The sequence below is a fragment of the Bidens hawaiensis genome, unplaced genomic scaffold (genome assembly GCF_021521415.1).
Source record: "Bidens hawaiensis isolate Kalapana, Puna unplaced genomic scaffold, B.hawaiensis_p1.1 tig00035616_1, whole genome shotgun sequence".
Lineage (NCBI taxonomy): Eukaryota > Viridiplantae > Streptophyta > Magnoliopsida > Asterales > Asteraceae > Bidens > Bidens hawaiensis.
Genome location: NW_027496203.1, coordinates 142,982 through 209,528, shown reverse-complemented (window position 1 = coordinate 209,528; position 66,547 = coordinate 142,982). Strand labels below are relative to the sequence as shown.

The following is a 66,547-nucleotide window of genomic DNA, read 5'->3' as shown; positions in this document are numbered from 1 at the left end:
TAAGTGGAGTTATCGCCCCCGATTTGCTTAAGATCCCAAAACTCCGCTTCCAACCTCTGTAGTTCATGTTATGGGCAAAATTCCTTTTTCATCGCCTCCTCTAGTTCCTCCCAAGGCATAGCTACGACCAAATCCGACCCTTGGTCGTTCTTCAAGGCATTCCACCATACAACAGCTTGATCCTTAAAGCAGCTTGAAGCAAATTTGGTCCGTTTGACATCCGGACATTCACAGTGGAAAAATATGTTCTCCATTTCTTCAAACCATTGGAGCAAGATGGTGGCATTTTCCTCACCATGATAAGATGGAGGTGTGGTACTCAAGAAATTACGGAAATCATAGTTGTTGGGGGCGTCCGAGGTGGCCAAACCATCAGAGTTGAGGTTCTGGATTTGAGTGACAAGTTCAGGCATTGCAGCAGTTAACTCTCTCGTGATTCTAGTAGCCAGGTGGCGGTCACGTGAGCCAGATGAACGTTGACGACGACGGTGATCTCTGAGTGACGACATTCTACGGGAAAATAAGAGTAAAGGTTTATGAGTTGGGGGATCATATGTGTAAATATTCATGAGGAAAGCAAAGTTAGTTGAAAACATTAAGTTTCTGTTAGGTTAGTTTCACAAAAATATAACGAAATGCATCTAGGGACGTTGGCCTCCCATGAGCTTTCCATGGCAATTTGAATGGCCCAACAATAATTAACGAATAAACATTTGAGTTGGACAGCCCATGAGCGTTACATGGCAATTTGATTGTCCCAACTAATTAACGAATTATCAATGCAATATAGTTTTTCGGCCCGATGAGCGTCTTTGACCGACCAAACTAAATAACGAACTAACGAAATAAAATATGGGTAGTCGGAGTATCCGACAAAATACGAAACAAGTTAATAGATGGATAGTCGGGATTCCCGACTAACCACTTGAAATAATGTAAAAACCATAATCGGAAGGTTACCGAATTTAAGCCACGAAATCACAGTGAATTCGATTTAAAAATGTATATAGGAGTGCAACCACTAGTGTGGTTACGGTTGATTGCTTAGGGTTTCGGTCACATGGCATTTATGGGTCTCGCTCGGGTCCATAGGGTTGAGTACCGTGGTCAGGTTATCACCCAGGTAAGGATTAGCGTCTTACCTTTGGTTTTTGGAACCGTTTTGCCAGTGCCCAACTCACAATTTCTCACCCCTTTTCATATGATAAGGACATGCCACATAACCTAGCCCTAAGGAGAACGAATGAAAACAACAGGTGGGAATTCTTAAGGAATTTCCCGCAATTAAAAAGCAATCTAATATTGATTTTTAAATTTAAATAAAATTTTAAGTTTTGAGGCGTAGCCTCGGAGCAGTGCGTGTGTGTATGAAAATAATATAATAAGAAAACTTAGCAACTAAGGGAAAGCAGTAACAATCAAATAGAACGCGTAAGGTAAACAGATAAGCACGTATAGGGCTCCTAAACATGTGTCTAAGGCAATCTCTAAAGACCTATCTTAAACCATCGGCTCTGATACCAATCTGTCACACCCCAACCTACGGCGGAAATGCCGGGGCGGACTGATTGTCACAGCTCGCAAGGTTACTATCATGCAATTATATAAAATTCAAATATCTATTTATTTCATTCAAATAACACCATTATTCATTATAAAAGGAATCCAAAACAAACAAAACATCCAATAATTCAAATGAACATTTAAAGTCTCGAAATAAACTCTTATAACATAAGTCCTTAAACAAATCTTCTAAATCCACACTTCACATCAAACGGTAACTTGCATATACGTGAAAATAATATATTTTGTCAACACGAGGTTGAGTGAGCAACACACCAGTTCAGTTTACATATATAATAAAATACGTAGCTGCAACACGTCAAATGAGATTAACAAATCAACCAATGAGCAAATAAAATGAGATGTCGAAAAGCACAAAGCTAAATCGACTAGCGTATGATCATACTATTTTCTGAGATTATGCTGGACCTCTCCGAATGCGGTTCACATTGAGCACATAAACATATAGCAAGTATGGCATGAGATTAGTTAACACATAAAACAAACGATTGCAGTTTTGTGTATAGATAAAGTGTGAAAATATAATAAGTTACGCATATGTCCCCCAAAATATGATAAAACGAGTAAAAAGGGAGAATGTGGTACTCACCTCAAAGATGGACGAAGATGATTAAGATAGCGAGAATGAGATAAAGAGGATCACGCGCGAACGTTAAAGCCTAAGAGAGTAAATTATGTGATTAAAATAAGGGTCTTAATTACGACGCTAGTTAAACGATAACCAATATTATATTTATTTAGGGATTTAATATTTAAACTATTACTTTGATTTAAGAAAATATAAAATACTATTTTTAGTTTTATAACTTAATTACTTGATTTATATTTAATAAAACGTTAGTTTTTAAGTAAAAATCTTCTTTATATATTTATGTATCTTTATATAAGAAAAACGTATCTTTATTTATATCTATACATATATATGAATATATATATATATATGCATGAAAACGAGTCTTAGAAAATATACGTGAACGAAAACGAATATTAAAATGTCGGTTTTTAGTTAAACAACTTTGTTTAATCATTATTATTATTAAGCACATTAGTTAATAAATAATAACAAAAACCTTTAAAAAAATAAAGAAAAACGGGTTGAGGGGGATTTGAACCGGCGACCTGAGCTTGATACACACACGGCCCAACCATACGAGCTGCGAATTCTGATTGTTTATAACTCAGTTCGTTTAATTTTAACCAAGATCCGATTTTCGCCCCCATTAACCAAGAACCCTAGAATCTCAATTAACCCCAATACGTTTATTAATAATCAAATTATGTTTAGGGGTAATGATCCCCATGAAATCGCGTTTTCCAACATGTATTTAATTACCTCAAATGATGAGCAGACGAGGGAAACGACGCAAGAAGCAGAGCCGGTGGTTAGGGTGTGATGAACGAGCAATTAACGAGTGAAATGGTTCGATTAAATAAGGGGGTATTGTCGGTCATCAAACAAGGAAGGTATCTATACAATTAATTGGAATAATATCAACGATTTCTTGATCAATAGCTGTCAATCGAGTGTCGGTTAGGTCTAAAAAGGAAAACGAGTCAAAAAGATGCTATTTGCTTAAATTGATTGTCGGTCAATGCCGCGTTTGTTATGGAATAATGATTCTCGGATCACATTGGTGTTTACAACTCGATTTACTATCCAAAATTGATGATTATTAGAGTAGGGTTCAAGAAACATGAATGTGGGTCGGGTTTTGGTAATGGATACCCATTTTACAATATGGATTATAACCATATTTGCAGCTAGGACCCTAAGGTTTGATGATGGACACAGAATGGTTTAAACTTTATATTTAGGGGTAAAAGTGTCAACGTTAAATAGTTTAAATATAATTATAATAATAATAATTTATAACTCGATAAATGCGGGAATTTATTAATGATGAAGCCTAGACCCGTAAATGGGTCGGGTAACGGTTACAAATGAAAAGGTGAAAAACCCGAATTGTTACAGTATCCCCTACTTTTGGGAATTTCGTCCCGAAATTAGAGAATCAGCAACGAAAAGATGATGATACTTGAGTTTCATCTGGTCCTCACGCTCCCACGCAAACTCGGCGCCTTGCTTAGAATTCCAACGAACTTTCACCAACGGAATGCGGCTTCGCTTAGTAACTTTATCCATATGATCCATAATCTCAACGGGTTGCTCAACGAAATGCATAGTCTCATCAATACTAACTTCATCGAGAGGGATGTGGAGATTACCATCGGCAAGACACTTCTTGAGGTTAGAAACATGAAAAACCCGAATTGTTACATTCAGAGAGTGCCACGTGTCGCCACGTGGCGGACACATGTCACTGTCTTAACCACCCTCTGCCACGTGTTGCCACGTGGCGGACACATGTCATTTTCTAAGACACGCTCTGCCACGTGTTGACACGTGGCCTGCCACGTGTCGTGACGTATGCCACGTGTCACCTCCGGGTGACACGTGTTGATGTGTCATCAAGGACCATCGCGTATCGCGATGGCCTCTTTGGCTATGCCCATCGCGTACCGCGATGTGTCAATAAATCAGGATTTTTATTTTTAAACCCCTTTAGTTTTACTAACATGTCATTTTTGGATTGGCATTTTGGGGATGTTACAATAAGATTGGATATAGAAAGAAAGGAGAATAAATTATATATTTAAAAAACATTCCCGAGTTAAAATAAAATAAAAGAAAAGAAAGTGTTAATTACATTTTTGAGTTAGTTTGGAAGGAAAATATAGGAAAAAAATTATAACTTTACAATTATGTCATTGTAACGTGAACAAGAGAATTGAGATATAGTAAATTAGTAATATGGTAATGAGCTATAAACTTTTCATTCACAATCAGACAATATTTGGTTGAAAAGTTTTGAAGAAAAAAAGCCCTAACTTTTATTTTCATTATTTTTCTTTTCTTTCAAAAAAAAAAACTCAAAAATGAAAAAAGTAAAGTTTTCTTATTTTTTCTTTTTCAAGCCCATAAAAAAAACTTAAAAATACAGTGTTATAGTTTGTGACTTTATGCTCGGTATTACCCTCAACCGGTTGAGCTAACGAGACACAGTAAGAAAAAAAAAGAAGTACTAAGTTGAAAAAGACCAATACGCCCTTTTCACCAACCATCCACCAACTTTAAATATTGACATCGTCCAAGTTCCTATTCAATCGCTGCTGATAACGACTCATTACACATGAAACAGAAAACCTAAACCATGCTGGTAACGTTGGCTAATTTAAACCCACACAATCAAACAAACATATATTAATGACTTCAAGTCTTCAAATAACAAAAAAAATATGAGTACACTTTTTTATTTTTTCAATTTATTAAACAAATAAATAAGAAATATATATGTAAGTTAGGTGGAATTGTAGATTTCTGAAATGACACAAAAACACGCCACAAGCTTAACAAAAAATTTATAGGTCTACGCTTGGCGCAAAAAGATTTAGATTGAAACCACAAACAAGTTAAGCTAATTTGAGAGGGTATAGGCCAACCTATCAAATTCATATCTAGTTACATTTACATATATATACATTTTTCTTTATAAATGTCTATTATGTTATAATTTTAACTTTTGTGCCAAAACTTTAAAAGTTAGAAAATAATTCTTTTACTATGTTTTGTAATTTAAACATGATTGTTTTATTTACATTTGTATTTTATTTATGCATGCTTCTGATTTTAAAGTATTAACATTTAAATAATATAATGAAAATACGAAGGTAAAACAAATCGTATTCGTGTTAACTCACAAATACAAATATTATGTTCGGAATCATATGCTTGATACTTTGTGTTTGTTTTTCTTTTCGTATGTTGGCTCCTAGCTACCGGTTAGGTGGTTTTCGTTTTGGTTTTGCATATTTAGCCATTAAAAAAAATGTTAACAAAATTCTCAAATTCATACTGTTTTCATATTATCAACCCAAGATCTAATACCCTTACAACAGACATGAGCTCAATATCATACTGGTACCGATCCCGAATTTTCCAAAAACTTAATACCGGTATCAAAAACGTTTGGTTCGGTAGCAACAAAGTAGGCAAAAATTCGATAAATACAAATACCAAACTGGTAACCTCAAATAATCGGTATCAACGCGAAGCCAACAGAAACAAAAAAGAAAAGCACCAAAACTTCAAGGACTGACCTTGTAACCTCCTAAACACCCACTCTCCTATAAATACTTCCAAAACCCCTCGAACCACCCCTGTTTCTAATCTTTGAAATGGATCCCGTCAATGTTTGGGGCAACACCCCTCTTGACAAACAAATACTCCGAAGGCATGCCCGGTAACCGATACTATGGTGGTAATGAGTTTATTGACCAGATCGAAAACATTTGCCGCGCCCCGCGCTTTACAAGCGTACAGGTAAGGCTGTTTTCGGGTTTCGGTTTTTAAATTTAGACCCGAAACAAATTAAAATTAAAGAAGCATATTCGTAAATAACTGAATAATATATTTATTAACATAACCCAATCAAACAACATACTATTAGCCATAAATTGAAAACTTATCGAATTGATCAACGTTATGCAATGTTATGGTGGGATGGGAATAGATGCCACACGTAGAACGTAGAGTGTTCTGTATACGTATGAGCAAATTCGCTATTGGTAACGGTACCAAAGTTGTGAGTTTCGGTACTTGTAGGTAGCGGTATTTCCTGAATTTCACCTTCAATACCAGTACCAAGAAGTTGCAATTTTTGGGATCGGGATTTTCGGTACCGATCTCATCCCTACCACCTAATAATGATATGGTGCCTATCATGTTTAAAAAAAATATTTGGGTTTTTTTAGTCTGACTTGAAACCTAGAAATCAAACTCAAGAACCAACCAATTTGCTTTGGTTTGGGTTTAGGCTGGCATTTTCTTGGGCTTGGGTTCTTCGGGTTAGGCTAGTTTGGGTTTCGATTAAAAATGACAGTCCTACCTCCTACCTACAGGTTGGATCCAACAAGATGGGGTGTCAATGTCCAGCCCTACTCCGGGTCGCCCGCTAATTTTGCAGCCTACACCGCGTTGTTAAACCCGCATGATCGGATCATGGGGCTGGATTTGCCATCTGGCGGGCATTTGACACATGGGTATTATACTTCGGGTGGAAAGAAGATTTCGGCCACGTCGATTTATTTTGAGAGTTTGCCGTATAAGGTGAATTCGAGTACGGGTTATATCGATTACGAGAAGATGGAGGAGAAGGCCTTGGATTTTAGGCCTAAGTTGATTATATGTGGAGGCAGTGCGTACCCGAGAGATTGGGATTATAAGAGGATTCGGGAGATTGCGGATAAGGTTGGCGCGTTGATGTTGTGTGATATGGCTCATATTAGTGGCCTTGTTGCTGCACAGGTAATTATTATGTTGTGTTTGGCTTTGAGGATTAAGTTAATATGGATAGGTAATTAGATGCTGTGATTTAGATTTGCAAAACTAGATGAACATTATTCATGTTTCGGGTTTCAATTTGATGCAGGTGTTTAAATTTAGAGGCTCGGTGAAGTTAATTTGAATAAGTAATTAGATGCTTTAATTTAGATTTTCAAGTTAAGATGAACATTATTCACATTTCGGTTTTGGATTGATACAGATCTATAAATCTAGAGAGACTGAATTTGAAAATTAAGTTAACTCAATTTAGATTTGCAAATTCAGATGAATATTATCCGTATTTAGGGTTTTAAATTATAATTCAATACAAATAATAGTTGTTAATAGCGAATAGCGGTCACTAGTGACAAGCTACCTATACGGTAATACGGTACGTAGCGATACCAATGAAACAACAGGCGCTATTTGATGTTTAGCGATAACGTATTAGAACTTTTTTTAAAAAATTAGGGTTTTAGTCACAAATTTAAGTTTTTACGATGCAATTGGTGAAGATTGGGGCTGTTTGGTCAATTAAAATGCCTAAATTTATGTTTTTAATATTAATAAAAAAACCTAATTGTCGCAGTGAGTGCTATTAACAACTATGATTACAGGTGTATAAAAGTAGAGGATAAGACAAATGAAATTTTTGTTAAGATGCTTATTATAAATTTGGATCAGAACATGGTTTGTTAAACATGATTATCTTGATTGATATTTGTTTGAGGTTTAATAGGAAGCTGCGGATCCGTTTGAGTATTGTGATGTGGTTACAACCACCACACACAAGAGTCTAAGGTGCCCACGAGCCGATATGATCTTTTACCGCAATGGTCCAAAGCCACCAAAGAAGGGTCAACCGGAAGATGCGGTTTATGATTTTGAAGACAAGATCAATTTTGCAGTTTTCCCAGCTCTGCAGGGTGGTCCACACAACCACCAGATTGGTGCGCTAGCGGTTGCATTGAAACAAGCCATGTCCCCTGGGTTCAAGGCGTATGCTAAGCAAGTTAGAGCCAATGCGGTTGCGCTTGGTAATTATTTGATGAGCAAAGACTACAAGCTTGTGACTGGTGGAACTGAAAACCATCTTGTTTTGTGGGACCTTCGTCCTCTTGGCTTGACCGGTAAGGAGTCATGGCTGACACCACACCACAATTAGGGGTGTAAACGAGCGGATCTCGAGCTCAACTTGTTTAACTCATGAGATCTCGAGATCGAGCTCGTGCTTGTTTCTCTTACGAGAGCTTTAACCTGGCTCGTTTCGGGCTCTATTTTTGAAGCTCGAGCTCGTCTTGGTCTCGCCTCGTTTACAGTTTTAATTAATTAGTTTATATACATTTTTAACAATTTTTATATATATTTTAATTATAAATTGTACATATATAACATAATTATGCCATATTTTTTATTTTTAATAATCATTATCATATAAACATATCTTTATTATATTAAATTATATAAATAATTGGCTCGTATGGGATTGTGAGCCGTGTTGAGCTTGATAATTGAATTACGGGCTTTGCTCGTTTATAATTTATGTATTAATTTGTATATGTTTTAGCTCTCTTTATATGTATTTTAATTATAATTTTTATATATAACATATAGTTATTTTTGTCATAATCTAATATATAATAATTATTATTATGCAAATTTATTATACAAATACATATTTAGTATGATAAAAAAGGTATATAAATAGTAGGCTCATTTAGGCTTGTGAGCCAGCTCGAGCTGTCGATAAGTGAAGCTTGGGCCCGGGCTCATTTATTAATCAAGCTTATTTTTAGGCTACTGTTTGATTCGAGCTTTTAGCGAGCCAATCTGGATTGGCTCACGAGCGGCTTGGCTCGTACAACCAAATTACAACTGTTACATGCTATTGATTCTCACATACATTGGTCTGGTTTTGCAGGCAACAAGGTCGAGAAGCTTTGTGATCTTGCCAACATCACAGTGAACAAAAATGCTGTGTTTGGTGACAGTAGTGCTTTGGCTCCTGGAGGCGTTCGTATTGGTATGTTTTTTCGCTCATACTTCTTTTTTATTTTTGGGGTTTGGTGGTAGATAGTGATTTTTGAATGAATTTAAATGGTGTTTGGTTAGGTACACCTGCAATGACCTCAAGGGGTTTAGTCGAGAAGGATTTTGAGCAAATTGGCGAGTTTCTTCACCGTGCAATTCAAATCACTTTAAAAATTCAGAAGGAATTTGGGAAATTGTTGAAGGATTTCAACAAGGGATTGGTGAACAACAAGGAGATCGAACAACTTAAGGTTGACGTGGAGAAGTTTTCTGGTTCGTTTGACATGCCTGGGTTCTCGTTGGCCGACATGAAGTACAAGGGTTGAGAAAAGATGAAGAGATCTATGTAATGATTGTTTATGTTTTTATTAGTAACATTTTCTGGTGTTTTTTTAATGATTTATAAGATATGTTTGATCGAAAATGTATGATTTGGTTGGGAGATAATACAGTGTCACATATCTTACACTTCCATTTATGTAGAGTAGTGATTTTCTATTCATATTTTTTAGCAGAAAATATTAAATTGTTTTGATGGTTTGTTTCAAGTTATTTTGACTGTGTTTCTATGTTTTGAGACGACTTGTTACAATTTGTATTTATAAAAGTTATAAAATACAGTTTGTTCATGTTTAACTTGTTTACGGTACTAGAAAGAGAGATGTACAATATCTTCCACATGAGATTGTAGAGCAAGCATAATGTGTTATGTATCGTGTTAAACAGGTAAAAGATGATACAACCAGTTAACCTGAATATGACATGTTTAATTAAACAGTCGATTTCTTAAACAGTAACACATGCGTGTTTAATTCCTCGACAAAGAAGTCTGTTTCGGCCACTATCTGTTTGGGTGTTTCGGAAAGAGGGTTCTTTATTGGGTTTCAAGGGTCATTGGTTTCATTGTTTAAATGGGCCTTAAGGAGTGGTTGGGCCAAGTATTGTTTCTTAGTAGCTTGGTTTGATTCTAGTCTAGAGGTGTACAAAAAAAACCGGTTTTAGGCAAACTGAACTAAACTGGTTTCGGTTTAAAACCGGTTTCATCTAAATCGGTTCCCAAACCTACCCAAATCGTCAGTTTCAGGACCGGTTCCTCTTAAGATATACTAAACTGGTTTATAAACTGAACCGAACCGACGTGACCAGTCCAGCGTATCTTACTTCTAAACCGGTTTATAAACCGAACTGGTTTGAGTCAAACCGGTTTTGACCAGCAATTACCAAACCGGTTCGGTTTGAGTTTAAAACCGGTTCTATACACCTCAAGTTCCAGAGGTTCAAATTTAAACTTGGCTAGGTTTTTTTTTAATAAGTAATAATAGTTATTCTTGATGTTTATTATTTATTATTGTTATTGTTATTATAACTATATTTATATTTATTAGAAAGACGAGCCGGGGGTCTCACCGGAAGCAACCTCTCTATCCCTACGGGGTAGAGGTAAGGTTGTCTACATCTTACCATTTTCAGACTCTACCATAGCTTTGCTATTGGTGGGATATACAGAGTACGATGATGATGATATTTATTAGAAAGACAATATTTTATATAAAGATATAAAAGTTTTAACAAATTGATAGAACACAACACAAATATTGTAAATACAATAAAAAAAATTCGTAAGTCACTCGAAAAAAATAACTAACACACATTTTAAATCATCAATATCTTCCTCTCTCCTTTAGCATATTGATTTCCCTCAAATTAAATGCCTTGAAGTATAAGACCGATACAAATTAAAATCAATCAAAATCAATATAAATGATAAAGTTAAATCTTAAACATTTCATTGAATAAATTAATATCATCTCACCATAAGACTAATTCAAACATACAAATTTATATATATTACTCCACCATCCAATTTTTAAAAGCAAACAAAGCATTGAAAGTTATAAAATAAAGTTGTTTTAAATATTCAAGTCTTCTCTTGTTGCACACACTCAATCATTAAGCCACCATTACCAAGACACTTGGTTATACTTGTAGTTAAATATTCAAGATGAAGGGGCCTAATAGGATATAGTCATCGTGCTAGCATGTATAAGTTGTATTAGAAAATCATGAGCATGAGTGGTAGTAGATGATGTCCATTAACGCTATACCAACTAAACATTCAATCAATATTCGTATCCAACGTTATATTTATCATCATCTTATAGTTTCATCTGACTTTCTTTGCACGTAAATTTTGAAAGCAAAATTCTTTTATGATATATACGTTAATTTTATTATTGTTGTTTTTATTTCACTAGTGACCTTGAGCTTTTGTATAGAACAATATTTGATGTTTCACTAATACCATAAAGATGCTAGATGAATTATAACAGTCCTTTGTCTTTTATTATCTTTCATTCTTTTCGGTTGTATTTCCGAGTCTTATTTAAGAGAGAAATGAAACAAAACCGTAAAATATTGTGTTTCCAAGTATTTTAACGGAAAATGTTTGGAGGAAAACAAAAAAGGAAAATACCATAAAAAACCAATATACTTTCTGCTTTTGTTCATTAAAGTCCCTCAACAATTTTTTGCACGTTAAAGTCCCTCAACATGTTAAATTTGAACAAAAATGTGACATGACTCATAAAAACAATACGAAACTTATTTTTTTTTGCTTATGTGTTATTTTTTCTTATGTAATATATATGGGAAAGTGTATATGTGGCTTTTAAACATCTAACTCATATGCGGAACCCATCAAAGCCACGTTGTTTTGATTAAATATGACTAAAAAAGTTAAAATTATCAAATTCTTTTAGGGTTTCATTTAATACAATGTAAAAACCGGAATTGACAAGAACTCTGAACAGTGACATCAAGCATAGCAATTGAGTTCAACAACCCACGCAAACTTCATAGCCCATATCCAAACCAATCCATCCTTAATTAATCAAAAAAAATTTACACTGTTAACTCCATTATGTTTTCTTTCTATTTTTTATTTTACTTTTTTTACGAAACTTGAATTAAGATGATTGGTAAATCATTCTAAATTCCTAATACTATAACCAATACTTTAACATGTTCTAGCTTGCAGCAACGCACCGTAAATAATTCAGATTCATAGTGCTCCATTTTGATACAATGATACTTGTGATGTAATTGTAATAATATATGTGTTCCACCATCAAAAGAAAAAACTCACACCATGTGATCTTGAGTAAACAATTCCATTGCAAATTTGAGGATTCGTAATAGGTTCTTGAGATGAGTCAGAATTATCAACCAGGAAAAAGAATATTATTTATATACTCAAATGTTTTTATAAGTTATATCACATTTTTGTTCAAATTTAACATGTTGAGGGACTTTAACATGCAAAAAATTGTTAAGGAACTTTAGTGAACAAAAACAGAAAATATGTTGGTTTTTTATGGTATTTTCGCAAACAAAAATGAAATGATTACTTTTACTACTTGTCTTATACGCGTGTCCAATTAAGCATCCACACCACACATGCTATAATTTAGAATAAAGTAACACTATTTTTTAAGTTTATGTACTCCTACCACACAATGGCGAAAGTTGGGCTTAGTTAACGGAGTTACCGAAGTCACGGACTCAAAAATTTTTGAGTCGATAATTCGGTTCGTGTTTGTGATTCGGGTCGGGTCGGTGATTCGGGTTGGGTCGGATCAAACAATATGACATCTATATATCTATTTTTTATTTATTCAAACAATTGTTCTTACAATAAAAAAACAAATTAATTTTATAACCAACAAAAACCTAAAATATTCATGATGATGCGAGATGAAGGGTGAGTAGGGAGAAACAAATTCGGTATTGATACCGGTATCAAAATCGGTACAGATTTGGTACCTTCGGTACCAAATAGATACCAAAGTTTTGAGTTTTGTTACCGAATATTTTGATATCGGTGTGCCGGTACGGTACCGATCTCATCCTAGAAGAAAAACTGCAAAGACCTAAAATATTTATAAAAACAAATATTTTACTATTCAATAACTATTTTGTAACTTTTGTTTATAAATATTGCGAGATTTTTGAAAAAAAAAACAAATAATGGGGTATTATATTTAAAAAAAAATCAGTAGTGACCGGTAGCATTTTGGAAAAATATATCGAGGGTGACCGCGCTTAATACCCATAAAATTTTTCAAAAGAAATCACGAAATTTACCTTACTAACAGCAGTGGCCGGGGCCACTCCCGGTCCCCACATAGCTTCGCCCTTGCTAGCAAACTTCATCTCCATACAAGGTTCATATGGAGATGAGGTTTGATACGACTATATGGAGATAACGTTTGATACAACCATAGAAACTTCAAAAAACACTCTCACAAAACCATGTTGATGGAGTAAAAACAAGGTCTTATTCTAGGGCTGTAAACGAGTCAAACTAATCCATGTTGGATCAAATTCGGGCTTGAAGTTAAACAAGCTAGTTTGGCTCAGCTTGTTTTTCTCAACATGTTTAAATGTTAATCTCATATCAACTCATTTATTAAAATAAACTAATTTTATCTTAAACACATATCAATATACATACAATATATATATATATATATATATATATATATATATATATATTATATTTTTAATATACCCATAATTCAAAATTTATAAACTACAAAACTCATAATGTGTATATCTATTAAACGTGTCGATTTTAAATTTCAAGTAAGCTTTGAGAAAATATCAACCTAGAGGTGGGCAAACCGGGTTTTAATCAACAGTCAAAACAACTTATGGGAAACCGAAATCTAACCCGTACCCACGGGTCGGGTCCAAAACCGGGATTTTCCCACCTCTATCTCAAACAACGAGTTTTTAACCAACAGTAAAAAAAAAAAGAAAATAACTGTGTTGAACATAGGGCTGTGCAATGGTTCAGAACCGCGAGAGCCGAACCGAAACCGAAAACGACTGAAAAATAGAACCGGAACTGGAACCTATTATAGTAAACCGGTTCGGTTCCAGAACCGCTAAAGCCTGTTCTGGCTAGAACCTGTTCGATCATTTATTTATCAAATGAGTTATGCCAACTTTGCAATTTGCAAAACAAGTTTATACAATTGCATGTCTTCTTTCACGGTAAAACTAATTTAGATTACAACATGAGCATCCGTTATTAAAACCTAAGTGTTGAAGTTAAATAAATCATTAGCAACGATAGATTAATGGAAGATCGTATCATTTTATATTAAATTACCTTGATAACTTAAATCAAAATTGATCATGGTTGCTAGTTCTTGAACGTAAAGAAAGAAGATTTGAATTAAAAAAATGATTGAATAAATGCCGGTTAATAAGTTACTCTATAAAAAATGAGGATTGGTAATTTATTTAAAACTATTTGAATATTCCGGTTCTTCGGTTCCAAGTCTAGAACCGCCGGTGTTACCCGGAACCGAACCGGGAACCGTTTAATGCAAATTCTGAGAACCGAGAACCGAACCGGCACACACATTAGCGGTTCTGAGGCACCGGTTCGGTTCCGGTTCCTCGGTTCTGGGGTTCAACCGGAGCAATAAAGTTTGTTGAGCCGGCCCATTGATGGTTCCCATCATGAGCATGATTTGAAAACTCATAAGCTGTCAAAACAACTTCTTCACTTTTATTTATTTTTATAATAATAATAATAATATAACTTCTTCAGCCGCATGCACCACCAGCAGCAGACGTACCCTTCCTTCAGTTCTTCATCATCCTTTTAAATTCTTTATTAGTATTACTTTTCAGTCACAATATACCACCCATTTGCCAAAAAAAGTTGAAATCTTTACGTTTTGAGTGAAATATTGGAAATTGGTTTGTGGGTTTAGGGTTTCAATGGGTGGCATGTCGTCTGATAATGTTCATGGGCTTGTGTTGGCTTTGTCTTCGAGTGTCTTTATTGGATCCAGCTTTATTATTAAGAAGAAGGGGCTTATGAATACTGGTCTTACAGGAATTAGAGCAGGTTACTTTTCATCTCTTCTTCCGATTTGTTATTATTATTTTAAGTTTGGATGTTGTGAATTAGGGTTTATGACTTGATTCTGATCAAATATCATCTTTCATGGTCACTTTATTTTAATTTTTAGATGGAAATGCAAACAGATTAAAAACACATTATGGATTGTTGTGAATCTTTTATGATGCAAATATTGTTTAGTTTATGGGTTTTGTTCATTATTCATGATAAAGACTTATTCACTTAAGGTGGGGTTTTTGTTCATCTTTCTTGATCAAAATCTTGTTTAATTTAAGGGTTTTGTTAATTATACATACATGATCCAATTTTGTTAACATATGGGTTTTTTTTGTTAATTTTTCATGATGCAAATCTTGTTTAATTTGTGGGTTTTGTTAATTATACATGATCAACTCTTTTTAACTTATGGGGTTCTGTTAATCTTTCATGATCAATTCTTGGATGACCTATAGATTTTGTTCTTTTTTTTGTGGTAAAATCTTGTTTAACTTATGAGTTTTGTTATTATTTCAGGATCAGATCTTTTTTAACTTACGGGTTTTATTGATCTTTGATGATCAAATCTTGTTGACTTATGCTGTTTGTTAAATCTTTCTTGCTTAAAGCTTGTTTAAATCATAGGTTTTGTTGATCTTTGATGATCAAATATTATTTAACTGGTGGATTGCATTAGTCTTTCGTGATCAAATCTTGTTTAACCTATATATTTTGTTAATTCTTTCATAATCAAATCCTGCTTAACTTATGTATTTTGATCAACCAACCTTAATTATCTATAAATTCTTTGATTAGGTTCAGGAGGCTATTCATACTTAAAAGAACCCTGGTGGTGGGCCGGGATGATAAGCAGTAAGTTCTAATTCCTTTTGTAACATTTGAACCCTCTGTCACAACTTTGGATGGAATCGAGTGCTTTATACAGAGTTATAATCAAACACAAACCCACAATTCTTTATTTTTTTTGTTCTTATTACAAGTTTAATCAATTTGCAGTGATCATTGGTGAGGTGGCAAATTTTGCAGCTTATGCATATGCGCCCGCAATACTTGTAACCCCTTTAGGAGCCTTAAGTATGATAATCAGGTATTGTTAACATATTTATGGTAATTTTTTTTTATAGAAATGCTTTTTTAGGCCTGTAAACTAACTGGACGTTTGGTGAACTGTTCGGCGGGAGTTCGTTTATCTAATAAATGAATGAACATGAACTAAAAAATTGTTCATTTATTTACACGAACAAAAACTGACAAATGTCTTGTTCGTTTATTTATGTTTCTTAAAATATTCATTAAAATCTTTTGACCCATTACATGTTAGTCTAGTTTCAACAACTTTCTAGGCCCAACACATATTTCTTCAAATTACTTTGAACTGGTTTTAACCAGTATATTTGTTCGTTTACGTTCCCGAACCGCTTATTTATATTGTTAACGAAGAAACATAAATGGACATCAACATGTACAGTTTCTTAACGAATGAACACGGACGTTTGTTCATTTTTTTTGTCTTCGAGTGTTTGTTCGGTTAAAAACGAACAAGAACATACTCCGTTCGTGTTCGTTTGGTTTGTTTACAGCCTAGTGACTTTATATGTTTGCTCACATAATATCCTTTTATCTGTACCACAAAATGTTATTCAGTGCAGTTTTAGCCCATTACTTTCTGGATGAGAGGTTGCATATATTTGGTGTAGTCGGGTGCGCTCTGTGTGTAGTGGGGTCCACCACAATCGTCTTGCATGCGCCACAAGAGACTCAAGTCAAGTCTGTTAAAGAAGTTTGGTTCTTTGCAACCGAGCCCGGTACGTTATATTATACTTTTTATAAGAACGAATTACACGCAGGTTTACCCAAATTACGGATATCACCTTTAGATCAAACATTTTAAAAAACACATTTAGTCTCAGGCCTTGGATGGGACTATCCTTTTTTGTTAAACGTGTGTGAATTGACCAAAATATCCCTTCTCTATATACTTATATTAAAAATTAAATTATGTTGATATATAATTAAATAAGCCCTGCTTGCGGTGCGCACATATGATGTATATATGTGTGAACCCTCGGGTGGGCAAAAGTGAAATTGCACTAATTTTGACGTTATTTTACTAATCTCGTGAAAATAACGTTAAAAGTGACGGACGGTTAATCAGGCATCATGTAGTGGCGTTGATAGCCGAAAGACAAGGGTACATGCACCGATCAGCCGGTGTCCCGATGATTGAGTGCTATGTGCCTTATATCCAAGGCTTGATGCAAAACTACTATCGAGCCGGGGGTCTCACCGGAAGCAGCCTCTCTATCCTTATGGGGTAGAGGTAAGGCTGTCTACATCTTACCCTTCTCAGACCCTACCATAGCTTTGCTATTGGTGGGATATACTGAGTACGATGATGATGATGATGATGATGATGATAGAAATATAAAGCATTACATATAGTTTGGTATTTTTGTCATTTTTAGAAAATTAACAGAAAAAATTAATCCCATCTGTGAGCTGGGACTAAATGTGTTACTTTTGGAAAGTGTCTGGTCTAAAGGTGTTATTTTGAGAATTTTGTCTCAAATTTGTAATATGGGTAAACCACAGAAACCATCCATGTAATCAATTATTTTTTCTATAATTTAGATCATATAGTTAACAAACAAGATTATGGCTTTTGGTTTTTTATTTTAACACACAATTTTAGGATCTTAAAACAGGATTTCTGGTTTATGCTGGCATTGTATTGGTTGTTGTTGGAATACTTATTTACCGTTATGTACCACTCTACGGTGGGACCCATTTGGTCGTATACGTTGGGATTTGTTCTCTTATGGGCTCCCTCACGGTCTGTACTGTTTTCTTATTTTTACATATGTATAATTTGGCGTTACTCGTTTATCTTTAATAATTGTGAAAAAAATATAGGTAATGTGTGTAAAGGCAGTGGGGATCGCGATGAAATTATCGTTTTCGGGAAGTAATCAGTTTGTATACTTTCAAACATGGGTTTTCACTATATTGCTTGTGGGATTTGTTCTTATGCAACTGAATTATTTGAACAAGGTAATTTTAAAGAGATTTAATTTACTCTTTTTTAAAAATACATCTTGGAATAGTAAGATCATCTGCTATCCAGTTATCTAGCAATCTCTTAATATACACTTATATTCAGAGCAACCTAGTCTGATTCTCACGCCGGAGGGTGGTCACAAGGAGGAACCCCCCCCCTTCTCAGTGACGAGCTTACGGTGTTTGTTTTGCAGGTCTCCTGAAGAACAGCCTTCTCAGCTAGACCTCATTCGTGGGAAACATTACTTAACCCCCAGATTATCTATAATCTGTACCGGGTCACTTAGTGTTTCTTCATTGGCGCCATCCGTGCATAAAAGCTAGAACTATTTTAGTTTTCACAATTTCTGAAGAAATGGTTAACGTTACTCCGGTCCAAAGGCCTGTAACTGACCAAGAAACCCCGGTAACCACCCCAGCAATTGGGGGGAACACCGGCGGTTATACAATCCTTACGAACACTACCCCGACTACCCAAGCCGGGGCAAGTGGAGTAAATATTCCATTGGGGTTCACCGATACCCAACTGGAAAAACGAACGAAGGTCCCTCGCCAAACACTAGATCAAGTGAAGGCGTGGGCCGAAGCACGGCAAAGAGAATTCCAAGCCGAATTGGATGAACGCTTGCGTTCAGCTCAACAGGCTGACGAATTCACCAGTACTCGCCAACACCTCAATATGAGCAGTGACTGCGAGTACTCAGAAGACGAGTTGGAGTCTGATACCGACGCGAACCCTCGCCATAAGGCGAAAGGGAAGCGTAAGGACACGGACGTCCAACCAAAAAGGAATTTTGGGGAAGCTTTTAAACCAATCGCGGAGAGAAACCCGCGTGACTTCTCCAAAACCTTTAGACCAACTGCCACAAATGCAGGAAGGTCAAAATTCGCAAGAGACATTGCGGAGGCAATCGCCCCGAGAAGTGCCAAACAAATGTCAAACATTGGCACTTATGATGGTCTATCCGACCCAGACGACCATCTGAACAGGTTCATTGCGGGGGCTACCGTCAGCAACTGGACGGAACCCACGTGGTGCTACATGTTCCAGATGACTCTGGTCGGAGCAGCCAGGGCATGGTTCGATCGTTTACCGATCCACCACATATATGACTGGGCGGATTTTCAGAACAAGTTCAGCCAGCACTTCAGCCAACAGAGGAAGTACACTGAAGAGCAGTGGACGATCCTCAACTGCGTGAGAGAGGAGGATGAATCTTTACTAGACTTCATCACTCGCTTCAACTCTAAAAAGCTTAGTCTCGGCAACATAAGTGAGGATCTGGTTCGCGCCGCCTTCATCCAAGGCGCCGAATACCCAGAACTTATCCGCACGTTGACGGGTAAGGATGGCATGCCATCCACATGGGATGCCATCATGACGGCGGCAAAGCGCTTTGCCGAGACGGAAAAGCAACTGGGAAGGGACCTTCCCCAGAGTACGCACCTCTACACGCAGAGGACAAGAGAGAACAATGTCCGGATCGCCCGGCAGAACAAAAAGAGGAGGCTAGGTATTTGGCAGTCAAGGGTAAACTTTGACACCTCATCCAGCTCTCGCCCTCTTGTTGGCGGAAGGGACAACACACACCCTTCAAATCGAAAACACCGGTGGACGCCACTCACAAAGAGCGTCACGGAGATATTTGCCACGGAAAAATTGCCATGGCCCAAAGCCCCATCGATCCGGCAGAAACCTAATGCGGATCAAAGCAAATCCTGTGATTTCCACGGGACAAAGGGTCATGGTACTGAAGAGTGCACATCCTTGAAGGATATTATTGAAACATTTGTTAAGGATGGAAGGCTTGCACATCTCGTGGCATCGATCAGGAAGGGAGGAAGGAATGACAACCGGTACAGAGGTAACGGACGAAAGCCCGTCGACATCAGCATCAACATGGTTCATGGCAAGGTCAGAGGAAGAAAAAGACAGGTGATAGAACCATGCGCGTGGAAGGAAGCTGAGGTGCGCTTCCCGCGAGTGCCAGGAGGCCCCAGCAAAGAAGGCCCCATCGTCATCAGAAGCCAGCTGGGGCACTACATCACCTCCCGCACTCTTGCTGACAACGGCGCTTCGTCGACAGTGATGTACAGGCAGTTCTTTGATAAGCTGGATGATGAAGACAAGGAACGCCTGGAAACGGTCTACGCTTCAATGGAAGGGTTTGATGGCAGTACAGAAACACCCCTGGGTATCCTATCTTTCCCCGTTACTCTTACTGATGGGAATCATTCACGCACAGAAGACGTGGATTTTGTCGTGATGAAAAAGCCACACCACACATACGACATCCTATTCGGAAGAGATGGGATGGCAAGATTCAACGCCGTGGTATCTTCAGTCCACGGCATGATGGGATGGCCAACAGCTGAGGGTGTAGCAATGATCTCTGGCATTCCCCAGGTATGCATTGCATCTGTCTCATCTAAACCCAAACTGAAGAAGGCTAAACCAACCATCACTGAACCGGAAAAATGGGCCTTCAATGGCAAATACCCCGACCAGGCCGTTACCATTGGACCAACAATTGTTGATCCCACCCGCACCTTACTCAAGCGCTTACTGCAGAAAAACGCTGACATCTTTGCGTGGACACCAGCTGACATGACTAGTGTACCCCGAAGTAAGGCGGAGCATAAGCTCAAATGCGATCCGGCTGTTACGCCAATCGTACAAAAGCGCAGGGTAATGGGGCCTGAACAAACTAACGCGTGTAGAACCCAAGTCAAGGAACTCCTTGACGCAGGCATCGTACTCGTTAGTAGATATCAAACATGGGTTGCAAATCCCGTAATGGTACCGAAGAATGACAAACAATGGCGCATGTGCATAGATTTCAAAGATTTGAACAAAGCATGCCCCAAAGATTGTTATCCGTTACCAGAAATTGATCTCAAAGTGGATTCGTTGGCGCCATTTCGCCTTAAATGCTTCTTGGATGCGTATAAGGGGTACCACCAAATCCACATGGCCATTGATGACCAGGACAAAACCGCATTTCGGACGCCCGATGGTACATTTTGTTATAAAATGATGCCATTCGGACTTAAGAATGCAGGGTCCACGTACCAACGGCTAATGGACAAAGAGTTTCATGCCCAAATCGGGAGAAACTTGGAAGTCTATATGGATGATTTGGTTATCAAAAGCCTCGAGCCTGAGGCGATGTTGAAAGACATTGAAGAAACTTTCAACACGCTCCGAAAGATAAACATGAAGCTCAACCCGAGCAAGTGTTCATTTGGGATGGAAGAAGGGAAGTTCTTGGGAGTCATTGTTACTAAAGATGGCTTTAGAGCGAACCCTGAAAAGGTCGAAGCCATTGTTAAAATGGAATCACCTACCACCATCAAACAGGCTCAGACACTGAATGGGCGACTAGTCGCACTTAATCGCTTCTTGGCAAACCATGCGGATAAGTCGTTTCCTTTCGTGTCAACACTGAGAAACTGCCTGAAGAAAACGCACTTCCGCTGGACACCAGAAGCGGAAGCAGCTTTTCAGGAGATTCGGTCACGCCTGATCGAACTTCCAACGCTTACAGCACCACAAGCGGGAGAGGAGTTAATCCTATACCTTTCCGCAACAGATAGAGCAACCGGGGCAGTCTTGCTAGTAGAACGAAAGGGCATCCAGATGCCAATCTATTATGTTAGCCGTGTACTAACAGACGTAGAAACCCGGTACTCTACCCTCGAAAAATTGGTCTTAGCACTTATACACGCTTCACGCAGGTTAAGACGATATTTCCAGGGCCACCCAATCACCATTCTCACCAACTTCAAACTCTCAAATGTTCTAGGCAAACCCGAATTATCGGGACGTCTAGCCAAATGGGCAATTGAATTGGGAGAATATGCAATTAAGTACAAGCCAAGACCAGCCATAAAAGGCCAGGTCTTGGCCGATTTTATTGCAGAAGTCCCCGTTTCGCGGGAAAAAGAGTGCCAGGAGGAGGCTCAACCCTCCCCAGCACAGGACGTCAATGATGTCTGGCGACTCTACACTGATGGAGCAGCCAGTAACGAGGGTTCAGGCGCAGGGTTAAAATTAACCAACCCAGCAGGCCAAGAATATACTTACGCTATTCGGCTGGACTTTCCAAGTACGAATAACGAAGCCGAATATGAAGCATTCTTGGCCGGTTTGAGAATTGCGCGTAAGATGGGAGTGAAAAACTTAGAAGCCCACGTGGATTCCATGCTGGTGGCCAACCAAATAAATGGAACATACACGGCTGTGAATGACACCATGGCCCTGTACCTCGCCCAGGCAAAAACCCTTATGCGTGATTTTAGTGATTGTAAAGTCATACACGTCAAGCGCAGTGAAAACAAATCTGCGGATGCGTTAAGCAAGCTTGCATCACTAGCCTTCACCCACTTGGGAAAGGACATCCGCATTGAACTCCTCGAAGCACCATCAGTCCCGCACAAGGAAATTTGTGTCATCCAGAACAATACAGAAACATGGATGACACCAATAATAAATTACCTTGCAGCAGGAATACTACCAGAGTCAAAAACACAGGCAAGAAAACTACGCTGTAAAGCACTGAATTATCAACTCGTCAATGACATCCTTTACAGACGTAACTTTCTTGGCCCACTCTTGAGATGTGTGGACAACCAAGATGCCGGCTACCTCCTAAGGGAAGTACACGAAGGCATCTGTGGGGTACACGCAGGCCCCCGCGCTGTTGTAGCCAAGCTAAACAACGCGGGATACTTTTGGCCGGGGATGCATACGGATGCACTGGCATACATCAGAAAATGCAGGTCTTGCCAGCTTTACGCACCTAACACGCATCGCCCAAAAAACGAACTGGTTCCAGTCACTTCTTCGTGGCCATTTCAGAAGTGGGCCATCGATGTAACAGGCCCATTTCCTACAGCAGCAGGAAATGTTCAGTTCCTAGTGGTAGCCATCGACTACTTCACCAAGTGGATAGAAGCAAAACCTTTAGCCCAAACAACCGCAAAGCATATCAAAAAATTTATTTGGGAATTTATAATTTGTCGTTTTGGACTTCCACAGAATTTGGTGAGCGATAACGGCACCAACTTTGCTGACAAGAAGCTACAACAGTGGCTGAAAGAACTTCAAATCACCCACACCTTTACCTCAGTGGCACACCCGCAAGGTAATGGTGAGGTGGAAAGAGCAAACAAGAGCATCGTCGAAGGCATCAAGAAAAGACTTTTGAAACACAGATCCGGCTGGGTGGACGAGCTTCCGCACGTCCTTTGGGCAAACAGAACGCTGAAGAAGGCCAGTACGGGGGAAACCCCGTTCAGCCTCACTTATGGCACGGAAGCCATGGTCCCGGTCGAAATTGGTCTACCCTCACCAAGGGTCTTGAGTCAGCCAGAAGACAATGATGCGGAAAGACGGTTGGATCTTATGCTAACCGAGGAACGCAGAGATTTAGCCGCAGTGCGTGAAGAGAATTACAAACGACAAATGCAAAAGTACTACAACACGCGGGTAAAACTCTGCAACTTCAAGGAAGGAGACTACATACTGCGTAACAACGAGGCTTCGAACCAAGAACGCCCAGGAAAGTTGGCCCCAGTCTGGGAAGGGCCATATGTTATCAAACAAGTTCTGGGAAAGGGCGCATACCGGCTCGAAAGGCTCGATGGCACTCCCATCCCAAGAACATGGAATGGAGCTCAATTACGCAAATGTTATATGTAGATCAATTCCAATACTTGTAAAGAAAAGGCCAAGAGCCACTTCTAATGGAAATGATTCTCCTTTCATAATGTGTTTACCTTTATTCTTATGAACTCCCCGCGGGTGCCGGTGTTTACCATAAAGGGGGAGAAGTAAGTCGTTACGTGTGGAAGGCGGCAAAACCCGCATAAACACAACGTTAAAAATAAGGGAAACCTACACGCAGGTATGATGTAAGTAAAGTTTAGCCACCCTTGTAAGTGCAAGTGACGGTCTTATCCGCACAATCACAAATAAGGAAGCAAAACTTTAAACTATCATTTACCACGTTCAAAGGTTATCCTAAAAAAAAAAAAAAAAAAAAAAATATATATATATATATACAAGGAAAAAAGGAAACCCTACACGCAGGTCAGGTATGGGTAAAGTTTAGCCATTCTACCAAGTGCAAGTGACGGTTCTATCCGCACAATCACGAAGGAGGAAGCGAAACTTTAACCCACTATCAACCACGTTCAAAGGTTAACTTATCCTAAATACTTAGAAATGAGGAAAACCTGCACGCAGGTCAGATAAAGGTTAAAGTTTAGCCATCCTACCAAGTGCAAGTGACGGTTCTACCCGCACAATCACGGAAGAGGAAGCGAAACTTTAACCCATCATCAACCACGTTCAAGAGGTTAACTTATTCTAGAACACTTGGAAAATTGCTAACTTAAACTAAGTATGCAAGTCATGAGTTTATAAAGCAAGGAATCCAAAGAAGGAAATAACAATCTTATACGCAAAAAAGATTTATATTTCAATAATATATTACAAGAATGGCCGGGTTACTACCCGCCTAGAAGAGAATCTATACAAGTCTAAGCAATGGAAAGGGATCCTCGGGGTCAAGCTTCAGGGCCGCCTCCACTAGGACCCGCTCCGTCAGAAGAACGGGGTGGTTCGAGGAAAGCTTTGAGGACAGCTAACCCATCATCAGCAACAGCTACTTCATCCACCTTTTCCACCACTGGATGCGGGAAGGCGGCGTATTGGTTCAATGCTTGGTCGTAAATGGCTTCGGTATCCACATCGAACAAAGGGAAGTTGGAAGGCGGGACACCTTTCTCAACAAACCCTAGACCAAGCATGAAGCCGGCCTTTTCCCCATCATCATGAGAAGCGTTGAGGGCTGCGGTCATAGCATCATCGTAGGAGGTCTCTGAAAAGACCCGACGCACAACCTACAAAGAAAAAAATACAAGTATTAGAACCTTTTCTTACAAAAGAAATGCGTGAAGATAAATCTAAACATACCTGAGGCAACGCTTCTCGAAGAAGCCATTGGAGGGCAGCTTGAGCTTCGGTATGGGCGCGTTCGGCTTCGCTCTTGTTAAGGTTGGCAAGTAAAACTTCCTTAGCGGCAGCCTCTTCGACGCCCTTAAGCTTCCGCTCGGTTTGGTCAAGCACTCCCCTCTGGTCCAGGATTTCCTGGAGTTTCTTGGCATCTTCCATTGCCAAGGCATCATGAGCGCGTTGGAGAGCCTCTAATTTGCCTTTCAGCTCCTCATTCTCCAAACGCAGAGGCTCAGCAACGGCTTCAGCCTGGGCAGCCCTCTCGGTTGCGTTTCGCGCAGTTTCCCTGGCCAGCCGAAGCTGTTCATTCACAGCTTGGGCAGCCTTGGAACGGGCCTCGAGTCGCGCCTGAACTTCAACCTCGAGGGCCTTGAAGGCCTTCTCCTTGGCGGCGGCAGCTGCCGCCAGCTGTTGGTTCTCCTCCCGGAGAGCACGCGCTTCAGATACGTCTTTGGCGCGAGCTGCTTTCAACTTGTCGTTTTCACGACAAAGCAGCTCGATGCGCGGCTGCATCCGGGCCTGGAGAACCCGAAGCTCATTGGTTAGCCTACCCTCCTGGTAGCTAGCCATGGCTTCCCCCAACGCACCATGAGGAGCAGCGTGGCGAGCCCAGTCCACGCACTCCACAGGGGTACGAAGGGTTGTTCCTCGGCGTATGTTCCATCGTGGAACATACACTTCATTGGAATCCGACACTGCAAAAGAAACAAAGACAGTAAGGAAAAGATGATAAAAAAAGGGGAAAAACAAAGGAACCCTACGCACCTGTAGGGTCAATGACAGGCCGATATCCGCCAAACCCATCACCTGAACCTAAAGGAAATCCATCCAACAGGTCAGGCAGATGGGAAGGTGGCAAAGATCGGCGGGAAGCCCTGCGCGTACCTGATGGTCCGGCTGTCGGTGCCGGTGGCGCGGGCATGGTGGCAGCCGCCGTGGTCGCCGTCGTGGTCTCCGCCGCGGTCGCCGCCTCCTTAAAAGCAGCAGTAACCGCCGGTTCCGTGAAGGATGCTGTAAAAATCGCAATCACGGCCGGCGGTGACGTCATCTCGGCCGGAACAGTTGGCTCGATGGAACGAGCAACTGGACCAGCGGATGCAAGCGCAGGCGACTGGGTCGACGCCTCAGGAAGGCTGACCGAGCCTACCGTCATTGGCGAGGAGGTACTCCCCTGCGTTTCACCCAGGATTGCGTCAACATCCACGCCTGCACAAAGAAGAAAGTGTTAAAAGAAAATTATGAAGTGACAAATCTACAAAGGCATTATGATTATACTTACGGGTTTTCTTGACCCTGAACGTACGGACGGGCGGGGAGGAACCCGATGGAGCCGGCCTCTTGGTACCGGTCACCGTCGTCTTCGTTGGTTCTCCGGAGGTAACGGTCGTAGCCTCCGGAGCAGTGGTCTTCTCACCACCGGGCTTCCCCGCCACCTCTTCACTATCTGACTCCGTGTCAGATAGAACCACTGGATCAGCTGTGGCCTTCTCCTTCCCCTTCACGCCGGCAGCAGTCTTCTTCTTCCGCACAAGGGGAGGACCATCTGCGGATTCCTCAGAAGAAGATAGGATGTAAGGATTTCCAACAGCGGGTACAGCATTGAGGGGTTCGGGAAAAAATATCTCCTTACCTGGCCGCCGGTGGCTCAGGATCTCTTGGCCTGGCGGATAGACCTCCACAAACCTATCCGCCGTTTGCTCCAGGATGGGCAACTCATTGTCGTCCAGAGCACGAGTGCCCACCCGTACGGGACGGTCAGCCTCCCGCGGGAACAGGAGCGACTCCAAATTATTCCCCTCTGAAAGAAAAGAAACAGTTAGAAAAATAAACTAATATCAGCAAGAAAGACAAGACATACCATAAGGAATAGAGTTCAAACCGTATTCGAGAAGGATAGGAAACCGAGACGCATCCTTCCATACCCGGCTCATCCCCAGCAGCACCATCCCGGACTCCGCAAACCGGTAAACCGGAGATTGGACCCGGGATATCTTCGCGAACCATTCCGCCTCCTGGTAGCTGGAAGCGTGAAGGCTCGGAAGCGCTTGGCCCTTCTTGAACTTCATAGCAATGGGGATGGCGCGGGCAGAGATGTAGAAGAACTCCCGCTTCCACGATCGGAGACTGCGCTCGGTCACGCAGATCTTTAAACCCTTTATACGGGTTGTCAGGGTGTACCACCCTTGGACGCACCTCCAAGTATAGAAGGTCATCAGGCGGTCCATGTAGGGCTCAATACCCAGAATCCGGCACACCCACTCGAAGTGCCGGACCTTGGCAATCGCCATCGGATGCACCTCGGTCAGGTGCACCCCGTGCCTCTCCAGGACACGGTACATAAACTTTGTCAATGGGAACCTAAGGTTTCCATAAACAAAGAATGCAGCATATACCCCGATCTTGCCACTGGGGGCATCGTACACAGTCTGGTGAGATTCAGGAAACTCAGGCTCGAGAGACTCGAGCATGAACTTCCTGACGATGTACTGGTACTGATCGACAGGTAGAGCACACTGGCACTCGCCAGCAGTACTCCTATCATCGGCTACAGCTTCAGCATCATGAGAAGACATTTTTGCAGAAAGAAGTGATTTCGGGAAAATGCTTGCCTGAAAAAGGGGAGTATTTGCCGGAAATCACTAAGAAGAAGAAGAGAGGTGAAAGTGTGAATTGCAAATAACCCTCTTCCCCTTTATATAGTAATCGCAATCAATGCGGTGAATTTAATGCGGAGGAGAGAGAAATCGACAGTGCAATGAAACTATGACACGTGGCAAAAAGCAAGCTGGCAACAGCTGTTGAAAGGACGTGCCAGTAACTTCGCGGCCACGCGCCCGAAAAAACACGCCCACGCGCCTGAAAAAGCGACTGGAATGACCATGTTCTGTCACGTCACCATAACTTCCTGCACGTCCTGACACAGTCAGAAGAAACCGTCACATGACGTTTCAGATGTTTGGATTGTTCTTATCCTCACCAACCTTTCGAATTTCAAAATTCAAAATTCAAAAAGATTCAAAAGTAAGCGGGAAAATACCCCTTACCTTGGCAACCAAGTAACCATAAGACGGATGCGGGTACAGTGTTATGGTCAAAACCTTCCACATACCGAGCACCCGCAGGGAATTGAAGCCAAGAATACCCCGGCAACAAAGTAACTATAAGACGGGTGCGGATACAGTGTTAAGGCAAAACCCTTCACGTACCTAGCACCCGCAGGGAATTGACGCCAGGAGTACCTTGAAAGTAAAGTAACCGTAAGACGAGCGCGGGTACAGTGTTAAGGCAAAACCCTTCACATACCTAGCGCTCGGCAGGGAATTGAAACCAGGAAGGATCTTCTGGGCAATGCTTGTGGAAACGGAAATAACATCCCCGCATAGCGGGAACGTCGAGAACTACATTGTTTGAGGCTCCAGGATGGAATTGGTGGTTTAAACATAATTGATCACTATGTTCAAAACCACTAAAACCTCAAGGAGAATCCACACAAGTGAGACTCAACGCTCCTGACTTGCGAGAAGGTTACATACCTACCCGCATCATACCCAAAGATCAAGCAAAAAAATCGGGAATTTTTGCAAGTGACATTAGGAAACCCGCGGGAAGAATCCCCACGGAGAACCTTAAAACTAGAAACCCTTTTCAAAACCCCTTGCTCAAAGTCCAAAAGTTCACCTCACTTTATTAAACATTCATGAGAAGAACATTGGACTGGGGGGACTTGAAGAGGTAGGTCCCAGCAGAGACCAGTTGGTCCCGCAAGACTCACCTGGAGCAGGGACGTCTGCGCAAAGGCCATCTGCTCCCGCAGGACCCACCATGCTCATAGGATCTTACGCGCAGTACACAAGCTGAACACGCAGGGAAAGCCTCCCAATGGTGAAGTACCCCGCCTGTTCCCGCAGTTGCGGATACAAGCCATCAGGAAAGGCTACCCGCAGACAGCAGGGCTACACGCACAAGACATTAGCTACTTCAGTAGTCACATGAAGGGATGAGCAAGGCGGGAACAATCCCGCCTAAATGAGCCAGTCTGATTCTGAAAGATCACTTGTACCATACCTACAGAAGTATGGATAGGACAGACGATCTGACCAGAACAGCCCATGAGCCAATCACAGGGTGACAGCTCATCGACAACAGGACGAGGAGGAGCACCCTCTAGTACTGTTTGTCACTATTAGCCGCTGCCTACTCACCAACCCTTACTGAGGAGCATGCGCGGCCTACAGTTAGTGGAATAGTGTTACTGTTGGCCGTAACCTATTCACCAACCAGCATGGCCTGCGTACAATCCACAGTAAGTAGGACGTGCATAATCTACAGTTGGTGGAATAGTGCAGCCGACTTTGTTACTGTTGGCCGTAACCTACCCACCAACCAGTATGGCCTGTGCATAGTCCACTGTTGGTTGAACAGGAATACTATTCAGCCGGCTGTATCTTCTAGAAAACCTACCTTCGGCTATAAATACTCCAACATCTTGGAATGGTAAGATCATCTGCTATCCAGTTATCTAGCAATCTCTTAATACACACTTATATTCAGAGCAACCTAGTCTGATTCTCACGCCGGAGGGTGGTCAGAAGGAGGAACCCCCCCCTTCTCAGTGACGAGCTTACGGTGTTTGTTTTGCAGGTCTCCTGAAGAACAGCCTTCTCAGCTAGACCTCATTCGTGGGAAACATTACTTAACCCCCAGATTATCTATAATCTGTACCGGGTCACTTAGTGTTTCTTCAGAAATATTTACATGTAATGTTTGATTTATTGAAATGATGTGTTTGCAGGCACTAGACACCTTTAATACTGCTGTGATTTCGCCGGTTTATTATGTCATGTTTACAAGCCTCACAATCTTGGCCAGTATGATCATGTTCAAGGTGATTTACATTTTACAGTAACCAGCCAGGGGTGTGCATGGGTTGGTTTGGGATCAAATTGAATCAAAAACCGAATTTGTTTTTGAGTTTTTGAAAACCGTTTGGTTCCAGTCTTTTCGGTTTGCGTTCGGTTAGGTTCTGGTTCTTTTGATTTCACCCTTTGGGTTTCAAACTTTTGGGCCGAAAAAACAAATGGCTCTAAAATATGAATTTGGGTCTAAATCTTTATGTTAGTTCTGATTAAGTTATTATTTTTATTATACAAGTGGGTAACATCTTTGGGTTATGCTATTTATTAAGTTCTTATAAATTATTTTACATTCAAAATTAAAACGAAAATCCGTACATTTTGGTCATGTTTTTTTTATTTTAAATACATGCGAAACCGAAACAAAAGTTCGATTTTTACAAAAACATAAAAACAAACCGAGTTCAGTTAGTTCTGCTCTTCTCGGTTACGGAACGTTTTAATGCACACCTCTACATGACAACCAAACTAAAATTTTCAACTTTTAACATTTTCTTGAAATTTTATTTGATCATGTTTAAGGTGATGTACATTTTACAGTATCCATGACACCCAAAGAAAATTTTTTTAAAATTTTAACATTGTGATGAATTTGTTTGATCATGTTCAAGGTGATTTACATTTTACAGTAACCATGACACGCAGCTAAATATTTCATTTGTTTAACATGTTCTTGAAAAATAAATGACCAAATTGTGATTCTTGCAGAACTGGGATAATCAAAACGCATCGCAGATAATATCCGAACTGTGCGGTTTTGTGACTATTTTCTCGGGGACGTTTCTCCTTCATAAAACTAAGGATATGGGAACTCCAGCAACACCTGCAGAAGAAGCCGAAATGAAAACCCCCGTAAGGGCGGAATTGTAAATTGGCACCGGAGTTCTGAAATATTAGGTTAGAGTAGAGACTATTAACAAGTGCATATATGGTTAGATGATGCTGAGAACCATGAGGATTTGTTTCATTCATACCTTTGGCTATTTTAGTTAACACTGATTATTATGATTCTTTATTGTTTTCATTTGTGTGCATATTGTGACAAAATTGCTAGAAAGATTTTTGTTTACTTCATCAAGTTTCGGTTCCAGCTTTTGGTGTTTTTGTACTTTTAATCATTGGAAACATGATAATGGAATTCCTATACTTTGTTTTTTCATGTTAAGTCTTTCAACTGTGGATTTAGTTCATGTGGTTTGTTCAAATTTACTATTTATACCCAAAAGTTTAAGAATTACTCTTTTGGTTTCTAGAGTTTCATTTTTATTGCAATTTTTGTTATCTGCTACTTCTGCCAAAATACGTTAGCGAGATGGGCGAAAATTGCAACGAAAATAAAACTCTAGCAACAAAAATATCAAGTTTTAAACTTTTTGATTGTAATAACAAATTTAAACAAGCCACAAGGATGAAAACACACTTCTCTTTTAACTCATGAGTTTTTATGGACAATTGTATTCCCTATCAATTGAATTTTTATGGACAAATTTAAACAAGTCACAAGGACGTGACACCTGAAATGAGGAATGGCCTCATTTGAACACCCCCCCCCCCCCTTTTATAGCTATCTGATTTCAGTATTTGAAATACAAAAAGCAGACCAATTAAACCACTTCAAAAATGAGACTTTTCGCTCTTTTTTTTTTACTCATAAGCATGTATTTGTTGTAGTCTCATCCAACACTAGAATTAGATACCGAATGATGATTAAAGTTTTAAGATCCTATTGTTCCGCTCCTTCCACATATACCAAATATTGTCAAAGAAAAATATTATCGGTTACCATTTTCTTTTAACTTCGAGTTTGCATTGATCATTGGGATCTTAAGTAATTTTTTTTTCAAATGCGCAACGTGGCATTGGGGCTATCTTTCTCTAGAAACAAAACAAATATGCCTCCAAATTTCTTGTGCAAATGGGCAAGAGACCAATATGTGTGTGGATACTACGAATCACCTAATATACACACTCATACGAGTGGATACTTCGGATGGGTCATCACACCACACGATGTACCCATTCACCAATTGACTAAGTCTGGTGAGTTAAGTGCTCTAGATTGTCAAATCATTTAATAATCAGAGTCATTAACAACTAGGAGCTCCTCTAGATAGTAACATGCTATTGGGTGGTGGTTCCGCTTATGACAAACTTTTTTGTAGATAGCGTCAAACCAATCAATCGAATATCCCCGAAAACAAAGAGAAGATGTTTACAAACGAGATATGCAACAACAAGAAGAAAAACGATTACATAGAAGAACTCCCCAACTTTAAATTTCCACCACTAGTATAGAGGCGTCAAATTTGTAGGTTTAAGGCTACCTACACTCAATGGCGAACCTATTATTAAAAAACACTAATTGCCATTATAACAAATAGAAAAAAAAATTCAATATCAATGAATAATATTCTAATCAGATCATTACGCGAGCTCATCATCCTCTGATTAATTAAACCATGCTTCTTTATCTTCGTTTAATATTTTTTAATAATAAATGCTACCTAGAAAATATTTTTGCTAGTTGCTACCATCATAAAACACCAAATATCTTAAATTGTAAAAGATATGTTTTAGATATATTTTAATGCACCTACAATTGATTAAATTATGCTTCATCTTCTTGATTATATTAGGTTTAGAGATTCTACCATAACAGTAATATCAAAATAACAAACAAAAACAAGATTCAATATCAATGAATAATATTCTAACCAGATCATTAGATACATATACTTTCAATAAAAACATCTAATTAATCCCAAGTCCCCAACATCATGTAACATACCAATTACCATACACATATATCCAAAACCTAATTTTTCTACTATACGAAACCATGCAACAAAAACCTTAAGAACTGCTAGCTTTTCACCGAAGACGCGCGAGAAATCGGCCCAGCAGTAGACCGGAAAGTACCCGCAACAACCTGATCGTAAACACATGAGTGAAAAGTCGCTTCACTTCCCTCTTTCTCGGCAGCCACACAATCCTTGCACAATGCCCGACTCCTCCGTCCACATTCTTGAACCCTCAGAACCGGTGGGTAACTAACCGCCGACTTTCATCATCGGAACATAGCAAACTCCCATCTGACGGTGGAGTATCATATACTGAGGAGACACGGGTGGTGTAAACACATTCTTGTTTCTAGGGTTCCTCTTTCGTGACTGTTTCAAGACCACACGGAGGTAGCACTTCCTCTCTCGCGCTAATGCGAACAAGTTAACGTCACCGGTCACGAGGACTTTCAGGCGCTTGGAAGGACTCTTTGATCTATTGTTTACCACCAAGAAAGTAGTTAGATTAATATTATTATTATTATTATTATTATTATTATTATTATTTTTATTATTATTATGCGATGATATACCCATGGTTTCCTTCAACGTGTTCTGCAATTGCTTGAAACCGAGCGTCTGATGGATCTTGATGCTCCCAACGTCCTCCTCACACACGCCGTCATACAGTACCACCGGAAGAACTACAAACTCAAATTCAGACATCTTAATTAATTTTTCAAGATCAAGAAAGAGATGAATTAATATGATTCTTGCTCGAGGAGATAGTACATATATATAGGATTAATAGGCCGGGTAGGGCTTTCAAAGGTCGGTGCTGGGGTTAATTTTTAAATTTTATTATTACCGTTAATCATTAAGGTTGCTTGGTGCTCAAGCAGCCAAACGAACCATGATCAGAGATTATAATTAACTAGTACTAGCAAAAAACACCAGAAAAATCATCACCAGGTGTCAGTAAAACCCGACCGTTACTAGGATGGGTCGACGTGATTTGGTTGGTATCCGTTACGTTCGTTACGGTATACACACCATTTGTAAAATTTGAGCGTTAAAACCCAAAAATTTAATTTTTCAAATTAACATATTAAAAATATTTAAAATGATGTTTCTTTTGTCCGCAAACCTGAACGGTGGTAAAACACAAATGTTATCGGTTCCGGCATTGATGCCAGTGATGGATCTAGATATCATTTCAGGGGTAACGTTCCAAAATTTTTTCTTTTACCTTATTTCACACAATGCGAGTCAGGGTTGCCTCCGAGAATCGTGAAAAAAATTTAAGTCGAAGGCGAAAAATTTTTGGCCTTAAATTAGTTGAGTAACTGGGCTTAAACATTTAAAATACACATTTTTTCCAAAAAATATATATAATAAAAAAAAATAAAAATTCAAGCATATCGGGGTATCGGCCGGCGTCAGTCGATCACCAGTCCCTGCCTCATAGCCGACATTGATGTAAAATAGAAACACAATAATAAATAAATTTAAACACATGGGGTGCAAATTTCTCCTATTCAATTTTTGAAAGCTTGAAATCCAGATACATTTTTTTTTAATTTATCAAACATTTCTCTTAAACATTGTTTAAATACTCATCACCCATTCGGTTGCACAAATCCGTCTTGATAAGCTTCATTTTAGAAAAAGAAATTTCAACGGTTGCGATTACAACCGGTAAAACCAACGGTAGCTTCAATATTTGATCAACCAAAGGAAAAGTGGTGTGCTTTCGGTTTCCACCATTGCACGAGCAAGGTCACGCATTACACCCAAGTTTGCAAATATATCATCTTTCTTTAAAGTATGATAAAAGGTCATAAGATCATCACTCAAAATACACCATCTTTCTTTATTACTAAAATCATTCGGATGCATCTCATAAAATGTTACAATCTTAAATAAATCAAACTTAGATTGAATCACAAGGATTTAAACCTAACATATTTTCTAACAACATAGTTAAGACCTCACTAAATCTATTTCCATGTTCTTGAATTTGCATATCCAAAACCATGTTAAAAATTTTAACCTCAAAATGATGTCGAGTGGTGATGTCTAGTGCAACACTGTTTGATGTCCGGCTAGTTTCTAATTTCCAAACAACGAGTATAATTTTTGAAAATGGCTAATGGTATTTAATTGGGTTGGGCTTTAAACTTTGATTGGACTTTAATTAGGTTGAACTTTTAAATTGGTTGAGCATTTAAACAAACAGTGGTAACGAATTACGAAAAAGCACAAAAAAAAAATACTTTTTTACATTACCGAAGAAAAGTTGAGGGGTAGCGGAGGCTACCCCTAGTGAACTACTAGGTTAGTCTCTGATTGATGTGGTAACTCAACACGAATTTGGTTGGTTTTGATTTATACGTTATGGTACCGGAGCTAAAAAATGATACAATATAAAGATTGAGGTGGACTAATGGCCAATTTTGGGGAAGGGGAGTGTCAGTCGGTAAAATTGTGTGTTGGTAAAACTCGAGTGTTGTTGGTCACGTGCATTGAGGCAGCTAGTCTACGTGAATTTGGTCTGTTTCCGTGAGTTTTGTTATGCTACCGGACCTAAAAAAATGATGTTTGATCAGTTTCCATTCATTCATTATGAACCGAACTAAAAAAAATAAAAGAAAAAATCACGGACCAATATGGTGCCGCCAAGTAGTCATAGAGCACTTGCTATACCAAAGTTCTTAACTATATATAGTAGTAATAACAATAGTAATAGTAATAGTATAGTAATGGTTTGGTTTTATTTTACTCTAAACTAATATAAAAGAAATAAGCCGAAGCAAACTTAAGTTACACATCTTAATTTGTAATTTTAAGTAATTTATAAAATTTAATAAATAGTTAAATCGAATAGTTTAATTCAAGTATATAATAACTAGCTTTTATCCCCCATATTACGGGGTTGTTTTAAATTATTTCTTTTATAATATTTATATATGTTTTGGATTTTAATTTTGTTTATGATAAGAAAGTTAATACTGTAATTAGAAATTGATGACAAAAGGGTTTTACAAATAAATGAGATGTTATAAGCCGTTTTAAAAACTATCTCGATTTGGTGTGACCCATGACCCACTTATCTTTTTACTATAAAGTTGTTAATTATAAACATTTTTTAAATAGGATATTAATTTTTAGTATATCCTATTCTATAGGAATTTTCATATCAAATATTTGGTGAGATTGATTTAATTTTAATGAGACGTTATAAACAGTTTAAGGTTTATCTGGGTTTGGTAAGACCCATACCCGTAAATTTGGGTCAAATGCATGAGAAGTCTACATTTACAAATAAAGCAATCTGGTGGCTTGAGAAAAATTAGGGAGCAACCAGATAGCTTTTAAAAGTTTCGTTTATATTTATATATATATATATATATATATTATATTGTTAGTTATCAACTAGGATTTTACCCGGCGCGTTGTGCCGTGACAGCTGAGATTTGTTTATTTGCCAGTCCTGTTGCGTTGGTGCACTAATGTGGATTCGGTTGGAATGGATTAAGTTCGTTAAGATACCAACACTTGTTTAAAAAATTCAAACTGTCAATGCGGGAAACAGTAGCAATGCTTGTGTAACTTATATAGAAAAATTAACATATTAATAAGGTGGTAACGGTAACGACACTTATTTTCACGCACACGTTACACGAAGAATTCGTTTTGTAAACCCGGGCAATGTAGCAATGAGTAAACTCGAATTCGGTCAGTACTGGACATTTGTTAGCGTACCGAAACTATGCCTAAAAAATAAATTTGTCAAATTAAGATATTTAGAATAAAAGAACCCCAAAAATATAACGGCACTCGTATAACATATGAAATTTTTTAACATATATTAGAGAGTGTTTATTCAGTTAATAAAACCCGAGCATTGGTAAATTCCGAGAGATGTCAGGCCAGTAAGTCGTTAAAATATGGGTGTTGCTAAAACCTTAGCGTTGTCGGTCTTGGACGTTGTGGTGGTGAGTCAATAGGAATTCGGTATGTTTTGATTCGTTTAATATGGTACACGAATTCAGTCTTGGGCGTTGCAACTTTGTGATGTGTGGGTAAAAGAACGTGTTTATAGTGTTTAATATCGAGTGTTTTACTTGGTTATATGTATCGAACACAGTTACTTTGATTGGTTTTGTGATTGCAGTTACCCGGAGCTTAAAGGAACTAATCGGGAGCTTAAATATGTATTTTGGAAGCTTTTGGATGGAACCGAAGGAACGCGAGCGAAATACAAGGGAGAACGATGAAATTTGGTCAAATCAGAGTTGGCGTACCATATGCCAAAATCGGCATATGGCAGATTGTTTGGAGCATGGCTTTGTCAGAGTTAGCGTATCGTACAACAGACTTGGCGTACCCTACGCCAAAGTAATGACCTGATGCGAAAAATTCCGAAAATTTAACTATAAAAGCCATATGTTTTAGGGTTTTGATGGAAAGCTTTTCCAGCCGTGTTTAGGGTTTCTAAGGCTAATTTTGGACCTCCCTAATCATCCCAATCACCTCTCTTCTCATGTTTCCTTCAACCAAATCAAGATTGGAATCTGCTATCTCCATAAGGCAAGGATAAACCATTATATTCACTTTAGGCTAGGGTTTTGTGTATCCAACTTTGATCAAATTCTATGTTATGAATGATTATAAACTTGGTTGAATGTTCTTCAATCTTGTTTTACATTACGAATTGATTCTTTAAATAATTTATGATTTTGACTATCAAACTTTGCATCACTTTTTTGATTGTGTTCATCACATGTAGGGTTAGCTCTTATGTCATTGAATCACTAATCGTTAGTAATTGTTTGTAATTGATTTTCATACGTTAAACTGGTAATTGGTAAACCGGGGTTCAGTTGTGTCAACAATTCGGTTAGAGTATTGTCTGTCCTCACAACCTAACTATTAAGTTTAGTAATTACTGCGCAATTAATCTTTATGAATATGTGACTAGGCGGTCATCACATTACCTGAACCTAAAGTGAATCATTCTCTCATAATTGTTTACAACTTTTAAGTTATAATCGTGTGTTCTAACAAATCAGCTTTTCTAAACCGCTTGACATCGACCGTCCACCTTAGTTAATTGATAAACAAAATATGAGTTTTACCTGTACTTTCCACTGATTTCTTGTGGAGACGACCTTTACTTGCCGTTGCTAGTAGAGGTACTTTTATAAATATTTTTGATTGACCTTTCAACATCGGTCAGTAAAACCTGAGCCCAAAATTCAGTTTTAATCTATAGGAATTATTATACTAACCATGTCGATGTATAACCATAAATTAACTTTTAATAGAACAAAATGGGAATTAAAGAAAGAAAAGATCTATTTGCCATCGGTGCAAATAGTTTTAAACCATTTACTCAAGACCTGGAAAACCATGTACTCCAGAAGTCCATATCTTGCAAAATATTTGTTTTCAAAGTTTACCTTTTACTTTCTTTGGATTCTTATCGTCTTTTCTACCGCTAGTGATACCATCGTCGCTAACCACCACTGACGACCAAAATTACCCCCTTTTTGTGTTCTCTATTTTAGTTTTGAAATGTGTGGTGGGGCAGATCCGATGTGGGTATTCAGTTGTGTTGTGTTGCTCTACCAGTACACAACTTTCTCTTTCCACACCCTTTCGAGTTTTCTGTACTCGCAAATCAAAGATGGAGGTGAAGCAATATCCTCCGTTGAAGGGGAGGCTGTCAGAGATGCATGCGTGTCGTTATAAAAATATGGTTGTGATGGCGATGATCGTAGTTGTTTGAAGGTGGGGTGGTGCCATGGTGGTGGAGAGAGATGGTCCAGAGAGAAATCAAGAGAAAAATCGATAGGGTAATAGAGAGAAGGAGGTTAAGTGGCACATCAAACTCATCAAAGTGTATAGAAAGAAAGAAACACATGTTTAACAGATCCATGTTGTAAGAGCTTGTTCGCCTAGCTCAGTCATTGTACATCTCATGAATAGTATGATTATGTGAGTGGGAGGCACTTTACATTTTAGTATATACTAGTAAAATGCCCGCCCGCGTTGCGGGTGATAAACCACGTGAACCCGTTCGCGTTGCGGTGTGCTTACACTTGCATACGTACCCACACGCACGTTATGGCACACTAAACTATTAAAGATATTACATGTTGCGCGGGAAAATTTTCCTGACATGGAAGCTAGTCAATTACTCTCGCAGCTAATGTATGAAATAGATGTATTCGATTGTATTATGATCTACCATTAAATATTACACCATCTCTGGCATGCGAAATTGCAGCTGAAAATTTGTACATTCTTCCTTTTAACCTTTCACAAGCAAACCCACTTACTTACAAAGTATAGTAAATATTATCAATGTTTATACATCTTCAAAGAATTCAAAGATAAAATGATGGAATCATGGGTTGTCAATCATGGGTGCCTTCCATGTCTGTTTGCCAAGATTATATGAACCCAATTATACTTTTTAAAATATTAACTATAAGTTTCAATCATTAAATCCACAAACCTTTACATTCCATTTGTAGGTCCCTCGGACTTATCAAACAACACAAATACTAATTCACTTGGATCAACCTCTACACTAGCTAGCAGAATCACTAGTGAGGATCGAATTCTCGGATCTTGTTTGGTTTAGATTATTTCCGTGAGGGAAGAGAAGGAAGAGAGTAGAGAGAGTTTGAAGTAGATTAAGGATAAGATAAAATGGCAAAAAGGTTGTTTGAGCATGAGTTACACACACTATATATAGTGTGTGTTCTGAGGCACTATGATTATACTATTAACGACCTATTGGGCTCCAACATACATGGCCTTGGGCCCATACATACAAATAAACAAAGTCCAACTAGCTAACTTATATAAACGACAAATTACAATCAAATACGAAAGACTAAACCAAAAAGGGCCTAAAAATCTCCCTAGTCTTTGGTATTTGTTCCGTTAGATTGTGTCTTTAGTCGGACTCAGACTCGTACTCGAACACCTCGTTGTTATCAAAAGGCTGTTTTTCAACAAGAAGACAAACAAACTTGTTGAATTTTCCAACGATTACGTCAGTACAGTCCGGGCGCACATCTTCAACCGTGCACAAAGGAGATCCATGCAGTTTTAGCAGATCTTCCTTTCCAAATCCGAACAGCTCGTGCTCATCAAAGAAGCGAAGGTGACGCATGCTGCGGCAATGAATAATCACTTCCCCTGTGTCGTTGTTGAACTCCCACGAGATGAAGTCGTAAAAAATATTTTCTTCAAAAAGCATGCCGTGAATGATTGGCTCTCCATGATCTTAGGCATCTTGTATCTCCATCCCTTTTTCATCTTGCCTGTAATGGGATTCATTTCTTTAGTCTTGAATGATCTCCCCGGATTCAACGGGAAGTTAGTCTTTCCTCCACTCATGCTCCAAGAAGTGCTTGAACCATCCCTCCAATGTGTCCTTCTCTTCTCCTCCACCCACTGTCCTTCTGAAGTAATTCATGTCAATAATGGACAGGTTGTGCATATCTCCATAGGAGAGATATGTTAGCTCGTCGTTGGCACGTCGGAAAACCCATTTTCCGCTATCTTTGTGCCATCTCACATAGAGGATTGGAGAATCGTCATGGTACGACTTTGACCTCCATCTCAGGCTTGCCATTCTGCTCACACTGTAATACTCGATACACTTTCTCGACTTTCTTGGAGCAGGCTTAGCAGCAGGAGCGACAACGGGCTCTTGATCTGGATCTACTCACCCTTACCGAAGTGTCCGGAGTAGTTTATTCCGTTATCGCTATCATCGTTACTTTCCACATCTTCTTGAACTGGTGAGCTGGTACCTGAAATAGAATAAACGTTAAAAATAGAGGCAATTTTGGCCTCGACTGCAGCGTCAGTATCACAAGTTTTCTTTGCCTCGCTTGGCGGTTCCTTTTCTTCCGCCTTATTTCCACCGGTGGCATCACCATCACAACTGTCGTCACCATTTTTATCATCACCACCACGAGCTTCATCAAAGCTATCGTACTCATGATCATCACCCTCATTTGTTTTCATCTTCATTCTCATCGTCATCATTTTAACTGTTATCACCATCATCATCATCATCCTCATCATCATCATCATCATCATCATCAGTCTCATCCTCATCGTCACCATTACCATCACCTCTACCACCTCCTTGAGCCATAGGTTGTTGCTGAACAATAGGAACCAAAGAAGATGTAAAAGGAGCACTGACTTGCTCACTCGTAGTAGGTACACCAAGTGGAGAACTTGTAAAGTTGACCTGCCCAGTTGTAGTGGCAGTAGTAACTACAATCTCGGTGCTCACTATGGTCCCAACAACCTTTGGGGGGCTCATCTCCACTCGTTCTCACACTAGAACCTCCTTCACTAGCATCTTTCCTGGTTTCACCGTTGTATAGGAAACCATGTAGCTTTCCTTGAGCTCTGACCATCTCGGCATTAGCGACTAGATTTGCAAGAGCTGATCTTCGTTTATTGCTCTGCCCAGTCCTTGGCTCGTTTACACGCAGGAAGCCACAGAAAGTCTCTATCAAGTGAGTCTTAACTGCAAGCTAGCGGTTGACCAAGGACTCATTCACTTGGTTTTGGTTGTTGTGGGAGTCATGTTGATCTTCAATTTCTCCTTCTAGCTGCTTAATCATGTTACGTAGCCTTACGCTTTCACCCATCAATCTGTTCACATCCCTAGTAGAACTGGACCCACTCTCCAACAACCCGACTCTTGAGCCCAGTCGCTCAAAGTCAATCCACACTCGGTCAAGCGTAGAGTCTAACTCCCTCCTCAAGTTGCTTGCAAAGTTAGAGGAGGAGGGAAGATCAGACTCTAATATGGAGATTCTTGATTGTAGCCTTTCTAACACATCATGCTGCTCGCCATTTCTCAAAGAATTTTGGTTGATTAACTATTGTTGATTGCCGGCTCTATGTTGCAGATTCTGGATCCATTTCCGCTGGCTCACAATCAAAGCATGATACAAGTCTCTTTGTTCTTGTAGTTCAGCCACTCGTGCAGCCAGAGCATCACATTGTCTTGTCACTTGATTGCTTGTTGATATTTAACGAACTTGATCAACAAGAGCTCATTCTTGGCTCTTTTCTCATTAGCTTCTTCCAGTGCTCTAATCCTATCGAGGATAGGATCTCGATACACCGGTGACTTCTTCGACTTGCCACTTGAAATTGAAGTGGCAACTATGATTGGGCTTTTTAAGGTTGATGGTGGTGTGGTTAATATGGTTGGAATAGGCATGGTTAAGGTTAAGGTTGGGAAGGATGTTTTTAAGGTTAGTGGTAGGCTTATTGGCTCGGTTATGGTTTTTATGGTAGATGTGGTGGTTTGGGATTGGATGGATGATGTGAAGGTAGAGGTCTAAAAGGTTGTTTGTCTTATGGGTGAAGTGAATTGATATGTGGGTGAGGTAACGGGTAAGGTGGTCCTAGGTGGTGATAGAGTTTGTGCTATTGGTTCGGTCTCGGCTTGGGTGGTTAAAGGAAGTATTTCTAAGATTGAGGGTAACTGTTCATCTAGTCTGGTTGGTGAGGTTTCAGGAGGTGAAATGTGTTCATCTCTAAGTAACGGGGTCTTTGTTTTGGTTTTGGACTTGGTTTTGAGTATGATCCTAGGTTGGGATTTTGATTTGGATTTGGAAGGTGATTGTGATTTAAACTTGGTTTGGGTTTGTGATGGTGTTGTTGCTTGGGTTTTGGTAAATTTGATTTGTTTGGCTTTAAGTACTTCTATGGTTTTGGCTAACGTGGTGGGTGATCCTATGTGTGGGTCAGCTATGACTATGACTTGTGGTGTGGTGGTTTTGTGTGGTCAAGGGTGTGGAAGCTAAGGATTCACTTATCATAGCCATGGTCTAAGGAAAACGTACCTTGAGAGTAGGCAGTTTGGCAGACGGAGACTTCTTGGAGTCTTTTGTCTTCTTTGAGCGCTTTAACGGACGCTTTGGCTCCTTTTCCTCAGTGTCAGTAGCAGTAGCAGCAATAGGCTTCTTTGAAGACTCTCCGGCTTTTCTTTTTCCTTTTTCATGCTTGCACTTTGACTCGTGCTCAACCACCACTTCTATTTCCTGTTCAGTCTCGGTTGTTTCGGGCTAATCGACAAGTTCATCAACATGCTCATCCCGTTCCTCTTCATCATCATCATGACCATCATCGCCACTATCTCCTTCCTCCTCAACCTGGGTTTCATCTAGGGGTGTGCAAAGCTTATTACCCGACCCGACCCGATAAAAACCGACCCGACAACCGAAAATTGAAAATAACAGTAACCGAAAACGGACCTTTTGTGGCGGGTCGGGTATCGGTCTTCACTTTAATCGGTTTTTCGGTCATTGCACAAAAACCGAACCCGTTAGATTACAACCAGATTACAAACAGTTATGGAGTTTGTAGCTGATATGCGTGCGTGTACCTTATGTAGATGCGATGGGATCTTTTGTTGATCAAATTCATAGATGATGTTCCATTTACTTAAGTTGATCAAATTCATCATCACATATACATCATCACACTATGAACTTGTTAATTAGGGAATCAATTCAATTCACTATGCATTTCTTCAATATTTTTTTAAGTGCACACCATCTGTTCGATGAAATGCCCGAGTCAAGTAACATTTATAATCACCTGCGTGGATGATTGTATAATACGGTTTTCATGATTATTTTGTTGTTATACTTAACAATTCATATTTAGATTAGGCAAATCAATAATTCAAACACAAATATGAAACAAACACAGAATTATAAACATACCTATGCAAAATCAAAGTTGCAGTTCTCCAAATATGAAACTGAGTTATTAATAATTGAAAAAAAACTATATGACACGTATATGTAGGGGCGGGCACTAGATATATAATAGGGTTAGTTAGGTTAAAATTTGCAATTATCTACATACTTATCATATATTAATTATTTTTTTACAGATTTTTATATTTTAAAGTTTGATAGATCAGTGCCGGCTGAAGAGTTAGTGGAGCTCAAGCCCAAGCTTGAGGCCTCTACTATTTTTAGGCCCCATTTCTTAAAAACAAAATTTAATTATATATTACTTATAGTTTTTTGTTTTGAACGCCTGCTGCATCTGTTATGTTATATAAATATATAAAATAATGATATTATTATTTTATCTGTTATCTTTCCAACATCAAACGTTCCAATCAAGTGGGGCTTCAATATATTATGGTTCTTCAATCGCTGGCTCGTTGCTTCATCTCGCTTCAATCGCTGGCTTGGTTCTTCAATCACTGGCTCGCTGCTTCGTCTTGCTTTTGCCATTCAAATATTTGGTCACAGTTCTGCATCTTTGGATCACAATTGGCAAGTCAGGTGGCTAAGTGGCTGATCTTTTGCTGGTGAGTGTCAATTATGGGCTTCTGGAATTCTTTAAATTACCAGGTTGGTACTCTGCTTCATTTTTTATTGCTTTTATAAATTGTGGATTGAATTATATTTTAGTCTTTAGGTAATATATAGTTACTTGTATTATATTCTTCATTTGTTAATTGATAATTGATTTAGGATTAATCATTTTAACAATGTCAAATCGAATTCGAAAGTATGAATCTGGTAATTCAAATAGGGAAAAAAATTAACCAGATGCTTTAACAGAATCAATAATAAATTAATAATAATAATAATCATAAAACAAAAAAATAATAAAATTGTAACTCCGCCAACTATAAGCTTTTTAGTTTATTATTGCCGGTCCCAAGCCCGGGTAAAGGAGGAGGGTTATATCAAATCATCTTGAAAAAGGCCCCAACAATTTAGTAAGCTTTAGGTCTCTAAAAACGTTGAGCCGGACCTGAGATAGATATAAAGTCATTTATCTTTATTATATTTTAAGTAACATATATGCTAATACATATTAAGATTTTTACTAATTTAATATATATCAATTAATTTTTTTACAGATTTTTGTATTTTAAAGTTAGATAGATTTTTACTAATTTAATTGATATTGCTGAGTATATTATTGTTTGGTTTTCACAGTTTGGTTTTAAACCGTGAAACCGTCCAAACCGTTGAACGGTTTGGTTTCATTGTTGTGAATGTGATCGTCCGTTTAATTTTATCTGAACAAGTTATTGACCATGAAAAATTAATAAATGAGTTTTCTCGTCAGTGTTCGTTCATCAAGAAAATGAGTGTTTGTTTATGTTCGTTCGTTATAAGTATAAACAAATGGTTCACGAATGTAAACGAATTGATAAATGAATGAACATAACGGTGTTAGCACTAATTAAAGTAAATATGAACAACTAAGTGTGGACCCTAAAAAGTTAAACGGTTGATATTTTAGCTTCATAAACTGGACTAAGTATTTATTTTAGCTTCACTAAACGTTCAATTCGTGCACACCCCTAATAAAATCTTGAGGGGCATTTTAGACATTGATCAATGTTCAAACATTTTTGACCTTATATTTTACAAAAACTGCTGCTGTAGAGGGTTTGAGTTGCTGACAGTTTGAGTTCAGCAGTGCTGATGTTAACGGGCCATTCTTTCACAACCATTTAGCAGGTTTTCACAAAACTCATTGCTTTCACAACCATTTAGCAGGTTTTTATCATAGGTTTCTAAAAAGCAAGTAAATGAGTCAATAAAAAATACAACTAGATATTAACATGAATACATGCTACCAGTAATGGCTCTCGATCAGCGAGATCATCCTCATCTGAAAATGCTTTTTACCATCTAATATTTTCTTCGCCTGAACATGAACTCACTAAGTTGTAATTCTGAAATAAAAACCTTTCAATAACAAAATCTAAAAATTGATATTGGGAAAATGATGTAATCTGTAATCATAAACAACTTTATTTCCTATATATGATGTTAAGATTGCAACCATATTAGCTGTTACTTGACTACCTATCTATAAAACATATTAAGTAGTTACATGCCTGATTTCATAAAACTCATTGCTTTCACAACCATTTAGCAGGTTTTCTTTGTTAACGGGCCAGAACTTGGCTCTCTAGTTTGACATTATTCCAGAAAAGATATTATAATCTAAAATATATAAGACTCAAAAGTTATAACTGGATAGTGTAATCAAACATAAAATAAACCGTTCAAACTCTAAATCAAACAATAGTTTTTCTCGCAAACACAAAATAAACTGATAATAAAAAAAAAAAACCGAACAAACTTCATGTTTTCCATGTCTCAAATATTTAAGCAATGTTCCTCAAACCCACATTCACACAACCATCGTTTATTAGACCCCTGGATTCATGTTACCCCGGTTCCGCTTTCTCATAAATTTCTACAAAAAAAAATTCATATATTACTAAATATAAATACAACATTAACGAACTAAAAAAGGGCATATGTAGTGTATGTTTTGTAAATCTACCTTTTCCAATTTTGTCAAAATCAGTCGGGCTTTCTTTGATTATCTTCTTGCTTGACGTGCCAATCCAATCTCCCGTGCATATTAATGCCTCAACAATTGAAGGGGTCAAAGAACTTCTGTACGGTTCCACAACTCTCCCGCCCGTACTAAAAGCAGACTTCGAAGCCACACTCGAAACCGGGATAGCTAATATACCTACAATAATTATAATGGATGATAAGTTAATGTAAAATGAAAAAATTAATTATTAGTAAATTGGTAAACCGTAAACGTACCCTTCGCCATTTTTGCTACTATTGGATATTTTGAAGACGAAGCTTTCCACCATTGTAGAATGTCAAATCCCTCATAATCAGGCTTCTCTATATCCTCAAGGTACTTCTGAAGTTCTTTTTTTAGTATCATAAGAGCTAGAACCGCCAGCTGATTTAAACTGAGCAAAAAAACTACTCGATCCATGTGTCGAACCCGCAACCTTACTTTCCCTTTGAGAAGCTTGACTTGAACTTGGTCTTTCACTATTTAACTCATACTCATAGTGCTTAAACACTATCTCTAGTTCATCTGTTATAAATGTAACTGCTGTCTCAATCCTTTTTTTAAGTTGATCATCTGTCTCATTCCTTTTTTCAGCCCTAAATACTTCCGCAAATCCAAATGATAAAACACACAATTTCAATCGAGGATCTAATATAGCGGCAAAGTAGAGAATATAATTAAAACCTTTGTTACTAGTCCCCAATATTTGTTATCCTGCATCCTATCAGCCATAAGTTTACTTTCAAGGTCTGTATCTCTCATTTTTCTTAAATGCCTATAGATATCCATCATCTCACTATAAAACATGTTAACAGTCACATGTTTAGTAGCAGAAGCATTGGTGGTTTTAAGCTTAAACAATTGTAATAAATCTCTTATCTTTCTTGCGTAAATCCAATCCGTAGTTTTAGGAAGACCGCCACCAAATCATTTTTAAAACTTGGGTGTGCCAAATCAAACGCTTGAAACGCCTTCTCAAATTTTTCGGCCTTGTCCAGCATGTCAAATGTAGAATTCCATCTGGTGGGCATATCCAAACATAATAATGCTTTACTTTCAATATTTTCTTCTTTAACACATCTTTTAAACGCGTCTAGTCTTTTCGGAGATTGATGGATATATCGAATCGCGTTTCTTATCCGCTCAATTGGGGTGGCCCCATCACGTAATCCGTCTTTCACAATCAGATTGATAATGTGTGCCATGCATCTGACTTGTACATACCTCCCATCCCCCAATAAATTGTCTAGCCTACCTTTTACAAACTCTATTTCCGTATTATTTGCTGAAGCGTTATCTGCTGTAATGGTTAAGATGTTTTCAATATCCCATTCCTTTAGACACTGAATTAGAGCCCTACCGATGTCTTCACCCTTGTGGCTGGTGATGTCCTTAAAATTAATGACCCTCTTGTGCAACACCCAATTGTCATCGATGAAGTGAGCCGTGACACTCATATAGTTGACATTTTGTATCGATGTCCATGTGTCGGTGGTTAGACAGATCCTCCTTTTACTATTTGCAAAAAACAACTTCAGTTTCGCCTTTTCCTCCAAATATATATTCCAAGTATTCCTCCCAACAGTGGTCCTACTAGGTACCTTATAATTCGGATTCAAGGTTTGCAAAAACCTTCTAAAACCCACACGCTCCACAAATGAAAATGGAAGTTCATCGAGTATGACCATCTCGGTTTGACCTCACAAGACCCACCCTCAACATCATCGTTATTTTTAAGAAATATGTTGCTTTGATTTTTCATGTAATCGGGGTGTTGTTCGCATCTAAGGACATGTCGGCGCAACTCTGATGTGCCATTTAACCTTGGGTGTGTTGCCAATTCAGCTGAGCAATGCTTGCATCTTGCCTTTTGTTTCTCGTCCTCATCCACAAACTTCTCAAAATCAACCCAAACACTAGGCTTTTTCGAAGCTCGTGTCTTTTTGGAAGCTTCCGTCTTTTTGGAAGCTCTCGTGTTACTGGAACTTGTCGCTTTATTGGAATTTGTGGTTTTACTTTTCTTTTTTGTAATTTCTATTTCAACAACAGGTGGAGACTTCCTCTTATCTCTTCCAAGAGATTCGTCACTTGATAAATTTTCAACATTCGTTGACTCAATCTACGTTTAATTAACAAAAAAATATAATATTAAAAAATATGAATAACATCAAACAAATAAAAATTTACTAATCATCATGTTTGTATCAATTGGTCAAAGTGGGTTTGGCCAGATTTGTTGTTGTCGAGTCACTTAACATTATAAAGCATCTTCTAAAAAATATCAAGAAATAATTATGGGCAACCGATTATATATTATTACATAACTTACTGTAGGTTTTATAAATGCAGGTAAAACATTTATTGGAAGTATGTAGTAATTGATCAAAGCAAGTATTGTTGTTCACAATACAGATCAACAGGTATTGAAAGCAAGTGTTGCATTACAAAAATTGTGTGATTGATCAATAAAAAATTAATAAGTGATTCATGTTATGATAAAGGTTTACAAAAATTGTGTGCAGACTTGGTGATTGGGTGAAACAAAGATATCCACGATAGCACTAGCAGAAGCTTTTTGATAGAATGGAGAACCAAATTCTAATGATGAAACAGATTTCAATACACTTTGACTTGAATAGAACGTAAGATTAGAATTTTATTTATGTTAAGTTACAACCTTGCATGTTTTTTTAGGGTTATGCAGTTATGGGCCAGATTTTGAGTTGAATAGAATGCAGTGACCCGTGCTCTATAATGCAATTTTTAGAGATATATATCAATATCGGTCTTCGGGTTTTTCCAGTCTTCATGGGCTAAATACCCGACCCGACCCGAACCCGATTTGTTCAATATATGGAGGACCGATTTTATGAGTCTTTGATTAGGGTCGGGTCGGGATCGGGTTATATCGGGTCGGTTGTTCGGGTTTTGTCGGGTCGGACCTAATTATGCACACCCCTAGTTTCATCACTGTCCGTCTCAGTCTCCGGGAACTGACTAATCTTGGCTCCGGGCTCAGTACCTTCATACTTGTACAAACTCCTCCCAGTAGGCTCAAGGATTGCCTTTAATGCAGATTGCCGAACCATCTTTACATGATGAGGCTCAGATGGTTTAACAACATTTCCTTCATCATCAACTGCATCCATGCATACTGTCTTGGGAGTGAGCAGGTCAACCAAGATCAACTGCACAAATCTTGGATACATCATCCGTCGGTTCATGGTAAGGACAATAAATTGCGTGTACTTAAAGAACAATCCTGAGTAGTTGTACTTCCTGTTGTGTGTCAAGCATAGCATTACCCCCACCCAGTCAGCATTCAACTTGTCAAAACCCCTTATCCGTGAGGACAAACAGTTAGCAACAATGTGAAAGAGAAGCTTCCAGTATATGGGAAAGTGCTTCTTTTCACAAGTGCTCCATTTCACATCATAGCCAATTTCTTCAAGATATCCCGCAATATCTTCTTTTGAAAACGTAATAAACGGATCATCAGCATCGCCCTTGATCTTCAATGCTCTACGTATGACATCTTCATTCACAACAATATCCTATCCATCCACCTTTGAAGTAATCTCTTTACACTTCTTTACAGTCTTGGCTTTGGTCCAAAACTGCTCAATCCAAGTACTATGAATTTCTGGATCAACGGTTATGGCATGAGACAATGGGCACACTCATAGTCCCTTGATCATAGAAATAAACACCTTGTACTTTCTTTTCTTTGGGATCGCTAAGGGACAAGATTTTTTATGATTCTACAAAAATACAATAGAAATATACGTGTTGATAATTGAGTATAATAGTTATAAAATTATATACCAAGTAGATTAAATAGGACACACTAAAGATAAAATTTAAAGTGAAATAAAAATAAAACATAAAATTACAAAATAAAAAATAAAATTAAACTTTACAGAAAATTATGTTTGAAGATAGATTATGAAAACTGTCTAAGTCTGAGGTAATCTAATAGAATGCCTTAAGGATTTAACTTAGTTGGTATAACAAAGCAATTTTTAAAATTATTTCCAAGGCACAAGTAACCGAATCGAATGAGTTAGGGTGAAATGTTCAAACAATTTACAAGTAAAAACTAATCTAATCTAGTTATAATGTGATCTAATCTAGTTATAAGTTAATCTAATGGAATATGCATTCAATTAGGATGATCTATAGCTTAGATTAGATTAGATTAAAGTTCAATTAGTTTTAATTTTACATGTCATTTGGTCTAATCAAATGCAAGTTTTAATCTAATTGAATGATCTAATCGAATCGAATTGTCATTCGAGTAGATTAGATATTCTATTCGATTATAACTCTTATTCGATTAGAGTTTCCTTGTCAGTTTCTTAGTCTCATGATTCTTTTAATCAAATGGTGATTCAATTACTTATGTCCTTAAAATGTTTTCTGAAATTTTCTTTGCTAATCGAATTTCCATTCGATCACTTGGCACTTGGCTGATTTTATGCTTGAGAGTCTTCCAATCGAATGGGCATTCGATAACATGTTCCTTAACATTTTTGAGATCATTTCTAATCGAATGGTCATTTGATCACCTTGCCTTGGTTTTCTAATCGAATCTCAATTCGATTAGATGGTCCTTGATATATTTTCTCAATCCAACATTTCTAATCGAATGGTCGTTCGATTACTTCTCCTAGAACCAGCTTATCACCCAGTGACTTCTAATCGAATCTCCGTTCGATTACAACGTCCTTAGAATGGTTCATCCAACACCATAATCAAATCTTCATTCGATTACACCTTAATCGAACATATATTCGATTACAAATCCAGCTTTATCAAAACATCAAATCTTAAAACTTTTTACACTTTTCTGGGTTTATACCCACCCGATATGAATTTCTGGGTAATCATAAACCATCTTCAAACAACTTTTCTAGGTTGATTAATCCCAAAAAGGTCTGAAAAGCCCTAAAACATAAAAACTATACAAATCACAATAAAAACTCAATTAAACCAACATATATACTCCTAATGATGTCGCTAAGCGTATTATAACATCAAATCAACTAACGGACAACATAACGAGATCCTATTGGATCTAAACAGTTCTGTTAGGAACTGTCTTGTGAACAAGAACAAGAACAATGTCACACCCCGACCAAAGGCGGCAGAACATTGCCTGGGGGTAACGTATTGGTTGGACAGTAGCTCAAAAGACACTAATTAAAGCGACAATAAATATTTAATTTCATTAACATTAAACATGTACACAAGTTCAATAATTATAACACTTACATCATATTTTTTTGTATGTTGAATAAAATCCTAAGGTCAAACTATTGTTTTCAATCTTGAATAATATCTACTACCTGTACCTGTAACATGTATGAAAATAGAGTTTGTCAACATGAATGTTGGTGAGAATACATAAGTTTTAGTTTTTTATATATAGAGAGAAATCACAATTCATTTGTAAATGATGAGTATTACAACTCTTATGAAAATGTAAACAACTAAATAGATGTGGACCCGTTCTTATTGATACGAAATCAAAGTACTTGGGTAAATGTATGATTATACTAGATGAGGATGAGATACCAACCACCAAACATAAAATAAACAATTAAGCACATAGAGCATTATCAAAAAGTATGCAACAATCACACATAAATATATATTGAATTGTGTTTTGAATATATGTGAAAAACAAACATGAGTAAAATTGAATAAGGTATACACGTTACCCCCAAAATATAAAAGATGAAAAAGGGGTATGTAAACTCACCTTAACAAGTGGATTAACAAATATGAGATGGCGATAAAAAAAAATTAAGATAGCAACGATCAAGCTCCTCGGGATACGTCAACGAGAGTTCCTAGTTGTTTAAAGATAATATCAATTTATAGTAACAAAATATTAACAAAACTTATAATGAATTTGATATTCGATTGGGTCTTACGTACAATTGTTATTTAAAATACCATTAGATTAATTATTGAAATATGAAAATAATATGAACTAGAGGGTATAGATGATAAAATAGTATGACGTGACCTAATAGTTACAAATCGATTTAAAAGAATGTTAAAGTGTTTTATGGTTTAAACTAGTACTATTAATATTATTATTATTATTTAATATTGTTATTACTATTACTATTATTATTTAGACCTTTAAACAAATAAAATAGATTATATATATATATATATATATATATATATATATATGTATGTATATTAATCATGAAACATAAGCTCAAAAAGACAAGAAAACATGAAGCCAGGGTTCGGTTATCAAGATAGCGTTTATTTAGAGTTGTATTATCAATAAAAATGATTAAGAGAAATAATAAAAACATAAATTAATAAAGTAAAAAAAACAATAACAAAAACCGGGTCTGGGAGGGCTCGAACCCGCACCCAGGCCGGTTCACATGTTTTGCGCAAACAGAGCTGGCCAACTGAGCTAGCACGGATGTTGATTAGAAGATGAACCTATAAATTAATAAACGCATCTGGTTTTTCTTGTTCTTCCCCAATATTGATAATAAACCCTAGAATCCGAATTCAGTTTAATTGATCATTGTTGTTTACAATTGATTTAGGGTTATTGTTTGTTGATTATAAACGTCACAAAAACATGTAATAATTACCAGAGATAATAACGAATTGAGCGAGAACGACCACCTAGGGTTAACGGTTTGAATACGAACTTAAACTTAATCTTAAACAACTTCTGGGTTATAATTGATAAAGGGGTTTGGTTCGGAATGGTACGAGGAGGGTGTAGGGCCAAGTAATTTAATTATGAACAAGTATTTATAGAGTTACCAAGGTTAAGGGGGCGCGGCTCGAGATAGTGACGAAATGGTTGTCAATTGCTGTCAATTCGTTAATGTTTACTAAAATTAAAGTGTCGGTAGACGCGTTTATGATTGTAGATTGATTTAGCATAATCAATTTCGTGATTTAGGCCATTCATTATGGATCAGGAAGAGAATGGGGGGGGGGGGTTACGGTGATGATGGGGAAAGGGAGAAAGGGGTTTGGATGATTTTGCAATTTGGTCATTGGTCTTTAGATGTGGGTGCAAGAGTGAATAAAATTTAGTTACGGGTGGATTTTGCACAAATCTCATAGTTGTTATCAATATATAAAACAAATAAAAGAAATGCGTATACTTAAATGAATACGATATTTTATTTATTAATGAACGTTTAAATAAAAAATGAGACAAAAGGACGAGGGAAATTTTAATAATAATAAATGGGTTCTGGGTTTGAAAAGTAACGAATATTACAAACAAGATGAAAAATCATATAAAGATTATACCACAGGAGGCGGATTCATCTTGTATGATGTTTAAGTATGATTATGAGGACAAATTTGTTGTTTGTTATGTTTGGATCTAGGGTTTTGAAGATGGTGGTGGAAGAGAGAAGGTAAAGAGAGAAAAAGCGAAGTGGATACTGTTGCGATTTGAAATGAATGATATTTTGGTTGACCCTATTTATAGGGTCAGCCTATTTCGCGATACGGTCAAAACATTACGAATTTTAAACGACTTTACATTCTCTACCCCAAACTCTGAAAGTATTTACAAATTTAAACCCGTAAAATATTTACCCGCTGAATACAAACACTTTAAATATATACAAGATATATTTTGTCAGGCCGACACTTAACAAATTTGCAACAAGGACCTTGTTTTAAAGACATTAACCCTTAAAAGAACACACTAATTAAAAGATAAATTAAGAAAACAAAATTAAAATTAAAAAATAAAAATTAAAGATAAAATAGAGAAAACAAAATTAAAAGTTAATACATGCTTAAAAATAGTTTTAAGATGTAAAAAAACAAAAGAAAAACTAAAAGAAAAATTAGAATAAATTTGAAGTAAAAATGAAATTAATATTATATCAATTATATTATTTTAAGGACAATTAATTTACCTAATAAAATAAATGTGTTTTTCTTGGTGAGATGGATCTCGACATGAAATCACATTGTCTATAACGTCCTAGAACACACTTCTATTTGGATATTATTATGCCAAGAACCCAATGTCAATTGTAGATATATTTTGTCAACTTTAAACTTAACAAATATTTTGATGTCAATGTAATACGTCAAGGTATGAATTAGGCACTTTACTTATGTGGTCCCGTGTTAATCCAAAAAATATTAAACTCCATCATACCTCGGGCATAATTTGTGTTTATCAGTATCACCCCGAATTAACACTGACCCCCTAATGATTGATCAAAACATTTTAAGCTTATTTAAATATTTTTGCAAACTTTATTTAAAACAATTTTAAAAACCGGAAATAAATTGAACATACACGCAAAGTCAGCTTGAGCTGAGTGAGTTCATGTTTTTATAAATAAAATCTATTAATGACCGACTAAGATATTTAACATATGACTTTCATAAAACATAAATAAATAAATAATTTTCCTCTGTTAAGCACGTAACACAGGTCACATAATCTCAAATCCAAAACACAAAGTTAAGGACCTGAGTAAACATCCACCCCAAGGACAGATAAACTGTTAGGGGATTTGTAAACATCCTTTTTCCCCAAGGACATCCAACTATCCCGGGACACATCCACCTTAACCTCCAATAGAGAAATTAAAGATTTTTAAAACATCCATTCGACCAGGTCATGGCTTAACAAATCATTCACGTGGTGGACACACACACACATCCAAATAAAAGATAAATTAAGCAAACAAAATTAAAATTAAAAAATAAAAATAAAAGATAAAATAGAGAAAATAAAATTAAAAGTTAAATTAAGCAAACAAAAGATAAATTAAAAAATAAAAATAAAAGATAAAATAGAGAAAATAAAATTAAAAGTTAATACATGTTTAAAAATAGTTTTAAGATGTAAAAAACAAAAGAAAAACTAAAAGAAAAATTAGAATAAATTTGAAGTAAAAATGAGATTAATATTATATCAATTATATTATTTTAAGGACAAATAATTTACCTAATAAAATAAATGTGTTTTTCTTGGTGAGATGGATCTCGACATGAAATCACATTGTCTATAACGTCCTAGAACACACTTATTTGGATATTATTATGCCAAGAACCCAATGTCAATTGTAGATATATTTTGTCAACTTTAAACTTAACAAATATTTTGATGTCAATGTAATACGTCAAGGTATGAATTAGGCACTTTACTTATGTGGTCCCGTGTTAATCCAAAAAATTGTAAACTCCATCATACCTCGGGCATAATTTGTGTTTACCAGTATCACCCCGAATTAACACTGATCTCCTAATGATTGATCAAAACATTTTAAGCTTATTTAAATATTTTTGCAAACTTTATTTCAAACAATTTTAAAAACCTGAAATAAATTGAACATACACGCAAAGTCAGCTTGAGCTGAGTGAGTTCATGTTTTTATAAATAAAATCTATTAATGACCGACTAAGATATTTAACATATGAATTTCATAAAACATAAATAAATAAATAATTTTCCTCTGTTAAGCACGTAACACAGGTCACATAATCTCAAATCCAAAACACAAAGTTAAGGACCCGAGGACCCGAGTAAACATCCACCCCAAGGACAGATAAACTGTTAGGGGATTTGTAAACATCCTTTTTCCCCAAGGACATCCAACTATCCCGGGACACATCCACCTTAACCTCCAATAGAGAAATTAAAGATTTTTAAAACATCCATTCGACCCGGTCACGGCTTAACAAATCATTCACGTGGTGGACACACACACACACACACATCCAAATAAATCAAATATAAATCATGTAAACTTCAAAGCATATATAGAAAATATAATATAATCTATGCAATATTATCCAAACGGTTCTAAAGAATAAAATCATCATAAAGCGTGTATGCTAGCCCAAAACGCAAACCATTTAAAAAGGGGCGTCATGAAACTCACCTGATATATATCACACACATATTAACAGGCTGGGAAACCTCTAGCTAATCACTCACAAATTCAAAAGCATGTCAAGTTATAGCACACAAAATCACTTTCTAGACCGCATCGTCTCGATCGCTATACGAGACATCCTAACATGATTGGATTGGCCCGAAGCCTCATCCAATACTTATTCTCATTTACAATAGCCCCAAATCATTAAATTACCCAAAACTCCCTTTTAATAAAAATCAAAACCAACGGGTCACAAACAATGCCAGTCTTACGTTAATTGTGCCGAATTTGCGCTAACGAACCATTTAATTAGCCACCAACCGAACCAGCCCCGTTTTGATAAAATTTGGTGTTCTTACAGCCAACACATCAATCTATTACTATACAAGCTGATTGGGTTTGAAATTCCCTTATTCGACACATAAGTTAACAATTAAACGCGAATTCACGCTCTAACGGCCCAATTAAGGGATCACCAACCAATTCAGCCCCAATTAAATAAAAATTAAATTTAGTCCAGTGATTATATCAATATAAAACTACATTAACTGATCGGGTTGGCAATTCCCTCATACAATACGCGAATTGCAACAATTAACGATTAATCACCCGATAAACCCCAGTTTTCAAACTATCGACAAATGACCGACAAAATCAAATCCAATAGCCATGAAATTCGAATATGAAGCTAATTACATACCTTAGAAGTAAATAGAAGCAATCCCGAATTAAACCTTCACAAGGTTCCCAATTGTACAACCGACGCGTCCGCTTGCGTAGAGATAACCTATAAAAATGTTACCGAAACCGTCCTCAAACATCACTATCGACAAATTGTTTCATATCCCGAGATCACACCAAAAAATAAACAAAAGATGTACAGAGTCATACCTTCGAGTATAACTCGTTCCGAACCCATACGCGCAACATCCTAAAATACCGACGCGAACGAAAACTAAAATGGTCATAACTTGAAAATACAAACACCGATTCGAGCGAATCACATATCCACGCACTCGTCTCAACATGCCGGACCTTTGAAATTACTGTCACGGTCTACCGCCACCTCCATAGCATCCAGAACCCAAAATAGCCCACTGGTTCGTTCGGTTTTTCACATTAACCAGTCGAATAGCTCAAAACCATAGCAAACGAACTCCGATTCGAGTATCACAGAACCACGAACTCGTATCAACAAGCCGGACCTTCAAAAATTATTATCACCTGCTGCCATAGCCTCCACAGCTTCCAGAACCTGAAACAACCTTTCGGTTCGTCGGGTTTTTGCGCGTTAACCGTAGAATAGCTCGAAACCATATCAAACGAACTCCGATTTAGGCAAATAAGATATCCACACGTTCGTCTTATTGAACCCCACAACGCCACCAGTTCCTGTCGCCGGAAACTGCCGCCACTATTGCCGAAAAACTGAACCGTCAGCCGGAATGCGAACCCTTTCTTGTTTTGCTCATAACTTGGCCATATGAACTCGAAATCAAGAAAATAATATATCCACACGATTGCGTCGCCAAGAACTACCACCCTGACCCTGATCCGCCGCATGTCGTCATTGGAACCATCGAAGGTGAAGCAAACAGTTGCCGGGTTTTCTGCCTCGTTCGCCGGAATCTTGTTTTGATCGAACCTTTCCTCATCCATGCATCCCCTATCCTTAATACCACCCATTATAACTGAAAATTGACAAAATCATTGACTCGCATCACCTCTGTCATGAATCATCTTTTCCTGGTCTCCTTCTTGGTCGTCAAGCCTTAACAAATGAATGGTCTAGGGTTTCTTTTCCTAGGTGTTTACTTCACCATGTTCTAACTTTGGTCTCTCTAGTTCTCATACCGACTCCTTTCTCCCAAAGTTTAACTAATAATCTTCCGTGTAATTACAACTGCTTTCCGTCAAGTCAATTAAAACATATGCATTGCATTTAAAATCACATTTCGTCATATTTGATAAAATCTCGTTTAACTCTTCAAAACACATAGACAACAATGATCGAGGGCTTTCAAGTGATTCCATCCCACGAATTTACGGGCATTACAACTAGAAATAGCAGCAACAAACTCTGTTTTAGCAAATCTTCCAAACTTAACCTGCTGATGAAGTCCTTTATAGACCACTTTAGCCCCTTTTCGTGATTGCTTCATCAGCCCAAACATATTGGGACCTATAGCCTTCAAGTCGAGCGTCTCTACAGATTTAACCAAGTCAGGATAATGAGAGTCAAATATCATATGTAGGAACCTCAGGTACATCAAAATCATCTTCTTCTTCTTGCCCTTGAGATTGCTTATCATCTCATCGAATACGAACATGGAGTAATTTTAGTTCCAATCCATGATCAAAGCAACCACAGCCGACATCTGGGTGTGGCTTATCTCATCAGAACCCCTTTGGATTTCGTCTTGAACTTCGAGCCATCTTCTTCAAACCCCAAATCGCCATTAACAAAAACTTGCAACTCACTAAAACCTCATAAAAAAAAACTCAGATACACCATAATCATTAATCACAAGCATGTTTCACATTCACATATCATAGCCAAACATCCATTTAATGTAAAACCTTCAATTAATTACCATCAATGAATCTCAGTTTATTTTTAATGACCTTTTAATACTTAAGAAATAGAGATAGCTTTGGTAAACAAATATTTAGAGTTTTAGGGTTATGGTGATGGGAGGATTAGAAGTTTTGAAGATATGAAAGTGATAAACAATAATACATCCAAAGTATGCCTTTTAAACTTCAAAGATGATGGATCTGGGCGGAAGACCCTGATGGGCCGAGAACACAATTAGCATAGACGCTCTGGGCCAATCTGACTGGGCTGATAATAGAATTAGCATATTACAGATTTCAAGGGCTGAAAACATAAGTCTGATCCATGTTTAAAACGATCTCTTAAAGCATTTGTTTCGACAAGAGTAAACGTGAGGTAAAAATAAAGCGAATAAGAAATAATAAAAATAAAATAAAGACAAAAATAAACCAAAAAATGAACGTAAAATGTTAATTTTTGGTTGTACCTAAAGACTTGAAAATTGGTAGGTCTTTAAGCCCAATTTTAACATAAATTGTATAAGCACACACATTTTTTAAACCTAATAAAAATATACAATAAAAGCCGGCAATGTAAACTGAACAGTCGCTTGCTATCTTCAACCTGCACCCAAAACCGTCTTCCCTCAGCCCATAGTCGTCGACCATATGGTGTCCACTGTGGCCCTTGCCATGATGCCATCGCCACTCACCTATCCATTTTCGTAATTAACCTAATTATTCATTTCTAATGACAATTGACGTACTTTAGTTATGTTTTTATAAATTTTGGTCTGGTTTGGTTTGATATTCTTGTAAGGGTCAAGCTTGTGGTTTATGCTTACAGTTATCAAGTTAAACTAGTTTGCAGTTTTGTTTATGGAATACATGTTTATGACATTGGTTCTCGGCAAGATGCCGAGAACACATGGGGCTTCGATTGGGCTTTGAGTGTTTTGTGGGCTTTGTAACGCAACCCTATGTCCCTATATAAACACATGTTTAGATCTTGTTTAGGGTTAAGCTTCTCATTAGTGTTTGTGGCTTTTATGTACCAGACGATTACAAGTAATAAAATCAAATGTAACAAAGTCCTTTTGGTGTTCATCGTTCATCATAATCTTCGTCTCTTTAAACATTCTTGAATCACCATAACTTCTAGATTCCGCCTAGAAGTTGTGTTAATTGATATCATATTGTTCGATCATCGTATTTGGGACTTACAATTTTTTATTATATCGACACAATTCGAACCACAAAAAGAAATTATGTAGGCATATAGCAAAAAATTCCAATCCCCATGAAAAATAATTTTGGTCCGTCACCGGCTACAGTGACCCCACCAGATAGGGCTGAGCACGGTTCGGTTCGGGTTGGTTATTAGGCAAAACCCAAACCGAATGTCGGTTATTTGAATATACAAACTGTTCGTTTTTCCGGTTTTTCGGTTTTCGGTTTCCCGGTTATTTTCGGTTTTTTTTCATTTTTGTGTAGACATTGCCAAAAAAATTAAAAATGAAATTGCATATTCTAAACTTATATAAGAACGTATTAGAGCACTACATATGTATTGAAATCAAAAAACAAAAGTAGGCGCGTGTTACGTAGAACTATACGAATACAAAGTTGCTAAACAAAGTTTAAGATTTAAAAAGTTTTTAATTAAAAAACATTATAAGTTTAGTCTCAATCTTTATCATCTTATTTATCTTCAAAGTTTAGTTCATTTCTCATCTTCTTGATAATCTTTATCAACATCAATCGGTTCGGTTCGATTTTTTAGAAATGGATAACCAAATCGAAATCGAAAATTCGTTTTTTCAGAAAAAAAAACAAACAAAATATTAACGGTCGGTTAATGCTTCGTTTCGGTTTTTCTGGGTGCGGTTTCTTCGGTTAATTTGGTTTCTATTCGGTTAATTCGGTTTTCCGCTCACCCATACCACCAGATCCCTTTGGTGCTATTATCTTTTCTCACGTCACCCAACTTATGTTCATTATGATGTTCTCCTTCGTAGAAGTTTTCTTCTCATTCCTTTTAACTCTCTAGTTACCGACAATGGTACTTGAAACAAAAATAAGTAATATATTGAAATACTCCCAAGGGTCGCTTTTAGTAACTTTAAACGTCTCCCATAAAACAGTGAGTTTAGCTTCAAAACCGATAGCTTAAAACTTAATTTATTAGCCATTGGGCCTTGGGGTCTAGTTTCCCTTATTGTTGGTGTTTGATGCCACACGAGTTGGCGTTGAACAAAAATATTTATGCACTTGAGTGACTTAAGATGAGTCAACCCCCATGCCAAATACTTCTTTACTTTTGTAGAAATATATTTTGAGTCTCGATGAATTGAAACATCTTACTGATACTTGCTAAATTTTTAACTTTCTATTTTAATTAAAATAGAAGAAAAATTAATTCTCTTTAAAGTTTCCCAATAGATTAGCTCTTAGACCTAGTGACTTCATATATCTATATCTGATGACGGGGTAGCCCAAGGAAATAATAAAATAGCTGGAACACATTAACGCTAAAATGGTTAAAAGGTTAAAAGCTTCATTTCCCGCCCAAACTTATGTAAACAAGTACCCACGTGCTACAGTACGATGTCAACTCACTGATCACATCCTTGTCCCATCTAAGCAAAGGACATGCTCAGACAAAGTATTATTATTTTAATTATGGACCAGCGGTCCAAAGATTCCCGCCCACAAAGGTCAACTCTATAGGCAAATTGGAGGGGAACTAGTTTAGTTACAACTGGACAAAAGGCTTAAGTCTCTTCTCCTATATAAGAAAGACTTAGCCATAAACATGAACACAACATGATCTAGGCAGATATCATACTCTCCCTGATCTCTTCTTCCTTGAGAAATATGCTCTTAGCTTATTTGTTTCTTACTTCAATACTTCATAGCTTCACCAAGAACAACATCCAAGAACCGATTCCAAACATCACGGTTCTGGATCTTCGGTGAACTTCAACAATCCACAAACAAACTAGTGAACCTCCTTCTACGTTTTGAAACGTAGAGGGACACCATGACCTGCGTTAGTTTAACCTGAACCCTTGAAGCCTGTTAGCCTAACCAGTACCTTCACTATCATTGGTCTTATCTTTGTTGCAGCAACAAGTTGGCGCCCACCATGGGGCTACGCCGCTTACTTTATCATAAAGACCAGTAGTGTAGCTCCATCACCATGTCAGAAGATGGATCTCCCGGTGAAGTCAACCAAGTGTCAAGAACACCGACACCAAGTGCCGGCCAAGAAACTCCGGCGACACAACCTCACTGTTTTCCACCCCGGGAGGAACTTCGACGGAACCTTTGTTACTCGAATTTTCACCTTTTCGAACTCCGACCCCTTCACGATCCGGAGTTCCCTCTCCTCATGCAGGAGTCACGAACACCCCGGAGCGTGTAGACTTAACGATGGAAGGAGTGTCTCGGCATTTCTTGCAACTAAGACACCTTCTAAACCAACACGTGAGCCAAGAAAAAGAAAAAGGGATAAGAATAAGGCCGGAGTATGACGAATCGGATCCCTCGTTGTCGCTTGGGCGTCCACCTTCCCCTCTAACCAGCTCACGACCTGCTGCTTCTCATTTAGAAGCTGGTCCAAGTGTAACCTGCCAACCTTTTAACCCGTCTCCTTACACCTATGGGAGACCAAGCCCAACGGCTTTCCCTTTGTTCACTTCACAACCCCTTGGGCATGAGACCACTCTCGACCAAATATGGCAGTCACCAGCTTCAAGTGTCCTTCCTACAGCCACTACATGGGAGCAGGCCATGTAGGTCCTGCCCTTGGCTCGAAGTGCTACAATGAGCATTCCCATGGGAACAAGTCAAACAACAGTAACCCCTGAAAGCCTTCAAGGCTTTAACCTGATGCCTCAGATGATGGCTCAAATGATGGCACACTTTCATTGGACCCAAATCATCAACCAAGTGTTGGGTACCCACCAAGGAAGGACAAGTCATAATCCCGTTGCCAGGCTAGACGAAGATCTGGCAAAACCTTACAAGCCCGGTAACCTGTCTTGTTTCTCTTAACAAATCGCCGATTATGAATTTCAAACAAAAATCAAGATGCCACCACATATAAGAACGTATGATGGGACTGAAGACCCCGAAGACCACCTCCAGGTCTTCACTGGGGCGGCCAGAATTGAAAAATGGTCCCACGCTGAGTGTTGTTTGATGTTCATGCAGACACTAGTCAGATCGGCCAGGATATGGTTCAATGACCTTCCTACTCAAAGCGTTCGAAGCTTAGACGACCTAAACAAAGGTTCTTGGCCAACTTTTCGCAAAAAAGAAGGTATGTCAAGGATGCCACGGTCATTTTTCAGATAAAGCAAAAAGATGACGAGAGCCTTCGAGACTTCATCGAAAGGTACAAAAAATAAGGGTTACAATATGTGGGGGCTGACGAAAAAATGAGGGTGGCAGGCTTCATGAACGCCATCACCTCCAAACACCTCACAAGGGACTTCAACAAATGCCAACCTAAAACCCTTAAAGAAGCTCTTGAACGAGCTGAGGCTCATATCCGAGGCGAAGAGGCCGTTGATTTCAAAGAGCAAAGAAAGAGAGCTCCTAGTTGGTGAGGCAACAGCCCCAACCGAAAGAAAGGAAACTACAACCCCTATGACAAATACCCCAGGAGCTCAGATCAACGAAGGCTGAAGGCCGGAACCCTCCAAGCAGGGAGAAGACTGTGAACTTCACAGCCTTAACAAAAACCTCTCAGGAGATCCTTGCCACTGAAGAAGTGAAACACAACTTCCGGCCTCCTCGGCCCTTACCCAAAAGCAAGAAGAACGAAAGCTCCACCCAGTTCTGTGAGTTTCACAAAGAAAAAGGTCACCACACAAACGATTGCTTTCAACCCAAGAGAAGAATTGAGGAAGCTGTCAAGTCTGGAGAATTGGCTCATCTGGTGAAAGGGGTCAAAGACAAGATGGCTGAAAGAAAAAGCAAATAAGTGAATATGGTGAATATAGACCAAGGTGTTCCCCACAAACGACAATGCTTGGAGGCTTGGGAGCTTCAATGCATCTGCTTCCCACCACCTTAAGGTAATTTACTCTCAAACCCTCTAACGGTGGAAGCGATTGTGGGAACACTCCAAACAAACAAAGCCTACATTGACACAGGGGCGGCCACAGAGATCATGTATGAAAGATTCTTCAACCGGCTGAGAAAGGAAGAGCGTTCAAGGCTTCAACCCTCCGAGTCATCTATAAAAGGTATCGCCGACGTACCCTTGAAGCCTTTAGGCCAACTAACCCTTGATGTTTGTTTTAGTGAAGGCAAGATGGAGAAAACCAAACCTCTCACTTTTGTGGTTATCAACACACCTTCCTACTATGACGTGATCATAGGAAGGCCAGGGCAATGTGTGTTCAACATGGCTGTCTCGGTTAGTCAAGGTGCTGTGAAGTTTCCCACTGACAGGAGAATTGCAACCCTTCAACCTACCCAAGAGGTTTACACGGTTGAAGGGGAAAGCTCAAAAAGCAAAGACGAAGAACAAGACTTGATCATAAACCCCAAGTACTTTGAACAAAGGGTACGGGTAAACACAAGCCTCTCCAAAGAAACACTTTCACACCTTGAAAAGCTGTTGATAAACTACAGCGATGTCTTTGCTTGGTGCCCGGAAGACATGACAGGCATCCCTCGAAGCATTGCAGAACATGAGCTGAAAATACCTCCCGATGTTAAGCTTGTTGTCCAAAAGAAACGGAGCCTAGCACCTAAAAGAAGCTTGGCAGCATGCCAAGAGGTCGAAAAGCTTGTACAAGCCGGGATCCTACGTGAGGTCAAGTATCAATCTTGGGTGGCTAATCCAGTCATGGTTCGAAAGTTTGACAAGTCTTGGAGGATGTGTATCGATTTCAAAGACTTAAACAAATCATGCCTAAAGGATTGCTATCCCTTACCCGAGATGGACCTCAAGGTTGACTCTTTAACTGACCATCCCTTTAAGTGTTTTCTCGACGCCTACAAGGGTTACCATCAAATTCTTATGAAAGTGGAAGATGAAGAAAAAACTGCATTCCACACGGACAAGGGTATTTTTTGTTATCAAAAGATGCCTTTTGGCCTACGAAATGCCGGTGCAACCTACCAACGTTTGATCGATAAAGCATTTGCTAGCCAAATTAGTAGAAACCTGGAAGCTTATGTTGATGACTTGGTAATCAAAAGCAAAACCGAACATCAAATGCTTGAAGACATACAAGAAACCTTCCAAAACTTAAGAAAGATCAACATGAAGCTTAACCCTGGAAAATGCTCATTCGGGTTCGAGGAAGGCAAGTTTTTGGGGCACATTGTGAGGAAACAAAGCATAAAAGCTAATCCCAACAAAGTCAGGGCTGTTCTTGAAACCAAATCCCCACAAAGCAAAAAAGAAGTGGATAGTCTGAATGGAAGGCTTGCAGCCTTGAAGCATTTTACCTCCAAGCTTGCTGAGAAATACCTCCCCTTTTTCAAAACACTAAAGGGTTGCACCAATAAGAAAGATTTCAGGTGGACGAAAGAAGTAGAAGAAGCCTTCAACCAAATGAAGCAACACTTGGCTTCACTTCCAGCTATTGCAGCCCCTAAAACGGGAGAATTGATCTCTGTCTATCTCTCAGTTGCTGAAGAAGCATTAAGCACCGTTCTAACCATCGAACGAGACAAAGTTCAGGTACCCGTTTATTTCTTTAGTAAAACACTAAAACTGGCAGAGGCCAAATACCCTCATTTGGAAAAACTTGCCCTGGCCTTAATTCAAACGGCCAGAAGGCTTCGAAGGTACTTTCAAGCACACCCTATACAAGTGGTCACTGACCAACCCATCAAAAGTGTGCTCGAAAAACCAGAAAATTCAGGCTGATTAGGCAAATGGGTTGTGGAACTAGGTGAGCATAACATCACCTATGTACCAAGAAAAACCATCAAAGCCCAAGTCTTGGCGGACTTTATTGTAGAAATTCCAAAGAAAGTCATTCCTGAAATACATACAACTGCCACTGAACCTTCTGACCTTGAAGCCTGGAAGCTTTTTACCGATGGAGCTTCCAGCATCGAAGGGTCAGGAGCTGGGCTCGTTTTAATCAACCCTGAAGGGTTAGAATATACATATGCTCTTCAACTTGAATTTCAGACCACCAAAAACGAGACTGAATACGAAGCATTGATCGCTGGTCTGAAGATTGCCAAAGAGATGAAAATCCAAAAGCTGCAAGTCTTCACAGACTCGTTGCTTGTGTCAAGTCAAGTCAACGATAGCCATGTAGCCAAAGAGCCCAACATGAAGAAGTACCGTGAAAAGGCAAAAGGGTTGATGACCACGTTTCAACAGTGCACCATCAAACAAGTCCCAAGATCGCAAAACAAAAGAGCCGATGCCCTAAGTAAACTAGCATCCCTCACATTTGCACACCTCACCAAGAAAGTATTGGTAGAAGTGTTGAAAACTCCTTCAATTCAAGAATTGGAGGTTCAAGATGTAATCACTGAAGAAGGTCCCAATTGGATGACTCCCATAGAAAAGTTCCTCAGAAATGGTGAGTTACCTTTGGACCAGACAGAGGCTCAAAGGCTTCGAATCAAATCTAGACAGCATGTGTTGCAAGGAGAAATCCTTTATAAAAAGGCCTACCTTGCACCACTACTGAGATGTGTGGGCCCCGAACAAAGTCAATATCTGATCAAAGAGGTTCAAGAGGGGATATGTGGAGCTCATTTTGGGCCAAGAACGGTGGTTGCAAAATTGATGAACCTCGGTGTTGGTGCATAATGCCAGTAGTTCAGTATCTAGTGTTTTGTATGTGTCTGTAATCGTGTTAGATTGTTTTGTTTTGGTTTAGAATATTGATTTACCCAAGTTCGCCTGGGATGTATGCGAACTTGGAGACAAGCG

General features: G+C 38.3%; 1 protein-coding gene and 1 pseudogene across 2 annotated transcripts; both read left to right on the top strand.

The window, feature by feature from the left end:
* The first annotated feature begins 5,833 nt into the window (after window positions 1-5,833).
* Window positions 5,834-9,498, top strand: LOC143587615 (serine hydroxymethyltransferase 4-like; annotated as a pseudogene). Its single transcript, XR_013144928.1, has 5 exons — window positions 5,834-5,965; window positions 6,544-6,949; window positions 7,707-8,097; window positions 8,889-8,990; window positions 9,080-9,498. The product of XR_013144928.1 is annotated as a serine hydroxymethyltransferase 4-like (transcript).
* A 5,266-nt stretch (window positions 9,499-14,764) lies between these two features.
* LOC143587616 (putative magnesium transporter NIPA1) lies at window positions 14,765-31,155 on the top strand. The gene is made up of 8 exons (XM_077068861.1): window positions 14,765-14,924; window positions 15,732-15,788; window positions 15,933-16,023; window positions 16,581-16,741; window positions 17,642-17,769; window positions 17,850-17,987; window positions 29,807-29,899; window positions 30,636-31,155. Exons 1-8 carry the CDS (start codon window positions 14,795-14,797, stop codon window positions 30,795-30,797), a joined length of 960 nt encoding a protein of 319 aa, XP_076924976.1. The 5' UTR covers window positions 14,765-14,794; the 3' UTR covers window positions 30,798-31,155.
* Window positions 31,156-66,547: the final 35,392 nt, after the last annotated feature.

Bases quoted from the DNA above. Each gene is read 5' to 3' on its own strand.
- LOC143587616 (XM_077068861.1), top strand. From the start codon at position 14,795: ATGGGTGGCATGTCGTCTGATAATGTTCATGGGCTTGTGTTGGCTTTG. The intron at 15,789-15,932 runs GTAAGTTCTAAT...ATCAATTTGCAG, and splicing joins GTGGGCCGGGATGATAAGCA to TGATCATTGGTGAGGTGGCA. The intron at 16,742-17,641 runs GTACGTTATATT...ATCTTAAAACAG, and splicing joins GTTCTTTGCAACCGAGCCCG to GATTTCTGGTTTATGCTGGC.